Source organism: Vombatus ursinus, unplaced genomic scaffold (genome assembly GCF_900497805.2).
Source record: "Vombatus ursinus unplaced genomic scaffold, bare-nosed wombat genome assembly UNPS02007344.1, whole genome shotgun sequence".
NCBI classification, from domain to species: Eukaryota; Metazoa; Chordata; class Mammalia; order Diprotodontia; family Vombatidae; genus Vombatus; species Vombatus ursinus.
In genome coordinates, this window is record NW_020947122.1 from 1,503,579 (window position 1) to 1,575,667 (window position 72,089).

The following is a 72,089-nucleotide window of genomic DNA, read 5'->3' on the forward strand; positions in this document are numbered from 1 at the left end:
TACATGAATGTGAGTTATGATGATCACACATGGTCATTAGGGAGAATCTGATATTTACTGATCACGTACCCTGGTGAATTACTGAAGTAAGAAGGGCAAAACAACAATAAAAATGTCTGGCTGTGTGGTAAAAAAATAATTTTTACTGTTATTTAGGTAAGTAGCTTCCATTTATACTCAGTTGTCAAACAGTTCAGAAACTGTGAATACCTTTTTAAAAATAATACAACAATTCTTTATAAATCTACAATAATTCATGTTCCTTAACAATTCAAATGGGGCAGCTAGATGGCACAATGGCTAGAACCCCTAGTCTGGGGTCAGGAAGACTCATCTTCCTGAGTTCAAATCTGGCCTCAGATGCTTACTAGCTGTGTGACCTGGGCAAATCATTAAACCCTGTTTTCTCATCTACAAAATGATCTGGAGAAGGAAATGGCAAACCAGTCCAGTATCTTTGCCAAGAAAACCCCAAATGGGGTCAGAAAGAGTTGGATGCAACTGAAACAATTCAACAATAATAATCCAAACTAAACCTTCCCCCAATTTGTCAAAATCATTAAGGTGAGAAGGACATGGATAAGTTGGAGAGCACCCAGAGAGTGTTTACCTGGATGGTGAAGGGCCTCAGATCCATGCCATAAGATGATAGGTTACAAAAAAAAATGGGTATCTTTATCCTGAGGAAGAGTAGGAATCTGGGAGCTGAGTGGTCTATCCATCTTCACAGTTGTCTTGGAGGGAAGTCCAGCCAAAATACACTATATTTGCTTTAAGATATGTCTTAAACCAAGGCAGCTATTAATTGAAAATGCATAAGGACTTTTATATAGTTTCATCCTAAGGCACTCCTGTGGTTCAGATCCAACTGCCAATGCAAAGCCACAGTAAATACTTCTTCACTGACTCCAAGAACGCTGTTACAATATTTTTCATTTTTTTTTTAATAACAGTTCTTTCACTCTAAGTATTGGGAAAAGTCAAAGGAGATGAGCCAAAAGAGGAAATTCTCTGCTTCATGAGCAAGAGATTATGATCCTAGTGCTTCCTGGATATGATGTGCCAAATGAAAAACTTTGTATTATAAAAAATATGAAAATCTATAGTACTTAACATAAATTATTTTCATTAATCCTCATGACAAGCCCATGAGATGAGCAACACAATGTAATTATCCCCATTTGGCAAATGGAAAAACACACAGAGACAGAAAGAGATGACGAGATTTGCCCAAGGTCATACAGCTAGTAAATACAAAAACTGGGATTGGAATACACACTTTTTTCCCCTTCAAACCCAGTGTTCTTTCTACTAGGCCACATATTGTGAAATTAGTACACTAGTATGAACATTAGCCCCAAATTTAGGCAGAAAGCGATATGGCAAAGTTCATATGACCAATATTACTTTCTTTAGAGGCCATAAAATATTAGGACTGGACAGATTCTTAGAGATCATCTGGTCCAATGGTTCTCAAACATTTGCTATTCACTGCACAGGACACTATGTAAGTGTATAGAATTGCAAGCATGTATTATATATAATTTGAGGCACACCTAGCTAAAATTCACAGCACAGTAATATGTCCCAGAAACAACCTGAATATAACCACTAATCTGGTCAAACACCCAGATTTTGTATGAATAAATTGTGACTGAGAGAGTAAGGTACTTGCTGAATGTCACATAGTTAGTTGACACCAGAACCAGAAGTGTAGATCTCTTTGCTCTGGGTTCAGGATTCTTTCTCCAACAAAATACACTGTTCCTCTTAGAAGAATAAAAAGAGTAAGGATTTTCCTATTTGCAAAGAATTTGGATTCTTTTTAACACTCCATATTTTTCGTTTTGGTCTTTCCTCTCTACTCTTAGTGAAACCACGCTAGATTTCATCTCCTCCTGTCTGCACTACTGTAATTCGGCCCCAGTTGGACTTCCTGCCTCCGTGCTCTCCCCTCTCACTGCATCCCCCACACCACTACTCTCCATTGTCTACTGAATAAACTATAAACACCTGTCCCTAATATGCAAGAGCATATGGTTCCAGTTCTGCTTTCTAGCCTTTCCTCACACTGCTCACCTTCACAAACAATGATTTAGCCAAACTGAAATACGTGATCTCTTGTTATTGTCTTGCCCTCATAGATAACCATACTTCTGCTTCAACTTCCCCCAATCTTGCTGAAACTCTTACTTTTCTTCAGAGTCTAACTTAAAGAGCAATTCCTCCATAAAGTTTTCTCTGATTTTCCTCAACTAAAAGTGATTGCTCACAAAATTCACAGCTTATTTGTTTGGATGTCTCCTTCTTAATTAGTTATATCATGTGTGATCCTTATGTATATGTCAAATCTCCATTAGATTATAAGTTTCTAGAAAGAAGTTCATTTATTATTTCATCTTTGAAGCTCCTATACCCATAAAATTGTCATAATTAATACTTAATACATATTTATTCAGTTGAGTTTAACTCAACATATATGTTTTAAACACCTCCAACGTACCAGTTGTCTTGCTTTTTATTTGCATCCCCAGCACTTACCACTGTGCTTTACACAATGTTTTATTCATTCATTCATGGAGTTATTCATTCAGTTGTTAGAAATAAAATAGACAAAATCAAGAGTCCTTGACCTCAAGAAGCTTACATTTTATTAGGGGAATATAATAATATGTACACAGAGAAGTAAATGCAAGATAAACTGAAGTGGGAGAAAATTTAACCTAATTAAACTGAACCAAATTACTTGGATCTAGAAATGAATATAGTAATGAGACAAAATACTTCTATGATGAAGACATGCCAACCATGAAATAAACTTGGATCTACAATGTATTAGACCCATTCATCAGTGTAGATACACTTCACCACAATCTGACCAGAATGGTTCAATAGAAGGAGCGCTGATTTTGAAGTCATTGGATCCAAGTTCAAATCTTGGCTCACCACTTACTACCTGTGTGAGTTTGGATAAATTGCTTCTCTCGGGGCCTCAGTTTCTCAATCTAAGATAATAATAGATAACATTTATATAGCATTTTAAGGTTTGCAAAGTGCTTTACCCACCTTGTCCCTTTTGAGTCTCACAATAACTTTATTAGGTGGATGGTATTATTACCTTCATTTTATAGATGGGAAATGAGGCTAAGATAAGTTAAGTTATGTGCCCTGAATCACATAGCTAAAAAGTGTGTAAGGCAGGATTTGTACTCAGGTCTTCTAGCTCCAAGTTCAGTGCTCTAAGGGGCTGAACTAACAGATCTCTAAGCCCCATTCAAGTTTCAAATCTGTGACCCTATGATCCTGCTAAAAGTGAAAACTATGTGCTTCCTAGACATTTCAATTTAGAATGAATTTCTATGCTGCCATCAAGATTTGACATGCTTGCAAATTTTCATTTAGCAAAGTTATCAGGTTCTTCACATTTGTATTCTGTGTTGGATAAATGCTAACTGCTATTGTGCTAAATTTGGTCTGGTTTGTCACAAGTGCTATTTCAAACTAAATATCCTTTGTTCAAGGAGTTAATTTATGATATCGTGTTCTCAAATCCCTGCCAATGTCTAGAAAAGGGCAGCCCTCATTTTCTGGGAGGAACTGACAGATGCTAGTAAGGCAGCTCAGGCAACTCTTTCCTCAGAGCCAAGTCCAACTGGCCTTGCCATACTTTTTTGAAGGTAAATTTACACTGGAGACAGTCTACTCAATTGTAGAGAAGGGAGGTTTCAATTAATGAACTGTATAATAGTTCTTCTCAATGAAGCAATGAAAACACCCTAAGCAGGATAGGGAAGAGGAAAGAAGGGAGAAGAGGGAGAAGGGGAAGGAGAGAAGGGGAGGGGAAAAAAAGGAAGTTGAGAAGGGGAGGTTGAGAAGGGGAGGAAGAGAAGGAGAGGGAGAGAACGGGAGGGAGAGAAGGGGAGGGGAAGGCAAAGGTGAAGGGCAGAGAGGACAAGAAGGAAGGAAGGAGGGGAAGGATGAAGAAGAGGGAAAGGGAGAAAGGGAAGGACTTACTTTGTGCCAGGCCCTGTGCTAAGCACTTTACAATTACGTTTTCATTTGATCCTCACAACAACCTTGGAAGGTAGGTACTATTATTATCCCATTTTACAGTTGAGGAAACTGACTTTCCCAGAGTCATATAACTAATAAGTGTCTGAGGTCACATTTGAACTCAGGTCTTCTCTATTGTAAGCCCAGGACTCTATATACTGCACCACCAGCTGCTTCATACTGGAATCAGAAGGCATAAATGCTGGTTCCAGACTTAGCTGTGTGACCTTAGATGAGTCATTTGACCTCTGAAACTCAGGTGTCTCACTTGTCAAGCAAAACTATTGATAGTAACTACCTTTCAGGAATGTTGTGTGAAAAGAGCTTCATAACTCTGATACACATGTTGTTGTTGTTGTTGTTCAGCTTTGTCTGACTTGGCAAAGATACTGGAATGGTTTCCATTTCCTTCTCTATCATGTCCCCATTTCACAGATGAGGAACTGAAGCAAATAGGAGCTAAATGACTTGCCTAGGGTCACACATCTAGTAAGTGCTTAAAGCTCGAACTCAGATCTTCCTGCCCAGTGCTCTATCCACTGTACTACCTAGCTGTCACAAAACTCTACATACACATGATTTATTATTGTTGTTGTTAAACACTGTGAGCCTCGTTTTCCTCATTTTTAAATAAAGATAATGATACCTAGATCACACAGTTGTTAAGAGATACAAACTTAATAAAGTGCAAAGTGCTCCATTAATGTGTCGTTTTTCATGGTAGAGTTTGTTACAGGGACAAGAGAGATTGAGGGAGAGAAGAAAACAAGCCAAGCCAAATTTACGTCTTGCTCTTTTCCCAGTTCTCTTCTGAGAGTCTATGTGCTCCTACCTTCTGGTGTCTTCATTATTCCACTTCTGTTTTTGTTTGTTTGTTTTTGGTTAGGCAATGGGGTTAAGTGACTTGCCCAGGGTCACACAGCTAGGAAGTATTATGTATCTGAGGTTGGATTTGAACTCAGGTCCTCCTGAATCCGGGGCCGGTGCTCTATCCTCTGTACCACCTAGCTGCCCCTTATTATTCCACTTCTGATTGGAGATGACTGGACAACTGGAGGATGACGGGAGCCACTGGAGTCAGATGGCTCTGGAGGAGAAAGTGAGGCTGATGACTTTGTACTGCTCTGCCTCACTTAAATCCAATTCACTTACAAGTCAAGACATCACCTTCCTGATGTCATTGATCCCCTTCCAGAACAAGGACAACAACAACAATTCCCCTTTTTATTGCCAAAGGCCTTGTGTCTTGGTGATTGGAAGAGCCAAGATTGGACCCAGACAAAATATGAAGTGGGCAGAGTTTCTTCTGGACCTTTCCCTGGAATCATCCCGAATGTATGGGCAATCTAGAAGAATGATGTCTTGGAACTCTGGATCAGATTCTTGAGAGCAGGGATACATGCTGCTATAGAGAGGCCCACCTGACAGTGGGAATTCCATTTATGATGTGGCTAATAAGCACCAAGTACTGTGCTAATCTCTGGGAATATACAGATGGAAAATGGCATGGTCCTAGCCCTCAATGTGCTTAGAGTCTAACAGGGAATCAATGAATTATATTGTGCAAAGCATGAGAATTAGAGTCAGATAGTCAGACTCCAGCTCTGTTATTTACTATGTCTGTAACATACTGCCTACCACATCTCTCTAGGCTTTGTCTTCTGAAAAATAATAGTATTTGGCTATGTGATTTCTAAATTCCTTTCCCAGATTCCTAAATTCCTTTAATCGGCCTGGATCTACCACTTACCATGCATGTGATCTTGAACGAAGTTTTTAATCTGTCCAAACCTTAGCAACCACATGTGATTTTACTCACACTGCTTATCTCACAGGATTGTTATTAGAAAGTGTTTTGCAAACTTTAAAACATTAAATCAATAAAAAAACATGTAGGGGGTAGCTAGGTGGCACAGTGGATAGAGCACCAGCCCTGGATTCAGGAGGATCTGAGTCCAAATCCGGCCTCAGACACATAACACTTACTAGCTGTGAGACCCTGGGCAAGTCACTTAACCCCATTGCCTAGCCAAAAAAATAAAAATAAAATAAAAAAGCATGTATATATGGCAGGTACTCAGTTATATACAGACTTGAAAAAAGGTAAGTCCAGAAAGAATGGCCCCTGGAACACTAAGAGGAACAGAGAAAAATTTACAGAAGATGGTTTTTGAACTGAGTTTTGAAGGAAACCAGGGATTCTAAGGGCAGGTGGGTGACCACAGTGGATAGAGCCTGGAATCAAGAAGACTTCTCTTCCTGAGGTCAAATCCAGCCTCAGTTACTTGCTAGTTTTGTGACTGTCAGCAAGTCCCTTAACTCTGTTTACCTAGTTTCTTCATCTGTAAAATGAGCTGGAGAAGGAAATGGAAAACTACTCCAGTATCTTTGCAAAAATCAAACAAACAAACCAAACAACAACAAAAACAGGGTCATAAAGAGTCAGACACAACTGAAAAATGACTTAGAAAAAAAAAAGATTCTAAAAGGTAGAAGTGGGGAGGAAAAGCATTAAAGGCAAAAGGGGCTGTCATTGCAAGTCATGGAGTCAAAAGAAGGAAGATCATGCCAAAGAACAAGAAACATGGATGGATTATAGAGCATAGAAGGGAAAATAATATAAGAAAACTGGAAAAGTAGAGAGGGAAAAAGTTATGGAAAGCTTCAAATGTCTAAATAGGATTTTATATTTGATCCTGTAGGTAATAGGGAAGCAATGGAATTAATGAACATGACAGATGCATTGGTAGATGTCTACTTTAGAAAAATCACTTCGATAGCTGTGTGAAGAATGGATTGGAATGGGAGAGAGTTGAGGTAGGGAGATCAATTAGAAGGCTAAAGGTAAAAAATAGTGAGAGTGCTGAACAAGAGTGGTAGCTGTGTGAGTGGAGAGAAGGGCACAAGAAATGAAAGAGGCTGTGAAGGTAGAAACAAGATTTGTTAATAGACTGGATATATGAGATGAGTGAGAATGAGAAGGTGAGGACCACTCAGAACTTAGTGAGTGGAAGGATAGTAGTCATTACTAATGTGGGTAATTAGACAATAATACAAATAAATATGACCCAAGAAATATGGTAAGTATGAGAGAGAGAGACAGAATGCTCTATGAATTTGAAATTTAAAAAAACTGAAGGTAAGGGTTAAGGTAGTAGCAGAGATATTTAAAGGTAAGGATCCTTCCCAGTACTCAAAAAAATTTCTGCTTATGCATAAGATCAATTCAGTTCAATTCAATAAACATGTATTTAAAGTCTATTCTGTGCCAGGACTTGTGCTGGGCACTTATTAAAATACCACATAAAGTAGATATGACTAATACACAGGAGAAGCATAGAGCATGAAGGCAATTTAGAGGAGTAGGTGATCATCACTGGTTGAAAGAATCTGAGAAATCTTCCTGGATGGGGCACCTTAGGTGAGCAAGTCAAAATTACACTAGGATGATGATGATGAAGATGATAATAATGATGATGATGACAAATTTAATAAACCTCATTAAAAAGGTGAGAATTAAACAGTAATAAGAGTAACAACTACAACCCCATAAAAGCTCAGCCCATGTCATGGGAGTTGAAGGAGGTAAGGGTTTGAGAGAGGGGGAGCAAACAAAGTGAAAAAATGCTAGCCAGGGTGATGTACAATGGGAACTTTGTTTTCCCTGGGAACTTGATAGTAGCTGAGAAGGTCTGACAGAGACTCTGTAACCTAATGAATTAGCCATTGGAGACACCACTGGTTGACTTAGCACCCTAGCGCATGTAATGCAATGGCCCCTAAGAATTAAAATAGACAGGGATGTGTAAAGTTGCATGATGGCCCTACTAACAATTGTTGGGATGATAAACTTGACATAGAAAACGGTAGAATGAATGGCACTTCAGTGTTCTGTTACCACAAGAAGGCAGGATAAATTGAAAATAAGCAGAAACACTAACACTCACCTGGTAGAAGTTCTTTGGTAAGGACTGCACTAACTGCTAAAACAAGTAGTCTGTGAGTGTCCATGAAATGGACTGAAGATACAAATGTTTCCATTGTGTGCCTTTATTATACCATAACAAAACTAGAAACATTGCCTCAGCTCTAGGCACAGGGTTTACCCCCTCTTTGTTAACAATGCTTTCAGCTCCAAGATATGTTACATTACAGACCAATGAAGGGCAATTATAAGAAATAACTTCACTTCTAAACCCAGCTTAGATGAAATAAGAGTGGAAATTGAGAAGTTACTTAAATCTGAGCTTACAGATGATACTTTTAACTCCTCAATTATTCACCAGTCAATAAAAATAAAAGAATAATAGGTAGATAGAGACTTGTCCCCAGATTGTTTCTATCTGCACTCCAGTAAACATAGGATCAGAAAGAATGAGAATAATATTGCTTATAATTCACATATATTTTAATACTTTACAATTTGTAAAGAGCTTTTGTTAGAAAAACAATCTGAGATAGATAGTACAAGCATAATTACAGTATACTTACTTGACAGTTGAGGAAACTAAAGCTCAGAAAGTTAAACCAATTGATTTGCCTACTGATCCAACTATTCCTCCCCACTGTTACTAAAATTCATGAGGATTTTTTCATTAAAAAGTGATATGGAAATTCTAATTAGCATCATTTTAATTCAATTCCAATCTTAGTTTTATCAGTGCTTTTCTCATTATTAATCCATTTTAACCCATCTTAATCAATTCCCAGCAGTGAGCTTCTATCCAAAGCCGACGGTCTTACTCAACTTGCAAGTCAGGTCTGCTTATGTTCCTGATAATCAGAGTCTACTGCCAAATAGACAGTTGAGAGAAATTAATACTCTTGAACTGGCATAATTTAAGTACTAGAATAGTACTAGAAAACCTGAGTTCTTTTCCCAATTTTGCTGCTTATTAACTGCGCAAAGTTGAACAAGTAGCTTCTGCTGTGGGTCTCAATTTCCTTATTTGAAAAATGAGGACTTTGGTGGGCGGAGCCAACATGGGGGAGTAAAAGCAGTGACTTGCTTGAGCTCTCCCCCAAACCTCTCCAAATATCTATAAAAAATGGCTCTAAACAAATTCTAAAGCAGCAGAACCCACAAAAAGACAGAGTGAAACAAATTTCCAGCCCAAGATAACCTGGATGGTTGATAAGAAAGGTATATCACGCCGGGCTGGGAGAGGAGCGCAGTTTGGCATGGGTGCGCAGGCTGCAGCAATCCTGGAGCAGGCCTCAGAGGACTGAATCACCCGCAGCTGTGGTGGTTTCCAGACTTCTCAACCCAAGAACACCAAAGACAACTCAGAAGGTCAGTGGGAAAAACCTGTTTCTGCGGTGCTGAAAGAGAAGCACAGTGGGGTTCCAGTCCCATTTCCCAGGGCGGAGGCTGCCTCCTGAGCTTCTGGCCCACAAACTGAGAGGGAATCGAGTGGCTGATCAGAGGGGGATTGAAGGGATTTCTTTGCTGGTGCAGGATTCTCTTGCTTTGCCTGTGCTTGGATCTGGGTCACAGTTCTGGGTGGTAGTCCTGGGGCAAGGAGGAACACTGGCGTGGTGGAGCTTGTAGTGGCTGTGGAGACAAAACCCTCCTCATAGTTCCAAGACAGAAAAGTGCTTGCTATCAGTCATAGACCAGAGCACAGGCCAGGAAAGTAGTAAACACCTTGCCCTTGATCATAGCACCTTGGAAGAACTGAAAATTTACAGGTCCCTAGAAGTATCTCCGAAAACAACTGCACAAAACCCCCAAAGCTTGTAACAGTACATTCTCCACACTGGAAACAGACTCCTACCTTAACAAAGAATTTATAACTCAAGTAATTGGCCGGGATCATGAGCAAGCAGCACAAAAAGAGTCAGACTATATCATCTTACTTTGGCGACAAAGAAGATCAAAACATACAACCAGAAGAAGACAACGAAGACAAAGAAGCCAAAGCTCCTACATCCAAAGCCTCCAAGAAAAATAGGAATTGGTCCCAGGCCATGGAAGAGCTCAAAAAGGATTTTTAGAAGCAAGTAAGAGAAGTAGAGGAAAAACTGAGAGTGATGCTAAAGGAGAGCCAAAAAAATACTGAAGAAAATAACACCTTAAAAAATAGCCTAACCCAAATGGCAAAAGAGGTCCAAAAAGCCAATGAGGAGAAGAATGCCCTAAAATGCAAAATTAGCCAAATGGAAAAGGAAGTCCAAAAGCTTACTGAAGAAAATACTTCCTTGGCTTCCGGCCGCCGCTGTCATTTCTCCTGCGTGACCTTGTTGCTGCTTCTCCACGACCCGTCCCAGCCTCATCCTGGCCCGTGCCCCGACGCCACCATGTCCGCACTGGCCCCAGGCCTGCTGAGCAGCCTGACGCACCCCACCCTCCGTATCCTACGCATGCCCCGCGCGCCCCTGCATGCGCTGCCGGCCCAGGAGGAGCCAAGCCTGGTGGACAAGACCATTGCCATAACGGCCTCCTTCATTTCCCTCCTCCTGCCTGCTGGCTGGATCTTATCCCACCTGGACAGCTACAAGAAGAAGGAGTGAAGGGGCCTCGGGCCCTGCCTGCGCCCCTCTGGACCACAAGATCTTCCCTGCATTCCGAACTCAGTTTTCTGATGAGTTAATTAATCATGACCACTTGATTTTTCCTTTGGAGTTGCCAGGCTTAGTGCTGTATGTTCTGGTCTGGGCAGATGGGACCTCCTCAGCATGTTAAAATAAAGCCAGTTGAAGCCTCTCTTTAAAGTCCAAAAAAAAAAAAAGAAAGAAAATACTTCCTTAAAAATTAGGATGGAGAAATTGGAAGCTAGTGACAATTTGAGAAATCAAGGCACTGTAACACTAATCCAAAGGAATGAAAAAATAGAAGAGAATGTGAAATATCTCATGGGAAAAACACCTGACCTAGAAAATAGATCCAGGAGAGAGAATTTAAAAATTATTGGACTATCTGAAAGCCATGATCAAAAAAAGAGCCTAGACATCATCTTTCAAGAAATGACCAAGGAAAATTGCCCTGATATTTTAGAACCACAGGGCAAAATAGAAATGGAAAGAATTCACCCATCACCACCTGAAAGAGATCCCCAAAGGAAAACTCCTAGGAATGTTGTAGCGAAATTCCAGAATTCCCAGGTCAAGGAGAAAATATTGCAAGCAGCTAGAAAGAAACAATTCAAGTATTGTGGAAACATAATCAAGATAACACAAGACTTAGCAGCTTCTACATTAAGGGTCCAGAGGGTATGGAATATGATATTCCAGAGGGCAAAGGAGATAGGACTACAACCCAGAATCACCTACCCAGCAAAACTGAGTATAATCCTTCAGGGTAAAAAAATGGTCATTCAATGAAATAGGGGACTTTCAAGCATTCCTGAGGAAAAGACCAGAGCTGAATAGAAAATCTGACTTTCAAATACAAGACTCAAGTGAAACATGGAAGAGGTAAACAGGAAAGAGAAATCATAAGGGACTTACTAAGGTTGAACTATTTACATTCCTACAGGGAGAGATGATATTTGTAACTCATGAGTCCTTTGTCAGTGTTACAGTAGTGGGAGGGGAAAATTATATGTATGTATAGATTGATAGATAGAGGGCACAGGGAGAGTTGAAGATGAAGGGGTGATATCTGGAAAATAAAATTAAGGGATGAGAGAGGATTATACTGGGAGAAGGAGAAAGGGAGAAGTAGAATGGGCTAAAATATCTCACATGAAACAGACAAGAAAAGGCTTTTACAGTGGAGGGGAAATGGGGGAAGGTGAGAGGGAATGAGTGAATCCTATTCTCATAGGATTTGTCTTAAGGAGGGAATAACATACACAATGGGGTATGGAAATCTATCTCACCCTACAGGAAAATAAGGAGGGAAGGGGACAGGAGAACAGGGGTTTGATAGAGGGGAGGACAGATTGGGGGAGGGGATAATCAAAAGCAAACACTTCTGAGGAGGGACAAGGTCAAAAGAGAGAATAGAATAAATGGGGGGTAGGATAGGATGAAGGGAAATATACTTAGTTTTTCACAACAGGACTACTATGGAAGTGTTTTGCATGACTGCACATCTATAACCTGTACTGAGATGCTTGCCTTTTCAATGAGGGTGGGTGGGGAGGGAGGAAGGAGAAAATTTGTAACCCGAAGTTTTAAAAACACATGTTAAAAATTAAAAAAATAAAAAAAGAGAATGAAAGACAACTAACCACATATATGTATATGTATATATCTAAACACATATGTGTTTATACATATATATACATGTATCTATCTGTGTACATATGAAACTGATTAAAATACATAAGAACAAAAAAAATGAGGACTTTGGACTCTGTGATCTCTAAGTCCCTTTGCATTTCGTCATTCTCTGTTTCATCTTTTTGGGAGATCTCGCAGAATTTCCTAAAACTGGATCCCAGGATCCAGTTTGCTAGCGTAAGACAACACCAAAGAAGTGGCATTGAATTACTGTTAGCGGAATGATACATAGACAGCTCCAGATATTAGTATTCCCAGCAGTCCGGTGGCCTTTTGGATAGAATGCTGGACTTCCAGTAAGAAGACAGTTCAAATCCTGCCTGGATTGCTTGCCCTGGGCAAGCTTACCTCTCTGAGCCTCGTTAAGATGGAGAAAACTGTGGTAATTAAGCAATGTGGTTGTCTTGATGATCAGGTGAGATTACATGTAAAGTTCTTTGCAACTCTTAAAAATTCACATAAATATTGATAATTACACGTAATACTACCATTAATTAGTGGGCTTTCACCAATATTTCATCCTTTCTAGAATCATCACTCCTAATCACTTCTAAGCACAGATGACTGATCATAGGCACTAGAAAAATGAGAAAGAAAACAACTATAAATTAACAGATCATTTGAGATCCTTATCAACTCTCTTCTACGTGGCTGCAATAGCCCCTAAGCTGATTCTTGTCTCCAACCTGGCCCCTCTCCAGTCCATCCTCTTCATGGGTCTAACCATTTACTCCCCCATTCATATAGTTGCCACGACTTCCTATTAGCTCTAGGGTTAAAAACAAATTCCTCAGCTTGGTCTTAAAAACCTTTCATAATCTTGCTCCAGCTTACTTTTCCACACCAAATATACCTTTCTACCCTTCACAGATGCTACATTCTAGCCAGACTGATCCAATTCACATTCTTTGTGCACAACATCTCTGTCCTGTCTCCAAACCTTTGCAGAGGCTGTTACCGATGCCTCGAATGTCTTGTCTCACCATCTCTGCCCCTTAGAAGCCCTAGCTTCCTCCAAGGTTTAGCTCATGGGCTGTATACTGTAGGAAGAGTCCTGATTCCTTCAATTATTAGGACTCTCTACTTCCTACTCTAATCATCATACTTATACTAATGTGTTTATATATTGTATCCCCCTAAGTAGAATGTAAGCTCTTCCAGGGCAGGGCAAGGATAATTTTTTTTTAATTTTTGTCTTTCTATCCAGCTGGGTGGCACATGAAAACCCCGAGCTCAAATCCAGCCTCAGATGCTTACTGGCTTGTGACCCTAAGCAAGTTATTTAACCCTTTTTGCCTCAGTTTCCTCATCTGTAAAATGGGGAAGCAAGAGCACCTGCTTCCCAAGGTGGTTATGAGAATTAAATGAGTTTGTAATTGTAAAAGTGTTTAGGGCCTGGCACACAGCACTATATAAATGTTAGTTATTATTATTATTATTATCATCATCTCCAATGTCTTGCCTCATAACTTGCACACAGAATGTGTTCAATAAATGCTTGTTGGATAGTACAGCATCAGATCTGAAGATTTCATTTTGCTTTCTTTCCTCTGGGATGAGTCGGGGAGAGGACAGGATTAGAACAATGATTTCCAGAGGAAAATGATTTTGTCGAAAAATTGTCAGGCATTAAAGATAAGACAGGAAGCACCCAAGTTAAGAACCTTGATCATATTAAGCAGCCCGGGTTTTACATACATAATTTTTTTTCAATTACTTGCCATTTTGTTAAAAGCTTTCCTTTCCCTGCAACATGAGTATATTGATGTTGGTGTGAAAAACAATTTAAATCTCCTTGCTGTTGAATTTAAATTTTGCAGCCTAAAGTGCTTTTCCTTATTTTGGTCTCTAACTGAAATGCAGAATTGAACTCAGAAAGCCTAAAGACCTCAGTGGTTCATTGAAAGTGCATTTGCTTCTTAATAGCAATGCTTAGCTTCAAAGTACATGTCTCTGTTTACACACACACACACACACACACACACACACACACACACACTCACACACACACACACACACACACACACACACACGCAAAAACTTTTAGCAAAAACTTTTAGGCAGGCATCGAATTGCTCCATTTTATAGGTTGCTGTGGAAACAGATTATCCCTGTAAAAGTGAAAAACCATGTTTGAGGCTAATGCAAAGAACAATCCATAGCATGAAAGAGAAGAACAGCTGGGAGTTGGAGTAGTGTAAGCTGACATGTCAGACAGTAGCCAGACAAAGTGAGCCAGGCACTGTCTGAAGGAAGAAGGGGAAAAAAAACGAGGTGGGGGTAGGGGGTGGGGGGTGGGGGAGGGAGTGTGGAGGGGGGAAAAAAGTAACAACGGAACACTGTCAACAGAGTCTACAAAATGGACCAGCTGTTCACTCTCATCATAACTAAGAAAATACAGAAAGAATTCCAGGGTTGAGGATTAAATTTACTGAGAGAGGGGGGTTTGGGGGGTGGGGAAGTCCTAAATAGAAAGAATGAATAGGATTTCAGACAAAATAGCCTCTACTCAGAGGCCTTTATTGGAAACTGTTTGCAAAGCATGAGTCTAGGGCTCTGAATACAACACACACTTTGCTGTATTGTTTCAGTTATAAAGGCTGATGTGCAGAAGGCCCTCTCGGGACTTTCCTACGATGCGAACTCTGCTGATCTTCCTGCCTGGAAGAGGATCTGGGTGGATAGACGGAAGGCCAAACTCGCCATTGGCCTTTCCCATCAGAGTGGAGCAATGATGGCTGTCTTTTTTCTTTCAGGTTTTAGTTTATGCTCTCTGGTGATTGCTGAGGCTTAAGTTGAGGAGGGAGAGAATCCTGGGTGCTCAGCTCTGGTAAGAAACTTGATGCAGTGGGAAGAGAATGAAGATCAAGAGTCAGGAAACTCCAGTTTTAATCTCAGGAATGGCGCACCTTGGGAAAGTCACTTAATTTCCCTGGGTCTCAGTTTCTTCATGTGTAAAAGGGGGTTGATTAGGCAGAAAAAATAAAGCTCCAAAATCCTGTTTATATATTTCAATTTGTTATAGAGTCAAATGCTAAGGACACACAAAGGCCATTAGATTTTTGAGCTAGGAAAAAAAAGCATCTAATCTACACTCCTCATTTTACATATGAGAAAATTGGGGATCAAGGGGCAGCTACATGGCGCAGTAGATGGAGCACTGGTCTTGGATTCAGGAGGACCTGAGTTCAAATCCGGTAGCAGACACATAGCACTTACTAGCTGTGTGACCCTGGGCAAGTCACTTAACCCCATTTCCTAACCAAAAAAAAAAAAGAGAGAAAGAGAGAGAGAGAGAAAATTGGGGACCAGAGGGGTGACATGACTTGTTCTAGGTAATACAGAAAGTTGGATGAATGGGGAAAAGGAGATGGGTGAGTCACAGACCAGATCCATGACTCCAGGTGGTCTAATAACCCTTCCCACTAAGACACGACCATCACCACATCAACAAATGTTCACTGTGCTAGATGCTTGGAAATATAAGACAGATTTGGAGTCAAAGGACATGGATTTGAATCCTGCATTTACTCCTCTTATGAACTTGTACTTAAGCAAATCATTTGATCAATAAACATTTCTTAGAGCTTTTCTGCATTTACTCCTTTTATGAACTTGTACTTAAGCAAATCATTCTATCAATAAACATTTCTTAGAGCTAACTTAAAGGCCAATAAATGGCACAGTAGATAGAGCACTGAACTTGGACTCAAGGAGATCTGAGTTCAAGTGTGGTCTCAGACACTTAAAAGTTGTGTGACCCTGGGCAGGTTACTTGACTTCTGCCTACCTCAGTTTCTTAATCTGTAAAAAACAGCTTCTACCTCCCAGGATTTTTGTGAGGACAAAATGAGATAATTAAAGCACTATATAAATGTTAGTTATAACTATTATCATTATTTAAGACCTTACTATGTGCTGGGCATTGTACTAGCTACTGGAGGAAACAGGTACAAAAATTTAAAAAAAATGAAATAACCATGCCTCTCCAGGAACTGGCATTCTATTAGGGAAGTCAACAGAGACATATATAACATCCCCTGAGAGGTCGCTTCCCAACTGGATATTCAAACTTGCAGCTGACAATTACTTTTTCAGGTTTCTAGGGATAATCCTGAGGGGCTACAATTGTAATACTGTTCCTCAGAAGTCCCCACTAGTTTGCTTCCCATTCAAGACCAAAGAGTCAGACTTAATTAGGCTTTGTAAAAGTTATTTACTGAGATGGTATGACTAGAAGAGTTGGCACAAAGTATTTCCCCCAAAATCATTAGGCACAGCATCCTATAAATATACACAGCATCCATGGGAAGAATGAGCCTAAATTTAGAATATTATTGTAATAACTACACTAGAGAACATTTACTAGGGCTTTGGGGATTGCAAGGCCCTTTACATATATTATCTCCTATGATCTTTACCGTAAACCTTGGAGGTATGTGCTGTTATCATTCCCATTTTACATATGAAGAAACTGAGGGTGAAAGAACTTAGGCATAACTCCCAATGCCTGCACTGGAAGATGATTTCTCTGTTCATGGAGTACTTAGGATGTTTTCCTTAGGTATAGTTCTCTGTTGGGTACTGAGGGTCAATACCTTTCTAAAGTAGATAACCAACATTTGGACCATTGGAGTTTCATGAGGGAACCACTTGTACAATTCAATCACAGGGTACTTCTTCACCTAAGGGTAGGAAAGTGCAAACATAAAAGAAACAGAGGTGGCCAGACCATGTACTCACAGAGACAGGAGACGGAGCAACTGTCCTTCCCATACTTAACTGTCCAGACACAACTCAAAGCAGCCTCATACTTCAAAGCCAAAAAAAGACAACACTGAAAAGATAGGATTGGCCCTTTTTGTATGCCCACTGAGTTAAAATCTTGGGGGTGGGGATCAGATGCATAATGAGCTCAGCAACTCTGAAGTCATCAGATGTTCTAACATTAACAGCCAATTAAGGAACCCTTCATTATCACATACTACAAACACCTGAGTCTTCAGGTGTGGAAGTAGGCTCACCCAAACCTTAGGCACCATCATTTGGACCAGAACCATGTAGAGGATAATTGCTCACCCTCCAAGACTGGATTCCACGCTGTAGTCTAATCACATTACATATCTATAAGTACATACACAAGAAATACAAAATAAATGGAAAGTAGTCCCGAGAAGCATAGGATCACTGAAGAGATTAGAAAAGACTTCATGTGGAAGGAAGAGCTTTATTAATAAAATGCAGCTAGGTGGTGCAGTAGACAGAGTGTCTGGCCTGGAGTCAGGAAGATTTGAGTACAAATCCAGCCTCAGATACCTATTAGCTTTGTGACCTTGGGCAAGTCACTTAATCCTATTTGCCTCAATTTCCTCATCTGTAAAATGAGTTGGAGAAAGAAATGGCAAACCACTCCAGTTATCTTTGCCAAGAAAATCCCAAATGGGGTCAAGAAGAATTGGATACAATAGAAATGACCAAACAACAAAAATGAATAAAAATGAAAGTATTGAACAAGATGGCCTCACAAGTCCCTTTTACTTTTAAATCTGTGATACTAGGAACCTCAAGTAACTTATAAGTTACTATAAGAGCTTTCATTCTACTGGATAGATATACAACATGTACACAGATAAATAAATACAAATGATATGTGAAGTAGTCAGTCCCTCAGTCAACAAGTCTTTATCAATTGCTTACTATATTCGAAGCACTGTAGGGATACAAATAATAGCCAGCATTTATAAAAACACCTGAAGGTTTACAAAGCCCTTTGACAAATAATATCTCATTTTATCTTCACAGCAGCTCTGGGAGATAGGTCTTATTATTATCTCCTCTTTTCAGATGAAGAAACTGAGATAATACAGAAATTAAATGATTTTATCAGGGTCACCTAGCTAGTAAGTGTGTGAGGTAGGATTTGAACTCATATGTTCCTAATTCCCAGACCACTTAGCTGCCTGAATGAGCAAAACTAGTCTCTGTTCTCAAGGAGCTAACATTCTAATTAATAAAATAATTTAAAGATGAAGAGAGCAATAACAACTACAAGAATATTAGCCTTGATTAACACAAACCACAATTTTTCTTTTCCATAGATTGATAGTCCAGGAGGCAGAACCTGCATGCCTAAGAGGCAGTCAAGCAGCAGCAATATATTGAGTGGTGGGCCTGAAGTCAAGAAGACTTAAGTTCAAATCCCCACCCCAGACACATACTAGTGGTGTGATTCTGGACAAATCACTTTACCTCTGTATGCCTTAGTTTACTCAACTGTAAAATGAGGATAATAATAGCACCTAACTTGCAGAATTATTTTGAGGATAAAATGAGATAATATCATAGCATACCACCTGGTACATAGTAGGGACTTTATAAATACTCCCCCCCCACCTTCCTCTAAAATGCTTCAAAAAAAGTATGCAATTCTAGAACTCCACCACACAATTGAGGAAAACAGAACAGTTCTTGAGCCTCCCAGTCCAAAGCCCATAGGGAAAAATCAATCATAAAGAAAACTAACTGTGGGTGGAGCTTGGGGAAAAAGTATATAAGGCAGTCTTAAAAATAAACTTTGTGGCCCCTTGTTAAAGTCTGAGATATCATGGTGGATCTTAGGATGGGGAAATGAGATAGCATGTAAGAATGTGTATTTCGTAGGGAAATCAGACAGCAAGTGAGCCTGGAGAAAATTAGGCATTTGAATGAAATAAATTTAAAATATACCACCTTGCCTTTGGATTATGTCTCTTTTCATATTTTCTTTGCAAAAAATTTGTGTGTGAAAGGAAATAATGAAACACCAAAAAAAATCTCACTAAAGCATAAAATATAATTCATGAGTGTGAGCTGCCATGTCATAGGAAAATAACTTGTGTCCCCTTCCTTCCCCACTCCAAGGAAAAAATTCTGGAAAAGATCATCGCTGAGCTAGGACCTGTGGAGGTATGAGGAGGGTTTGTTTCCTGGTTGATGACCTTTCAGAGATCCCTAGGTGGCACAGTGGATAACATGCTGGACCTATAGTCAAGAAGATCTGGGTTCAAATCGTATCTCATATACTTACTAGCTGTGTGACCCTGGACAGATCACTTTGTCTCCATTTTGTCAACTGTAAAATTGGAATAACAGCATCTACCTTGTAGGGTTGTTGTGAAGCATTTAGCACAATGGCTGGCACAGAGTAGGCATTATATAATATTTGTTCTATTTGCTTCCTTTCCCAATTTGAGCAGATGAGTTTCTGTAAAACCACTTCCCTGTCAATTCCTAGGTTTGGAAGGGGTGGTATTAAGAACCTAGTGAAAAATGTCCAGTCCTGAAACAGCAGCTATCCTGTTCTAGACTCCCTTAGGCAGTTATATGATCTTCGTATTTGTTTAGGCTTCCCTGTTCAGCCCAGAAAGATTCTTCTTACAACATTTTCTCTTGGGTATTTTACTTATAATTATAAGAAATTTCCACCAGATAAATGGTAGTGCTTTAATTATGGAAGCTGTGTCCCGTTGCTAATCAAAAAAAGAAACAAAACCAGACTTGCTTCTGATGTAGCATTTAGTTAAGAAAATACAGCACAATGGGCAGATGAGGACAATTTGTTTCAATGACCATGAAGGTGATTGAAGCAGGTGCTGTGGAATACTTAGAGCTTGGACATTGAAGATGCCAAGGTCATCTACTGCATCACAGGCCATCTTCAGTAATCCTGACTTTTGTCACTGACTTTTGTCACTGGACTTCTATGACTCTAGAAGAGAGAGTGGGGCTACTAGAAAAGAGGGTGTGGCTGAGGACTCTGTGCAACTCTGCCTCACTTAAATCTAATTCACTTGCAAGTCAAGATGTCACCACGTGGTGTCATTGGTCCTCTGAAAACAAAGATCAAGAACAAGAACAACATAAAATTTTTGACAGGTAGCTCCATCATAAATACTCAGGTGGCAGGAGAAACAGTTACAGTGTGAATTTCTGATGGATTCCAAATTCTTGGGTAAAAGGTACACTATTATTGGCCTCTAGTCCCAGCTACTGGGATGGGAAGAGATTTCTTAGGAATTCAGAGTAAGGGTGCAGAGAAAGGTATAGTAAAATAAACTTGAGGACTAGATTTAAAATAACTGGGATGTAATTGTGACATTATAGAAAGAGCTCTGTGTTTAGAATTTGAAAACCTGAGTTAGAAAACTGACTCTGTACTTGGTGTGTAACCTTAGGCGAGTTACTTTCCTTCTTTAGGCCATAGTTTTCTTGTTTATAAAATTAGGGAATTGAATTACATGTCCTTTAAGTTAAGTTTAAGTCCTATAAGTTAAGTTATACATGTCCAGCTCTAGAGTTCTGATTCTTTGATCCTACTTTGGAGTCCAGGGCCTTATTCAAATATAGGGCCCCAGAATGCTACCCTAGATTTGAAACATTTTGTGTTAGCAAAATTTTTCACTCAAAAAAATTGTCCCTTGTGGATCCCCCAACAATGTGTTTCCTAAATTAGATCAACCAGAGGGAAACCTAGTTCAAAGCAAAAGACATCTAATTAAATAGCACAGAAAAAATAAATGATAGGAAGATCCTAACCATACATACAAGAGTACATATGTCTACATGTTACCAGCCAGTCAGGAAGACACATGCAAGAAACTCATGTGACAAGGGAATATGCAGAGAGAGACATGTATGGAGTAAACATATGTGGCCAGGGAGCACATGTGGGCTAGGTAACTCACACCTCCAACACTGAAGAATTGTTTTTGTTCTCTGGTGATGTCGTCAGGCTACTTTCTTCCCAACTGACTGCTGAGTGTCTCCTGTCTCTACTGTGTATGTACACTGAATTGTTGCCACTCTGTTGGTCCTTACTGGAACTGTGGCTTCTTTCCCTCAAAGGAAGGGATCTACCAGTTCTTTAGCTCATAACCCCATGACCTATCTTAGTTCCTTTGTGAAACAAATTCTACCCAAAATCACCTTAAGGCCTAAGCAAAAGGCTCAGTAGGGTGGCTATTCCAAGTGTGGCTACTTCCAAGAATACTGCTATAGGATTTGTCCCATATATCCTGATGGGAGAGAACCACATTTTCCTATTAACTTGTACTTCAGCCATCTCAGAAGATAGAGATATGGAATTGAATTCCCCCTCCAAAAATTTAAGAACATTTAAAGAACTTTCAAATTGCAGAGAATAATAAATCTTTAACTACCCACTAACAGAAAAGAATGGAATAAAGATTATCCCTTGATTTTTTTTGTTGTGTATGAATACATTCAAACCAATCTGCTAACATCTTAGCTGAAAGAGATCTACCACCTAGTGATGGTCTCAGCTGAGAAAAATTTCAATAGGAGCAAGTGACATGATGATACCCACACTCGTCTTCCAAATTTCCAGAAAAGTGATAAAGTTCTGTTTTTAAAACATCGTGGTGTACATAGAATGCAAGAAAGTAAACCTTTGGAAAGTCATCCCATACCAACTTATCAAGAAATTAGATAACTTTTCAGTGCAGAAGATTGTCCTCAACAATGGTCATGACTCTGCAAAGACAATACACTACAACCATCTATTGGCTATGTAGAGTTCTTGTTTCCTCATTAGCAGAGGAAAGGCCCAATGGAGACTCACTCAAATAGACTCTGAGAAGAGTGTCCTCAACAAGTCAGGAAGCCTGTCAGAGCTAAATAACAGCTCAAAAGATGAGTGGTGCAGTAGAAAAAATATTTCTGAGTGAAAGGATCTGGTTCAAATCCTGACTCTTCCATTTATGAAGTGACCTTGAACCCTTCCTTCCTTGGAACTCAGTTCTCTTAGTTATAAAATTAAGAAGCTCTAAAAATCTCTAAGTTCCCTTTCAGTTTGAAATCTATGATCCTATGATGCTGATGAGGAAGAAAGTGTATGTTGGTTCCCACTAGAGGACCAAGCAAACCAGTGAGCCATTTCAGTCCCAGAGGTACCTCTGTTCAGATGGTCACAGGTAAATCTGAACCCAGAGGCAGCCCCTTCCTTCTCTAATACACTAGCTATGCAGATATCTTGGAAAGAAAGAACTAAGCAGTATTAAGTTCAACATTTTTGTTTCTGTAATCTACCACTCTGGGAGTTCAAGCCTATCTTTGACTACAGGTGAAAAAAAAATTCTTTTTAATGCTTTTTTCTATTTCTGTGATGCTAGTCATAACCAATGCAAATCAATACTCTTAAAGCTGCAGTTAGGAAGATCAGAGGGACAAGTTGGATCTTGTATCATTTTTTTTCCTATAATCCTGCTGTCAACAAAAGTGTTGTTTGATCTACTCTATGAATCCTAACTCTAACACTTACTAGTTATGTGACAATGGGCAAGTCATTGCATCTCTATGAGCTTTAATTTCCTCATTTGTAAAATGGGGACAATAATTCTTGCAATACCAGCTTCACCTGGGTTGTTGTAAGTAAAGTCTATATAAGCCTTAAAGTGTTATATAAATTAGAATTGTTTTTTATCATTCATCCACCAAGTAATCATCAAATATTAAGTGCCTACTATGTGCCATGTGCTACTCTAGGTTCTAGGAATACAAAGATATTTTTGCTTTTGCTTCATTTTTGAAGCAGGCTTTACCCTCAAAGAGTTTTCATTCTATTGAAGAAGCTTATGGTTCCATCTTGGCACAGTTGTAACAGTTGATACACTTCTGGAAAGCATCACAACTTTGCAAACATCTTGTCCATGCATACCATGTATGTGTGAATGAGATTTTAAGGATTCCCCATCTGCCTTAAAACCAGCCCAAGCATGAGGAAATAAAAGCATCTCTTAGGCAGCACAAGTCCCAGATGGATAGAATTTCAGCTGGCCTAATTATTCCTGAGTGTGATTAACCAACCTGAATGTCAACTTACAAGGTGCCATAACTAAGTGGTGGTGACCTCAAGTGTTGTGAGCATCAGATAACCTGACAGTGTCTCAAAACCTAATCTCACCCCCATCCCCAGGAAGCCTCTATCAGACTCACAGATCTACCAATGGCCCTCTGAACTCCATCTACACCTAGATAATGTATAATCAGGGGAGAAAATGATGCAGCCTACACAGGTCCCTTTATTAACTCAGGGTCTTGTTTACCCACTGTTTGCAAAAGAAGCCATTTAACAGCAAAGAGATCCAGTTCCAAGAAGTCCTGCACCTTCAGTCACCTTGTGAAGACAGTGGGGACTGTGGGAAAACTGCAAGGCAATAAATAGCAAGCATTTTTGGTTGTTTTTATTTTCTTTTTAGGTAATGCCATGGTCTCAATGATTCTGTTAGGGAAGAGTCTGGCTAAATGACTCATGGGAGATGATTGATTGACAAGATGCTTTGTTTACATTGTCTCTGAGATAACTACAACTATTTTGCATCTAATCTGCTAACTCTTGCATCAATACAGTATCTTATAAATCATGAATAAACATAAAATACCCAGAAAGGGAAACTGCAAATTTCTTTAAATGAGCATAATTAAGGAATTGATTTTATTACTTATCATGAAATAGAAGCCAAACAATTCCCTCCCTCTCTGATAGCTGCAGAAAATACTTCAAAACCCAGTGCCAAAATAGCCAAAACCAGTAGGATAGATAAGAACCAAAGGAAGGCCTGTGTTCAGTATTTAGTACTCTGACTTAGCTACAAAAGGCAGGAGAGAGAAGGGGCAAGACTGGTTCATCATGTGTGCTAGAATTCTGAACTTGGAGACAGAAAGACTTGGGTTCAAATCCCATCTCTGACACTAGCTGCGTGTTCATGGGCAAATTGCTTAATATCTCTGCCTCAGTTTCCTCATTTGTAAAATGAGATCATTGTACTTGATGACCTCTAAGGTCCCTCCCATATCTAAATATATGATTTTTGCTGTCTCATTCAAACCTTCATTTGCATCCCTTTCCACTTCCCTCATGTCTTTGCAGTGGAACGAGGTAAGAGAAAAATTGATCAGTATCCCCAGGGTACACCAGAAAGCATAGACACAAAAGCACAAGCTGCACAGATGCAATGCTGGATCCAATCTTCCACAACAGTGCTCCCGTATCTCCTCATGAAGAGATGGGGATTCCAAAAGGAAATCATTTCACTAGCAAAATAAAAAGAGGCTTTTCACACAGTTCCTCTGAGTCTTCCTGTGTGCTTAGTCGTCTACTTTCTAGAAATCTTGCTGTTTTTTTTTTCTTTGACAGTAGTTGTCTTCTATTCAGAGCCAGGATTACAACCTAGGCAAAGTTGTAGAACAGCAATGCCACTACCTTGCCTTTGTATACTCCTTTTCTTTCCTTACTGGCACCTCTTTCTGCCTAACCCTCTGGTGTCCAAGACCCTTGTGCTACTGTCTGGGTACCCATAATTTGCCTCCCATGCCTCAGTTTCCTCAAATGTAAAACAAGAGACATTAGAGATTATCTTGTCCAATTCTATATTTTACTATGAGGAACCTGAGGTCCCTGGAGGTTACCTCGCCCAAACTTAATCAATTCCACAAGGTTTGATTAAGTGCCTAAAACATGTTAGGCAATATGGTAGATACCATGGAGGAGGTGAGGGACAGTCAGTTAATAACATTTATTAAGTGTCTATTATGTGCCAAGTACTGTGCTAAATTGTAAGAATACAAACAAACCAAAAAGGGAAAAGACAGTCTCTACTCTCAAGAAACTCGTAGTTTAATGGGGAAGACAACAAGCAAATATGTAAAAACAAACTATATGATGTACAAATAAGAAATACATATGAGAGAGAAGACACTAAAATTAAGAGGGGTATATAATTATGAAGAGAACATAGGCTATCGTACACCCTAAGCCAGCCCCCAGGTCTTCAGACTCTCAATCCAGTATGCTGTCTACTGCACTACAATGCCTCTCTAGATCAAATCTACAAAGTTACGTCTTACTTTAAATACTTGAGTAAAATACTTCACACTGTACTGTCAATGAGTTATATTATTTCTCCCAGAGGTATTTACGTTTTAACAAATGCAAATACCTTAAGCACAGAACTGATCATGTGATTCTCACATGGTGCGTTCTTACTACAGAGGATAAATCTCTAATGGTACACTTTAGAAATCAATATTAGGCTAGGGTGGTTTGGGAGAGGCAAGGGATATTTTGGGTTAGGAATCCTCATTATTTTCTCTTAAATCACATCACAGAGGTGGCTACCTTCTCTATCTAAATCTAGGACTGGTCTTAAAGAAATTAATATCTCTGGGTTTCCTATCAGACCTACCTTGTAAGTGGTTTCTAAATAATTTTAGGTCTTTCAAGGGAAAATCTTATAGTCATTAAGTGTACATGCTTATAGGCTTTTAAAAATATAGAATCTCAGAGTTGGAAGTGACTTCAGAATCATCTGAAGATGAAAATAAATATTCTATGTATTATCTGCCTAAGAAACCATAGAAACAAACTATAATGTCTCATATTGGATAATATACTTCCATTAATGCATTAACTTTTGGGCTGCCCTGTTACATTCATGACTCATACTGATCTTACATCCCACTAACATTTTCACATATAGGCATGTCTTCCTCTTATTAGGCTTACTAGAAAAGAGAAACTTTAGAAATAATACAACACATGTATTCTACAATTTTTATCTAGCTGCTTACATTCCAGATTTGTTGGAAGCATGCATTATTTGAAGCATTAAACATAGAGCACCTTGAAATCCAAATCTTCACAAAATAAACACTTTTTTTTTACTTGAGAAAGAGAGGGCCAGAGAAAGAGAACAAGAGAGGAGAGGAAAGGAGAAGAGAAAAGAGGAGGAGAGGAAAAGAAGGCAGGAAGGAAGGAGAAAGAGAGAGAGAGAGAGAGAGATAAGAATTGATTCCTGTAAGTAGGACTTCAACTGAGCCTCAGTGTAAACTGAGGGTGCTAAGGGGCTAGATGAGAAGGAATTTTAAGAGAGAATTTGAATCTAGGTCTTCCTGACTCCAGATAGAACACTCATATCCACTATAACATATGACAATTCATATCATGTATACTGATTCCTTTTAAACTAAATAAAAAGAAAATGGTTATTGTATTTTAATTAAGAAATAATTAATGTTTACTCCAAAGCTTACTTTAGAAAGGCAATAGTAACTCTAGGTTCTCAAAGGCCCAGCTAGAGAAGTAATGCATGGAAGGTTCTATCAAGCTGGAAAAAAAAAACTTCAAGAAATCATCTCTGCAGCGGGTTATGTTTAGCCACCGAGGACCAACCATAGGAAGAATCACCAACAGAATGTTGTCCACCAGGAAATGATTTTTTTTTGCTATGACCATGGAAGAAACAGATAATACAAAACCATCCTCAGTTCTATGCAGCTTCATATGTCCACAGTAAGGGCATCAGAATGCCAGAGTCACAAGATGCTAAAAATCACAGAGTTCCTTAACTATCTACTAACAGTAATATTATCATGAAATATTTTTTTCAAAGGCCAATGAGTTAAAACCTTAATATTGGATCTGAACTACACCTATACTAATGTTGGTATAGAGGAAAGAAAACTAAATTTGTAGATGGAGAACCACCCATTCTGTTATATGGATTTTTTCCTTCTTCTATGACTTCAAGCAACACAATTCTGTCTAGGCTTCAGGTTCCTCATCTGCAAAATGAAGGGGCTGGTCTAGATGATATCTATGGTATCAGATTTAAATCCATGATTGCATGATCCCATGACATTTTTGCTATAATTTAAGTCAGAAGACATAGGGAAGTTGCACTTAATACAAGGTCATCTCACAGTGTTTCTTGGCGAAACAAATACAGGAATTGTTGGAGTGCATAGAACCTGGCACAGGCTTAAAAAATCTTTTAAAAAATGCTTGTTAATTTACTGTTTGTTGAGTCAGTTTCATCATTCACCCAAAGACAACATGAAATATTATTTTTTCATAGAATATTTGGTTACCTCACCTCGTAGTGTTCAAAGAGCAAATAGAACACAGCGAAGATCATTAGAGTTTCTGAACCAACATTTATTGCAGAGTTTGAAGAAATCGAGATTCTTTAAAGAATTTGTGTATAGACCTTGAAACTTCATGACCTAAGCCCATTCCTCTTTCAGACTTTCCCATTTTTGTCAAAGGTACCACAGTCTTCTAGTATCTCATGTTCATAATCTCAAAATTATCCTTTATGCTTCACTCTTCCATACTCCACATATATAACCAGTTGCCAAACCTTGCTGCCTCTAACTTCACAGCATGCCTCATTTCTGACCCGTTCTCTTCACTCACACAGCAACCACCTTTATAGTTCAGGTCCTCATCACCTCTCACCTAGATTATTGCAACAACCTCATAATTGGTCTCTTTGTTTCAAATTTTTCACCACTCTAGTCAATTCTACCTACTACTCATACTTCACCAATCCCAGTAACTCCCTATTGGCTCTAGGATATACCATCTGGCCCCAAATTATCTTTCAAGTCTTATTGGAGATCACTCTTCCTCATGAACTTTTCAGTCCAAACAAACTGTACTCTCCATTTCTCACATGACACTCATAGTAAGTATCTGACCTCTCTATTCTACATCTGTCGGTCTGTCTAGTTTCACCTCCAGGGAACAAGTTTCTCTTCCCAGGTTAAGCTCAGCACCTCTGATCTCATCACCATGCTGCCAACTCAAGCCTTGACTGACACCACCTTCCTCAGCCTCCTCTCTTCCTTGATTGGAAGGCTAGAAGGTAGAGTACCAAACTCCTCCCAATGCTTTCCTTCATAGACGGCAGAAACTAGAATTTTTCACTCCTTCCACTCTGAATCTGCTGCTCTGCCTGGTTTCAGCTCCATGGAAAAATAGACCCCTGATCTCCCCCCTTACCACCACCCCACCTCATTTTCCTACTTCCTTTTTTATGTTGTTCCCTCTTGTTAGAGTGTAAGTTTCTTGAGGGCAGGAACTAGCACAGCGCCTGGCATGAAGTAGGTACTTAATAAATGTTTATTGGATTAGATTAGATTGGTCTCTGTGCTTTTTCATTGACCATTCCCCATACCTGAAATGTATTCCTTCCATACCTCTTCCACACTTAATCATCTTCTTTGGATGTGACTAAGACATTTAATTCCTCTGTATAAATTTGTATTTATTCAATAAATGCTATATGTGTATGTGTATTTATTTATATGCAGATATTTCTACCTGAGTATAAATGTGTATACATGTGTGTATGTGTGTGTACAGCTGGTAAGTGTCTGAGGCCAGATTTGAACTCATGAAATGAGTATTCGTGACTCCAGGCCCAGTATTCTAACTCTATCCACTGCACTACCTAGCTACCCCAGTGTATGTATGTGTGTGTGTGTTTACATGCATATATATATACATATATGTATATATGTACTAATTATCTCTCTCATTAGACTATAAGTTCATTGTCAATAGGGATTGTTTTATTCTTTGCATTTGCATCACCAGAGACTAGCACAATACCTAGCCTATAGAAGATAATTAATAAATATACTTGTTAATCTATTGATGGACAGATGGATGGATTGTCTTCAATGTAAAGCAAGGCACAGGAGAAGATAGTGAAAATACATCAGGAAATTCAGTAAGTGGTCAAGAAATGAGAGGTGCCTAAGGCTAATAATACCCAAAAGCCTCATGGTTTTACATTATGAATATTTCCTTCAAGAAGAAAGAGAGAAGGTACTGGCAATGATCAGTATCACACATCACAGAAACTGAAATTGACTATGTTTGACAAGAAGCTAATCATTTCTCCAATGATTTCAGTATCAATTGTACTTGTGCAGTCAGATTATTGAGGGATTAAAGGTAAAGTTTAACACAAAATTAGAAAAAAATTAAAAATGAAATAGTATACATGATTATAGCAGCTCCAAATGGACCTGTTTAAATAAGCTGAGTCCCAAAAAAATGAAAAATGGACAAATGTCAAGTTATTGACCCTTAGTTTTTCTTAGAGAAGTTTAAATAACATGATGAAGTTGCCATAGAAAAAAAGTGAAAAGTTTTCAGAAACCACCTCAGACAGGAAAATTACCAAGTGGAGGTGCAAGATGAAGGTAATGCCAAGTCAGAGTATAAGCTCATTTGCCAAAAAAAAAAAATAGAGTATGCTGAAAGATTGTAAGACATTCCAGCTCACATAATAGTAAAAAGCCAAGGATTGAAAATGAGTCTGTAATGGGCTTTTCATATGAAAATCGGCTAAGCATATATCATCCTAAGAGCATTTATGGATGAAACTAGAAATACAAGATATAAATATGAAATGGAACAGATCTGCTGAATTATTCCAATAGATAATGACAATGGAACCAACACATTTATTCTTGATAAACTATGTAAGGAAGTTGCTACAACCCTTTAGATGAAGTTGCTGGACTAACCAAATATATGCTAAAGTTTTCAAATCCATGCTAGTGGTTCTTTTAAAGGCACTTAGAGATTTATTTTTTAAATTATCTTAAAGAAGAAAAGAGTCTAAATGAATTAAAAAGAATATTAATACTTTTATCAAAGTAAGGAATCAAAGATACCATAAGCAAGTACTGATCCATATGTTGACTTTCTCATCTCAATACAACCTTTAGGAAAATGGTCTAAACATGTGTCAAGGGTACTTTTAATGAAAACATGAGAAGAAAACAAGCTTTTACAGGTGATTTCAGAGCAGAAAATACCTTCACATGTACACTACTGACTCAGTATATGTAAAATATATGATATTCAATTGTGTACATGTGTTGATTTCTTTAAAAAAAAGCATTCAATTTTGTAGAAAAAACACAGACTTAAAACTTCTCTTACAGAAGGTGTCTCCCATATGTGTCCAAATCTTATGGGACTCTGGGACAGATGCAATTTTTTGTTGTTCAGTTGTGTCCAAATCTTTGATAGCTCATTTGGGGTTTTCCTGGCAAAGAGACTGGAGTGGTTCACTATTTCCTTCTCCAGCTCATTTTACAGATGAGGAAACTGAGGCAAACAGGGTTAAGTGACTTACTCATGGTCACACAGCTAGTAAGTGTCTGAGGCCATATTTGAACTCATGAAGATGAGTCTTCCTGACTACATGCCCAATGTTCTATCTACTGTGTCACCTGGCTTCCCCAAGTATCAGCATCAGTGGAGGCATCAAAGTGGGAGACATATTCTCACCTCAGAGATTTGCCAGTGTTAGGGAGGATGTCCTGTGCAGGATTCAACAAGAGGATTCCCTGCCAATTGCAGATTTCTCCAAGTACAGATGCCTTTATGCTAATTACACCCCACCTCAGTGACAAAGCCTCCTCAATAAAACTGATCATCTTCCACAAAACAAAATGCCCACACTGGAAAAAAGAAAATGGATAAAAAGTGCATTTTGCTCTGATTATGACATGCAGTTAAATGGGGTAACCTATTGATTGAGTCCATCAGGATGCATGTCTTAGATCAACATTGCAGAGGGACTACTTGCTGGGCTCAGAATTGACTAGAAGTAGTAGACCAGGCTGCCTAGAATTTGGGAAATTATGCTGTACTTTTAATGATTCCAAGATGCTCAGTGCTTCCAAAAGTGTCCATGTCTTTGATACAAATATGTTTCCAGTGACAAAACATCACCACAACAGACAAATCAAAATTATAGAGTGAATTGCTATGGACAGACATGATATATGTACTAATAACCCACAGAATATTACCAGCCATGATTGACCTACAAGAAGCAATATAAATGATATCAGCAAGGACATGCATGACCAGAAAAAGGAGTGAGGTAGTCATGTAGCCAAAATGAAGGATAACAGACGGATAATGGGAGAACTGCATTGTTTCCCTCTATCTCCCAGTACCAAAATAAAATAGATTAAGGTCTCCAGGACTTTGAATGTATCTTTATGGGGGATTTGTAAGAAGATGTGGACAGGAAAGACACAAGATGAGAAATATTGCAATCTGAGTTGATGGAGAGAGAAAGAGAGAGGGAGGAAAGTGTGAAAGAGCAAGAGAGAGACAGAAAGAGAGAGAGACAGAGACAGAGGCAGAGAGAGACAGAGAGGGATCTACTACTGATAATTGACATTATTATCAATCCATGTATGTTTCTAAATTAACATTTATCTCTACATGTTTTATGTTACGTTAAGGCAATGCAGCTTGATGGCATTGAGATGTGGAATTCATGAATATTCATTAATAATAATGACATCTTGCATTGGTAGAGTGCTTGCTTTCTAATTTACAAAGTGCTTTGGCTGAAGAGGGAAGGGAGACAAAGGAAAACATAATTTACTCCACAACTTTTAATCTTAGTTCAGAGCCAGGTAGTGTAGTGGGAAAAAAAATACTGAATTAGCACTCAGAGAGCCAGAAGTCAAATCCCAGCTATGTCACTTACCACTTGTGTGGCTTTGGATAAATTTCTTCTTTGTGCCTCAGTTTCCTCTTTGTTAAAAGGAGAGGACTGAACTAGTGAAAACTTGCAGATTGAGATCTTTGATCCTATGAAATTTCAGTGTCATGTCCTATGTATAGTTGGTTGGTGAAGTACCCTGGAGATTCCTCCCAATCACTGACCCAACTGAAGCAATGGTTTCTATTATTCTAATCTGGAGAAAAGTGAGATGCATTTATATCCAGTTTGGAATCCATTAGAAAAGGTGTAAGATCTAACACAGACATCAAAGGCACCATCTTGTAATGGAGCAAAGGTGAAACATAAACTGTATTTACACACACAAAGTCAAGACCTAAGCCAATTATCCAGGTCACCTATCCAGGTGAGACTACAAATCATTTCCTTCTGAGTAGAGGAAAAAGTGATTTTTCCCCTCCTTGAATTTCCTTGAGTCAATCAACAAGTTGAATCATCTAAGTAGTTCCTGCAATTTTCTTGCTCCATTTTGTGGATATGGAAATAGCCACAAAGCTTTTTAAATGTTCTTCTTCTTTTCTAAAGGAAAAAAAAATAAAAAGGAATCTCTATCAAGGAGAGAGCGGCGTCATTGCTATTCCCTCTGATCGCCCCTCTGGCACATTCAACATTTACTTCCCCAGCTACCTACATTTTCTGCAACTTCTCCAGCTCAGCAACTTCTACCCTCACTCAGCAGCCCTAGGGCTCCCAGAGGATTCTCCAAAGGTAGCTGCATACCTCCAACAAGTGACCTGCGTTCTTTGTTTCTATGAGAAAAGCTTAACTGGGAGCTGTTCCCGGCTCCTACTCAAGGCATTTGGTAGAGGGGAGCTGGGGGGAAAGGGACGAGATTGTTGAGTGAGGCAGATGAGAGGATGAGAGGTTTGCGGAACAAGAGGTTGGATTTTGGAAGTCTTGTCTTCCTGTAGGTTGCTTTCAGACTAGATTTAATTTTTAAGGGGGGATCTTGGGGCTTGGGATCCACTCTCATTTCAACTCAATTCCCAGAAGAAAGTGAGACCAGAAAACAGCAAAACTCCCCCCAAAGGAATAGTAGCAGCAGAGAAGCAGTCGGACCCGAGGCTGTAGTGGTCAGAACCATAGATCTGCCAATGAAAGATAGTTGTCATTTAACCTTTAAACAGTAGGAAATGATGAAAATCCTCCCTCTACGAGACGATTTGGAAAGGTTGCAGAAAAGCATACAGGGACCCGAGCCTGAGCGAGATTCACAAAACTGTGCTTTGTTCAACATGCAACATGCACGAGGAAGTTGGAAGACCCATTCCACTCAACATGTCAAATACTTACCCGCTTTGCTCACAGAATTGGAGAGGAAAAGGTAGACTTATTCTGAAGGTAGAAACATAGCTCCTTTTTTTTCCATTGGGAGTGGATTGCATAACATACAAGGGAAGTTGTGGATAGTTTCAAAAAAAAAGACTGGTCCAAATGAATGCACTAGGAGGGTATTCTTTCAGTCTGTTGAAGGATTGCCTTGGCCTTGAATTGTAATTCCCCTAATATTTGCTCAATGCAGACATATCGCATATGCTAGAAGGCTCCGAGGGCATATCTTAACACTTCCCCTGTTTCAGGGAGTTTTCTTTTTTCCAGTTTTATGCTGTGATTGTAAAGTGGTGCCAAGAAGTTTTACTTTATTTATTTTTAATTTTTTATTATTTGGGGGGGGGGGCTTTACTTGTCTCAATGATGCATTCACATACAGAATCATCCTGCTGATGTGGCCAAAGAACAGGTTTCAGAACCACCAACACCTGGGATCATGTCCTGTCTCTGTCACATTCTGCCTCTGTGATCTGAAGCAAGACATTTAACCTCAGCCCCCTAGGCAACTCTCTAAGACTGCATGTTTTAAAGAAGATTCTGGCTTTCATTGGTAAAGGAAGTTTCCTTCCCCAAGAGTTCCCTGTACCAATGAACTCAAAGACCCAGTTCTTATTCCAGTGATATAGTGGTGAAGTTATCATGGAATTTACTGACAAGTCCATGAAGAGGCAATGTAACTTAATGGATAGAGAACTAGTCTTAAAGTCAGGGACATCTGTATTCAAGGCCAGGCACTGTGCTATGCTCTGGGGCTACAAAGAAAGGGAAACACAACCCTGATCCTCAAGGGCCTCGCATACTAACACTGACAAAACAAAATGCCACAGGAAACTCTTCTAAGACTTTCAAGGGACAGAAAAGTGGGCAATCTGCATATATATGATGGGAGGTTCCTCAGTGGAAATTCCTTACAATAATGAAATCACATATCTGAACCAAAACAAAAAATATAAAACAATTCCATAGAACTATACATTAAGTGAGAGGGGACATTAGAAGTCATTTGTCTCTGAAAAACATGAAAACAAAGATACACATGTAGCTGGATTCTGAGACATTTTCACTTTGAAATCAAACCAGTCCAATGACAGAAGGATTTACACAGCAATGAAGTTTAGCAGAGTTCTCCTCAACAAATCCCAGGATGGCCAACTGGTCTTGTTGAATATGCCTGGTCCTCCCAAAAATTGACAAGGAGATGAAAACTACATGGAATTCTTAGAAGTTTTGACAGAAGGACTAAACCCAGTACATTTGGTGAGATGTAGAGGCCAGGAGGTGATAACCATCTACTCCTAGTGCTGCTGGTGACCACCCAGAGCTTGTTTAGAACATGGTGGCACTGAATATCTAGGTGGATAGAGAAACTAGACAAGCAGGTGTTAGGTTGCTGGAAGCTGAACAATTGAAACATTCCTATGTACATGAAATGACATGCCATCTTGATCTTCTGATCCATATGTTATGCTTTTTTTACAAATAAAAGTGATCTGATTTTTTTACTTAGAGCAAAATTCTTGCTAATGCTGAAGAAACTTTATATGTCTGCACTGTTAAATAAAAGTCTGGGGTAGGGGGTTGGGGATAGGAAGCTAAAGTATGCATGTGTGTGAGAAAGATTAAAAAGAATTTCAAAAGCCAAAAAAAAAAAACGTCATTTGTCAAAGGAGAAAACTGAGGCCCAGAAAGGTGAAGTAATTTGCCCAAGGTCACACAAGGTGGTACATGGTATGGTCCAGATCCTCTGAGTGTAATGTCAGTGCTCTTTTCATTGGAACACATTGACCTATTCATTAAAAAAAAATTGAAACTGCATGTCCTGACGTAAGTTTTCCCCCTTCTTTTACTTTTCTAAACTTTCTTTTTCATTTTTCCCTTGGCGATGAAGTACTTTCTGTAACTGTCTCAGTAGATAATTAGACCCAGAGTACAATATGCATCTGGAAACTCAATACACTACTGACAAAAGAATATGATGAAGGAAAACCAAACAATTGCTTGGCCAACAGAAGTATGCAGTAAAATTGGGAATGCTAAATGAATAGTCTTCTGCAAGAATAATAATACTCATGCTTTGCATTTCTATAGCACCATTATAATCATTATTATGATTATTATTATTGGACCAGATCCTATGGGGAGCCAGAGAAAATAAACTTCTGTCTGGGAATAATCTGTTTTCCCAATGAGATAAATTAACTCTGCCAGGATAGCAGGGTTCCATTTTGTACCCTGGAAATAGACCACTGCTATAGGCTCAGTCCCAAGAGGAATGCTGCAGAAACTGCCTTGAAGGAAAAAGCCAATATTGGGGAGGAGATTACCAAATGGTGGGCATGGTGTGGCATCCCAACAAACATCAAGGAAGTAGACAAAGTTCCTTTTCCTCTCATTTCACAATGGGACTAGATCAGAGGTGTCAAACGCCTGTCCCATAGCACTCCCCAGTGCAGCCTGAACCAGATTAAAGTGTAATTAGGAAAAATTTAACACAATTTTTTAAAAAACACAATAAAACATAGAAAACATTACATTTTAAAACTAAATTAGCATTCAGCCCACAGGGATCCTTATGTGTGTTTGGTGGCCCCTATTTCTATTTGAGTTTTATACCACTGGACTAGATGACTATAAAATCATAAGTTCAACTGAATATATCTGTCAATAGGATATAAAATCCAGAGTAGAATTTAAGCACCCATGAAGGTAAGAACTCATTTTCTTTGTATGCCTCATGTCTAACACAATGTCTTCTGAGGGTCAACCAATGGACAGCCCGAGTACTCTGTGAATAGCCATGTGATGACAAGACCACACAAGGAAGCCCCCCCACCCCCTGCCCCAGCATGGGTAGGTGGACTTCCTTTGGTAAACTTATAGGAGGGCATAGGAAAGAGTCACCCAAGATAGGTAGATACAGATAGGTTGCTCTCTGCATCACTTATTGGAATGCCCATATCAATTATATTAAGTGAAATTTTAAAATATTTGCTCGGTGCCTTGAATATAGTAGTCATTTAAAAAATACTTATTGAATTAAATGAACTCTAAAGTCCCTTGGAACTCAAAAGTATGATTCTAGGGTAGATATGGCTTATGATAAGTTTCAATATTCTGGAGACCTAGTCTTGCCTCCCTGAAGAGCAGGGTGCCTCTGGGTCACTGTAATGAATGTAGAAGATCCAATTTGGTGCAGAAATTGGCCAGGTTCTGAAAAGGGCAGCCTTTAACTCGCCAGTGACCTCTTTTTTTTTTTTTAATTTTTAGGCAATTGGGGTTAAGTGACTTGCCCAGGGTCACACAGCTAGTAAGTGTCAAGTGCTGGGTCTGAGGCCGGATTTGAACTCAGGACCTCCTGACTTCAGGGCCAGTGCTCTATCCACTGTGCCACATAGCTGCCCCCACCAGTGACCTCCTGAACCTTCTCTATAAATTTCAGTATTTTTAATGTCCATAATTCACTTCTCATAAATTCACAAGTCACTGCCAAAGACCCTCTACACAAGGTATTTTAAAAAGCTTGTGGACTGACTGACTGTTATTACTGTTATAAGGATTAAAAATAAAATCCAAGAAACAAGTCAAAGAAGTAGGAAGGGTTAGCCTAGAGAGAAGACTTAGATAAGACCTAGTAATTGTCTTTGAGCATTTGAGGGACTATTGTGTAAGAGATGTGAATTATTTTGCTTGGCCCAAAGAGCAGAATTATGGAAAATGGGTAGAAGTTACAAAAAGGATTATTCCTATGGCATGTAAAGAGAGAATTCTTAACAAGTGACACAGAGTGGAATGGGAAGCCTCCACAGATAGGGGAGGGCTTCTGCTCACTGGAAGCCTTCATAAGAAAACAAACAAACAAACAAACAAAACAAAACAAAACAAACAAAACAAAACAAAAAAAAAAAACAAACTAGATAGACACCACTTAGAATTGTTGCAGGGAAGTTTCCATTTTGTCCCTTCCAGCTCTGAAATGCTGTCATTCTGTGTCATGGTCTGAGATCATAGAATTTAGGAGCTTAATACTAAGATAAATAAGATAGGCCCAACAAAGGATTTACTAAAATTGCCATATCATCCAAGGAGCAGTTTTAAGCCCTGCCATTAACCCTGCTCTCTCTGGCCTCCTTCACATTGTCTCCAGCAGAATAGTTCCCACTTACCTGCATTGCTCTCCATGGCAATGGTTAACTTTATGGAGGAGTGAAGTGGACAGATAAATACTTTTAATGAAGGTTCCAGGCCTGGTACATTATTGAGCAAATTCCTCCTAGTCTATAGTCTGCTTTTAAGTTGAACACTTTGAGAAGTTTCATAATTTTATTCAGGCTACCACTTTGTGTACCATAGACACAATTTACTAAATGGTTTCATAATAAGCTAAGACAATAATGTACCATCTTAAAGACTCCACTTATTCCCTGAGAGTGTATCTATTTCTTCAGTATTTCAAAGACTCATGATTTCAGCAATGTGGGTACTTTCTCCATTTTCATTTTCATGAGTTAGTTTCATCATTCTCTTTCCCCCTCCCCCCCAAAAAAATCTTCCAATGGCCAAACATCTGGTGATGAGCCTCTCTGACTTTAGTTACAGTAGTCCTTGGATAGAATACACACAATCTGGTAGCAGGTCTAAACATAAAACCTTCCCACCTTGGTACGACCTGCTATAGCTTACAATTCACTTGCATATCATTTGAAAATCGAGGGTCATCTTCACACCCTGATGACTGGTATAGGGAGTTAGAATGCACAAGTCTTGGGAAATATTTGGCTTGTAAATTCCATATTATGCAATGTGGTGGAGGATAGGCCCGAAATCCCTCAAGTTTCAAGTTCTATACCCTGTCTTTCCTAAATTAAATTAATTAATGAAGCTCACTTAGTTTACCATGGAAAAGCTATAACTCAGGTACTATCTTTATCACAGTAAAATTAGTTTCTGTGATCAGATTTCCTAAGCTACAGATTTCCTAAATTCCTTGATAGTTCAAGGAGCTCTAACAATTACCCACAGAACATTCCCATTCTGACAAACTCTCTCCAGCTTTCCAATAGACTCCATATGATGCCCAAGGTCCAAGGATGTGTTCCCAGGCCCTGAGAGGAAACAAAACTTTAAAAGCCCTGAGACCTAGATAATAAGAACTTCCTTAAAGCCAACATTAGTTCCAATAGGTCATATTGGGTGGGAGTGGGACCTGGCAGTTATCCAGAAGGAAAATGCAGCATTGTAGGCAGAATTTATGCTTGAACAGGAAGAGGACCGGATAACCTCCAATGTCCCTTGCAACAAGATAATTCTTTGATTCTTGATTTTATGATGGGACCCCCCCCCCAATTCACTGAATCAGAAAGGGTCCTTTAAGGTTACACCAGGCAGCCTCCCAGTGAGGGAGAGAAAGTGCTAGCAGCTCATCAAGAAGCCACAATTGACAGCAACACATGGGTGATAGCTCCTGTAAATATAAGAAGACAAGAGATGCAATGTCCAATTCAGGGGAGGATGAATAGTCCAATTGGGCTGTAATGTCAATTATGTAAAAGGGAGTAATTTTAACTGAAGCTCGAGAAGCAGACTGGGGACAAACTATGAAAGACCTTTAATGCCACACTGAAATGTTTGTATTCTGTGCTGATGGCAACAAAGAACCACCAAAGGCTTTGGACAGGGAAATGATATGAACTTCTGGTTACTTAGCAGTGCTCACCAAAGCTAACTTTATCCCAATTCCAACCTAGCGGAGGAATCCCAATCTAAAGTTATGCTGTTATATTTAAGAATACTACCTGGATAGTTACTAGAGAAAATATCTATATCCCTTAATAACTTATTCAAATAGAAATGTTAGAATAGATCCTAGAAGATATAAGACAAAGCCAGAATTATGAGAATTCTTTTAATTCTTCCTTACATTTATTAACAGAGAACAGCAGGTATAGAGAGAATATAAATAGTCTAAAAATAAGCTATACCCAATTATCTGGAGCAAGCCTTAAAGTGACCTTAGCTATCCAAAAAGCAGTGGAGAACCATGAACTATTCAAATAAAACCACTGGGTACTGAAATGGCTATCTTAAAGATCTAACTTGAACATAATAAAAAATGTTCTCAAAAAAGTCATCGTCATCATCATCACCGTCATCATCACTAGAATTTCTACAGCACTTCAAGGGTTACAAAAATGCTAAAATGTTATCTGATTTGATTCTCACAACAAACCTGTGAAGTAGGAGTTATTATTATTCCCATTTTACAGGTGAGGAAACTGAGACTGAGCAAGTTTAAGTGACTTACCCAGGGTCACACAACTAGTAAGTATCTGAGGCAGGATTTGAGCTCAGATCTTCTTGTCTCCTGGTCTGTTTTTCTGTCTACCATATCACCTAGCTACCTAACATAGAATATGATGGTAGAAAACTTACATACATACAGATGAGGAAACTGATGCCCCTACACAATTCTCTTTTCTTCATCAAAAAATGTTTCTCTTTGTATTTTTATAATGTCATTCTTGAGAGTTTCCTACACCATTGGTGACAGCTTCCCCTGTGGAACCTTGGGTCATGGCTTCCTATCTATATCCTTTTCCCTGAACCTTTGGAAATCTGAAATATTCCTTTACATGCCAACCTTCTGACACAGGTAAATTCACCTCTTTCTCTTCAAATTTTTTTTTTTTGCCTTTGGCATAAAATTGAAGACCTTCTTCCATTTCATTGGCAAGAGGTGAGGAGGTTGTCTTTTTAATTTAAAGAACACTTTATTCTATACCTCATAACCTGGAAATTGGTGAAACATTTCTTGAGTTTCCTTAACTACTCTTCTACCCTCGAGGCCTACCCTATGAGTATATACAACAATTGCTCGCTCATCACAGAAATATAACCTATATGTAGGTCGCTGCAAAATATTCCCTGAACTCCATACTTGCTGGAAATAAGATTTTCCTTTCCTTTGCCCTTCAGATCGCCAACAGTTTTGACTTCTTGAAAATTACAGTTTCAATGATTCAAAACTACAGAGTAAAGCTGGAAGAATATTTCTGTGGTATTCACAGAGCATCAGGGCATGCATGGAATAGGTTTGGAGGATCTTGTTACGTTCAAATACCTGTTCTTCTCTATCCTCTGCGACAGATTTTGGTGCGTAAGCTGCAATTACCTTTATGGTGATCGTTGTGTTTATTCTCCTTGTGAGAACCACACAGCAAGATGGCCAAGTGTTCCATAAAATGATGTTTCCTTTTGCATCTGGGTACATAATGAAAGCAACTCAAGCAACGCATTTACTTTTCTGGGATAATCTGTGAGGCATCCTTTCTTTGTGATTTTACTTTCTATGTGCCTTCTGGTTTGATTTAAACCTGTTTATTTCTTTTGGATGTATTTCAACTTGATGGTCATGAAAAATCTCACGTTTAGAGTTCCAACAGTATGAATGTTTATGGATAGTCTTAAAAATGTTGAGATTCTTAACAACTTCTGCTTCATTTTCTGACAATCTGCCACATAGAACTAGAAGCCATTTTGTATTTTTCTATATTTTATTGATTTCTATGACCAAAAAATTCACCACTTAGTGGTCAATCTCCTGGAGATGAGGCTTTCCATATTTAACTAGGTTGATTCTCAAACAGTAGTCATTATCTCCAGGAACATACTGAAAGCTGTTCCTGATGATAGAAGCTGGCAGAGCTTGTGTACTTCAAGACTTCAGGGTCCTCTTTGTTTCATGAAGAGGCCTTTTCCAATCTTCCTTGCTGTTAAGTCTGCCTCCTCTAGATACTCTGCATGTATCCTATATATATCTATTTATATACATGCTGTCTTGTCCATTAGAATGTAAGCTCCTTGAGGACAAGGGATTGGTTTTGCTTTTTCTTTGCCTCTCCAGGGATTAACAGAGGGCCTAGAACATAATAGGAATTTAATAAATGCTTACTGTTTATAGCTGAGTCCCAATTAATATAAATAATGAGTCCCCTGAGTGGTCATATTATTTAAATATGTGCCACATATTTCCATTGGGCTGGAACTAATTAGCATATTTTACATAATTATACTTCAAATAATGTAAATTTTAATACCAGTAACCATATCAGGGGGATTCATTATTTGCACTAATCAGGGCCTAGCTATAATTGATTGATAGGAGTAAAAAAAAATGACTATGTTAAACAGTGCTTAGGAACTTAAAATGATGGATTTCAATTAACTGGAAATATACTTGTGGAAAAACCTCATTTCCAAATGATGCCACCTAAATAAGATGTTTTTGTAATTAACTTAAGAGATTCATTTTATAGATGTGGGGCAATAGATTTGTCTTATTAAAGTATGGGTAATTAGTCAATCAACAAACATTCATTGAGTGTAACTATACATAAAAAACTCTTGCTGAGCCTGGTAGTGGAGTTAGCTAAATTTCCCTGAGCACACATAAAATGATCTAAAAGGAAATCAATCCAAAAGTATGAGTAGTAAGGAGAAGTCAGATTTAAGGATTTAAGGATTACTGACAATAATCCACACTATAGAAAAATCTATCCTTGGATAATTGAAAATTAGACCATTCATAGTTATTCCTGATGTTCTTCACCTTTTCAACATTTAGTCAATCACGTTCAGTTGTCACCTGTTCAACAGTCAATAAATCACACCTTTGAAAACTCTTCCCAAGTAATAGCAGCAAACTCCTCCAACACTAATATTGGAATGTTGTATTCCAACCACATACTGAATGGTGCTAAGAACTACTCTGGGTGACCTGGTCAAACTGAGTCCATGGCTCTGTCAGCAAGTAGATCGATGAAAACTGACTTCCAGGCCCATGTCCTAACTAACCACTAGACTACATTTCCTTCTAGGCCTGTCCCACATCATCTTTCATGAGAAAATGGGCCATGCCAAAGTATCATTTACATATGAGTTGGGAGAAGTGGTGTTTATTATTTTTGGGCTGGCTATTCCTGCTACAGGGATGTCAGGGGGGAACTCCACTCTCAAAAAGGAAATTCACAGTATGAGGATTTGGCTCTGAAATGGCAGGGGGGACAGACTAAAAGCAGGATAATAATTCATAATACTTGACTTTTCCCTTTCAGGAAGCCAGATGTCTGCCTCCAGCTCAGCTGGTGGCATTCCCAACTAACCAGGAGTTAAGTGGCTATTGGTGCTTGAGATGATGAACTATCCCTATGGCTTTTTTCCCTCAATTGGCTCATAGTTCATCACCAACCCATAGAAAGGACACAACTAAAACCTGATTCAAAGCTTCAGTGGATCTGGGATCTCATGATATGATCGCTTTCTCTGGTCCAAATGACCACATCCAGGTCTTGTTACCCTATGGTACAACTAAAACCTATGACCCTTTGTTCAATCTCCCAGCCCCTTTCTTCCTCACTTCACCATCCCTTCCCCCACCTACAAAACAGGAAGAAGTCCAGGGACTTTATTTCAATTTTTGGAAGTGATCTTCCAACTCCATAATTAAGACAAAAAGAGAGGTTGTGAGTAGGAAAATCCAATGTGATGTGGCCCAAATATTTAATTACGACATTTATCACACGGCTGTCTGGGACTAAGAGAAGTCGTGCCACTAAGAAATAAATTTGTGAAGGCAACTAAATCCCAAGGTTGTATTAAACAATGCTTCTGGACTTGCTAAGAACAGCGTGGTTTCTGGATATGTCAGGTTCGTTAAAAAGCTCTTCCCACTGCTAAGCAGCAGGAGTGGTGCACTGTGACATTAGCTAGCAACAGTGGTGAGCAATCATCTCCTTTGCACAGCTGTGTGTGTGCATGATTAAGAAATAAAGAGGGGATCCATTTTCAGTTGAAACTAAAGAGGAAATAGAAAAGCCATCTTGTTCAGTTTTCCTGTCTGCCTGTGATCTCTGCCTACAAAGGAGGAGAAGAAATAACAGCAAAAGGTTAAATTTCCAAATGGGAATAGTAGTTCTGAAAACCAGGTATGAATTAAATGAGAAATTCTTGTCTTTTGCAATCCATTTAAAGAACTGCAAAAATAGAAAAACTTACTGCCTTATTATTTATGAATCCAAAATCTTTTTCAATGTTCTATAATACTATACAAGTGCTCATTGACATCTTTCCTTGCATTTATTTTTGTTGTATCACTAGTAGGACTGTTGTTTTTATTTCAAAGGTGAGCTATCCTATCACATGTATAAGGATGGGAATTTCTTCTTTTTACTCAACTAATGTCATCACAGAAGGCTTTGCATTAATCAAAATCATAAATTAAATTAACTCAAAAGAGTCCTTACTCAAATTTATAATAGTGTTTTGGTCATTGGATAAAGACAGATGCTATCACACAGGAAGTACATATGATTGGATGAAAGAATCAGACATACCTCTGGGCTTAGATATAAAACAGGAATCCAATGTAGAATCATAAAATCCAGTGGCAAAACAGTCTACCAGTGGGAGCACTCCAGCCAAGTGCCTAAGAGAGAATCACTTAGAGAGGAGGAGAAATTTTTTTCTTACTTTCTCCTTCTTCCCACCATTAGGCAATTTTGGGAGATCCAAAGGTCTCATTAGAAATCTCTCGTTGCTAGAGTCCAACAGGGTCAGTAGCAGTAGCTACTAGAGTTGTAGTGGCCAGTAAAAAAAGAAAGATCTGCATACTGATGTAGAAATAAAGTCACCTAAGGAAGTGGTGTCAGTGATGGACCCTAAAAAGGCACTGATTTTCAAAGCCAGGCAGACAAGTACACCTAACAGAACATACTGAGGACTCTGCAAAGAGAGAAAAGTACTTTTCTTAACCAGGTGCTGCAAGGTCCTCCTTTACTTCTCTTCTCTATACAGGTGCCTCACTACTATGTCACAATCTTAGGGACCTCGTGTATGTTATATGGATATTTTTTTCAGAAAAGAAGTACATGCCGTTTAAGGGAAGACTATGCCCCTAGTATGGGAAATGTTTTATACTATACTTTTCAAATATATTTGCTTAGTAATAATTCTGGATGATAATCATTGGGAAACACACTGGTGAGGGTTTGTAAGCAAAAGTACAAGAAATCCAGTCCTTGAAGGTTACTGATAGGACAGAGAATTAGTTAACAATACTCTGGGGACCTCAACTTAGGAGTATGAATGCCTATTTTGGGGAGTGGACCCAAAGGGTATGTAGCACATATATAAAGTGGTCCTTGGGGAAAGCACAGTTTTCATTTTTGTTTTAATGGTAAAGCAAAAGATTAGACGTCAAGAGATCTGGGTAGAGGTCCTAGAGCTGATACTAACTCATTGTGCAGCCCTGGGCAAATCATTTCATTTCTCTGGGGCTCAATTTCTTCACCTAGTAAATGATTGGGCTTAATCGGAATACAGGTTGGCAAGCTATGGCCCATGAGCCAAATCCAGCTTGCTACAAATTTTACTTTGGCCTGCAAGCTAAGAATGTTTTACATATATATATATATATGTGTGTGTGTGTGTGTGTGTGTGTGTGTGTGTATACATGTATATGTATATGTACATATACATACATATGTACATATATAAACACATACATGTATGTATGTGTGTATATGTGAGCATATGTGTAGTATATGTATGTGTGTATATGTATGTGTGTATATGTATATATATTGAAATGGTTGGCAAAAGTTTAAAAAAGAAGAATATTCCATGTGAAATTATATGAAATTCAAATTTTAGTGTGCATCGATAAAGTTGTATTGGAAGTCAGCTATGATCATTCATTTACATGTTATCAATAGCTGCTTTCACACTACAACACAGGGGATTATTTTAACTTATAATTTATTTATTTTTAATTATTTTATTTATTTTGTTAAGCATTTTCCAATTACATGTAAAAATTTTTAACAGTCATATTTGAAAATTGTGTCACATTCTTTCCCTCCCATATCTTACCTCATTGAAAAGGCAAGCAATTTTATATTGATTATACACATGATGTCATACAAAATTTATTTTCATATTAGCTATGTTGTAAAAGGAAACACAAACAAATACAACAGTAATTTTTTAAGTAGGTATTCAGAGTTCATCAGTTCTCTCTGAAGGTGGATAGCACTTTTTATGATAGTCCTTTGGAATTGTCTTGGATCGTGAGCCTTAGGGTGTTCCTTGCAGTTGTTTTAATTTTCATTTCTCTAATCAATAGTGATTTAGAGCATTTTTACATAACTATGGATATCTCTGACTTCTTCAAAAACTGCCTATTCATATCCTTTGACTATTTATCAATTGGGAAATAGTTCTTATTTTTATAAATTTGATTCAGTTACCCATATATTTGAGAAGTGAGGCCTTTATCAAAGAAACTTGCTATAAAATTTTTATATTACTTAATTGTCTATGGCACCTTGTAGCAAAATATAGTTTTCCTGATTATCTCTTTTAATTAGATCTATTTTTGCTTTTCCTTTGTCTGAGATCATGATTGCTATCCCTTCTTTCTTCACTTTAGCTGAAGCATAATAGATTCTGTTCCAGTCCTTTATTTTAACTCTGTATGGGTGCTTTTGTTTCAAGTGTGTCTCTTGCACGTGATTGTTGGATTCTGGTTTCTAATCAGTTCTGTTATCTGATTTCGTTTTATGGGTGAGCTCATCCCATTCACATTCACAGTTATGATTGCTAATTATGTATTTTCCTCTATCCCATTTTCTTCTGTTTATCCTTCTCTCTCTCTTTAGCCTGTCCCTCTTCAAAAGTCTGTTTTGCTTTTGGCCACTGCCTCTGTTAATCCATCCTCCCTTTTGTTATCCTCCCTATATTCCTTATCCCCTCCCTTTCTGATTTCCCTATTGCGTAAGATAGATTTTTATACCCAACTGAGCAGGTTATTCTAGGTTATGCCACCTTGGAAGCAACAAAAACTTGAAGATCTTCAGAACTAGTTCTGAAAACAGCTGCAGAAAAAAGCCTGAAGCTTGAGACAGTTACTCCCAACCCCCTCTTTGAACTTACTCTGATGAGAGTGAAGTTCAAATATTGCCTGCCACTCCCCCATTATTTTCTTCATTATAAAAGCTCTTCCTTTCTTTGATCATGGCTTTCAGGTAGTCCAAATACTCTTAAATTTCCTTGATCTGTTTTCTAAGTCTATTGTTTTTCCAAAGAGATATTTCAAATTTTCTTCTATTTTGCAATTCTTTTGACTTTGTTTTATTATTTCTTGATGTCACATGGATTGTCCAATTCTAATTTTTAAGGAATTCTTCTTTTCTATGAATTTTAAACTCCTTTTCTATTCATCCTATTCTGTTGTGTAAGAACTTCTTTTCTTCAGTTAATTTTTGTTCCTCTTTTACCATTAGGCCAATTCTGTTTTTTAAGATGTTATTCTGTTCAGTATTTTTGTGCCTCTTTTACCAAGTTGTTAATTCTCTTTTCATAATTTTCTTGCATCACTTTCATTTCTTTTCCCAGTTTTTTCCTCTACCATTCTTATCTCTTTCTTTAATTCTTTTGAGAATTCTTATTGGGCTTAGGTATCATTATTACCTAATAATTACTACCATTCTTTGAAGCTTTAGGTTGTAGCTTTTCCCCCACATTGTTGTATTCTGAGTTTATGTCTTGGTTTTCCCTGCCACTATAACTTTTTATGGTTAAGTTCTTTTCTATCTATTTTTTTAAATTATTTTCTCAATGTATTTCTGGACTTTGAACTTTATGTTAAAGTTGGGCCCTGCTCACTTGGAGATAGGGAGACACTGTCCCAAGCTTCAGGTTTTCTTTTGCGCAGCTGTTTTCAGAATTAGTTCTAAGGATTTTCAAGTTTTTGGTGCTTCCAAGGTGGAATGACCCAGAAAGAGGTGTGGTCACTGCTCCCTTTATCTGTGCTCTGGTTCTTATCCAGGAAACATGCCTGTTCTGCAGCCACAAATTATAGTGCTGCTCTTCTTGTCCTTGGAACTGTGACCAGGTTCCCTCTTTTCCGGCATCTACAAACACTAGTGCTCCTCTCTGACTTGGAACTGTGATGAGGGCTTCTGCTCCCTTGTGACCAATTAGAAGTGCTCCTCTCCACCTGAGAACTGTGACTCAGAACTATGTAGAGGCAATAGAGTTGGCAGTCAGCACCAGCTGCACCCATTGCCAGCAAAGAGTACACAGCAATCTCTTTATGAACAGTCGTCCAGCCCCTTACTATTTTGGGGCTGAGAGTTCTTGAAAGTTACTGCTGCCACCACTGTTGCAGCCACTTCTAAGGCCTGCCACTGTTGCTGCTATGCTCTGGACTTGGGTGCCTGTGTCTGGTGATCCCAATGTCTCAGATCTTTCCTATTGACCTCCTGAATTGTCTTAGGCTGGAAAATTGTCCCACCCTGACATTTTCTTGGCTCTGGCACTTTAAAATTTGACTTGAGGAGTTATTTTAAAGTTGTTTGGAGGGGAATGTTCAGAGAGTTCAGCTAGGTGGCTGCCCCTTATCCACCAGCTTGGTTCTGCCCCAAAACTGAGTTTATTAGTTGTGACAGAGACCATATGTGCGACTCTCATGGTTTTACACTCTCTTCAATGCACTATAAATTGTAGTAGCACATTTATAACAACACTATTTCAAGAAACATACAAATTACCATAGATACCATAACATTTTATTTTTAATAAAATGTGTATATCCATCATGTCAAAACAAAAAAAGAAGACAGAAGTGTTATTACACATATAAAAAGTGTTATTACAATTTTTTGTACTTAGAGCCAAGACTGATTTTTTTTCTGAATAAGAAAAATCTCCTTCATCTGCTATTATTGAACATCGAAAAGTTTTGAAAATTAGATTTTACTGCAGATAATGTTTATTAATTAAACCTACATTTATAAGGCAAGACAATGCTAATATGTGAAATATATGACCATAAAATAAATCTGACAGCTAACATTGGAATTATAAATAACATCAAGCTACTTTTTATACTTACCCTGCTGTCAAAAGTTAAAATGAATGCAAGCTCTCCATTCCCACACAAATTTTCAGCAGATTCTGAGCTCAAACTACAGTTGTGTTAGCATTTTTCAGAGCTTGATGCAAGTGTAAAAGAAATTTCCAGGCCTCAAAATCCATTTAACCATGCGATTGAGGAATGTCCACCTAACCTTCCATTGAAAGCAATTAATATGCAATGTAAGGACATGCTAAAAATATCAAGAGAAGTATCTAATAGAATTCTATAAATGTCTTCAAAGTGAGGAATATGCTGAATTATAATCATATGCTTATGGCTTGATAATATTTTTTTCAGAGATGAAATACATAAAATCTCTTTATAGATCAACATTAACAAGTGAACATTTGCAATTGAGTTTGATGAAAAAGAATACTAAATTGACCCCCATCTAAGTGAAATGTTACTCCTCCAAAAAGGAATTCCATTATTCTCATTAGTAAACCTATATTATAAAAAAAACAATTCTCAACTACGATTATATTTTGAATTTTGTCAATAAAAAATTTCATGGAAAGTCATTTTCTCTCTTGATATATAAATACCTACATAATGTCCTGAATTCTGCCTCTTGGCCAGCAAAGCCCAAAATGTTTACTATTTGCCCCTACACAAAAAAAAAAAAAAACATGGAAATCACTGGATTAGATCATCTTCCTTCCAGTTCTGAGATTCTAAGTCTTTCTTAGAAGTTTTTAAACTGGTGATCATTTTCTTCAGGGCTCCTACAACCATTTTAGAAGTCACAGCAGGGTATCCAGGCAACTTGAAGAGTGATTCTCAAACCTTTTCAATCCAAGTTGCTCTTTGGAAAGGAAATAAATTTTCATGAAAATTTACTGTGACTCACTCTAACTTACCTCCATGCTAAACCACAATAAGACAAAAAGAGTATTTTTTAATGAAATATACAAAGTATGTTTGTTAAATCATTCATAGACAATAATGAGGAATTAAAAGGATGGTCAACTGGTTCATAGATCACCCTAGAGACTCTGTAAAACAACATTTTGAGAACATTCACTATTTACTCATTAGCTCAATGAAATAAGTGTTCTCATGAACTGAATTAAAACTGCTAATCTCCAAATTGGAGTTGAAGTCCCAGGAAAATAGCATTCATTATGCATTTTGGAAAGCTAATAACATTTATAAGGATGAGTTTGTTAGTTCCTTGGGGGTAAGCTCTAAATCTACCCAGCTCTATATGCAAAGCACCTAACAATTATACATATACAGTTAAGTACCTAATAAATACTTCTTCATAATGTTGATAGCCTAGATGCTGGGTATGTTAGGAGCCTGCATCATTATCCACTAACTTATCATTGCAAGGGGGCAGAGAGGTAGATAGCATAATAACTCATCAAATCCCTCTTCAACTCCACTCAGAGCAATTGCTCTTAGAAAGCTGGAAAACAATGTGTCATTAGACTACATCAAAGTGGCATCTTTCCATTGTTGGCAGAGCAAGATGTTTTTTGATTCAGAACTGACTTTTGCCTTGAAAAAGTGAGAAGAACTTATACCATTTCTCAGAAGTGACATGGCATTTGGAATATATGTTTGATATTGCCTTGAATACTCAGGGGAGTCAATTTGTATCTTGCTAGAATTTTCCCCCAAAGTCTATATACTTGCAATCTGCATTAAATATCTTTCTCCCTTGCTTTCTTTTTCTCTTTAACAAAGTTGTCTTTTTATTCAACCTGGTTCAGTCAAGCAAGGGTACTATTTTCCATAATAGTAAAGAGTCTGAATTTTCATCTGAGGATAGGGGTCAATAATATACCCCACATCCCTTTGTGATGAAATTGAAAAAAAAAGAATGCCTGTAACAAGCTCTTTAACTCTTTGAAGTGAAAAATGATCATTGTAGATCCATATCTAGCATTAATTCACAAAAGAAGAAACATGAATTTAAAACAAATTCTACATATGTATACACATACATTACCACTACCACCACCTAATTGCAAAATTAATTATATATACACTGTTTTTATTATTTAACTTATATACTATAAAATACATAATAAAGATAGTACCTTTTTACTAATTATTTGCCTGAAGTTAGTCCATTTTATTCCCCTATATGCCCTTTCCATTGATCATGCTTTTATTTATATCAATTTACTTATCTGCAGTATAAGGTATGATCAGGGAAAACTAGTACCTCTGGTATGAGAGCTGCTGAGCCCTTTTCAGGTCTGCTTTCTACCTTTGGTGCCTATGGTCCAATTAAATCTCACCTGTGGTTCCAGGAAGTTGTAACATATGCAGCTGCCATACCCCAGTAAACTGTTTCAGCAGACAGATTAAACCAGGTTGAGGGTAACCGAGGGGTATCAAATCCATCAGTGAGTTAGGGGGTTTCTACCCCAAGCATGTTAAGACCTCTCCCAATGGAATGGGTAGATGAGAACAATTTCTTCCAATGGAAATGAAGGCAGCTAAAGCAGGCACTGTGGAGGGCTTAGATCTTGGTTAGACATCAAAGATGCCAAGATCATCCATTGCCTCTCGAGCCATGACCAGTTGTCTTGACTCTGTCTTGCCACTGGACTATGACGACTCTGGAAGAGAGAGTAAGGCCAATGACTTCATGCAATTCTGCCTCAAAAATCCAATTCATGCACAAATCAAAAGACATTATCCATACCATTTTACCATTTTTACCTATCTCAAAGTCCGGTGGTGACAGGCAAGTGACAAAGCAGCAGGTGCAGATACACGGGGAGCTGTAGTCAACCTTGCTCATAGGTGGCCCAGGCCATAGGGTTGTCTTCTCACTGAAGCAGCAGTGAGATTTGGCAGCCCCTCAGATGTCTGAACAGCCTTTTAAGGACTGCACTGCTCACCTCCTGGCATGAGGAAGAGGATAGAAAAAGTACCTTAAAAATTATCTGCTTACCCAACCCTGGCCCGATTACTGTGGCAGGTGGAGATACCATCCTCTTGTCAAAATACAAAAAAAAAATGTACAAAAGGTTCTGCAAAGATGATTCCACTTACCATCAATACATGGAATGTGTGCATACTTGTAGACAACACAAAGTCCAGACCTGAAAGAGAAAAGGTTCTTGTTGCAGAGAACTCAGAACTCACATCCAAATAACAGCCCTGAGTGAAACAAGGTTGGCAAATAAAGACCAGCTTACTGAAGTTGGAGCTGGATACACATATTTCTGGAGTGGCCACAGTGAAAGGTAGTGCTATGAAGCTAGTGTAGATTTTGCAATCAAAAGTAATCTAGTCAACAAGCTTGTGTGGCTACCAAAAGAAGTGAATGGCAGGCTCATGACAATGTGATTGCCACTAGCAGGAAAATGACATGCCACCAAAATCAGTGCCAATGCTCCCATTATGATGAGCCCTGATGATGTCAAAGAAAAATGTTATGAAGATCTGGAGACCCTTATCACCAATGTGCCAAAAGAGGACAAATTTATAAGTCTGGGTGATTTTAATGCTAGAATAGGTTCAGACTGCCAGATATGGTAAGGAGTTGTTTGGAGGAATGGAGTTGGAAACAGCAACACAAATGGTCCCTTACTACTGAAGACTTGTGCATCCCATGACCTTTTCATCACCAACACTGTCTTCCATTTACCTAAAAATAGTAAAACTTCAGGAATCACCCTCAAAGCAAACACTGGCATTTAATAGACTGTGTGATTGCAAGGAGAAGAGGTAGACAGGATGTGATGGTGAGGAAGGCAATGTGTGGTGGTACAGAGTGCTGGGCTGATCATAGACTTATCCCCTCCAAGTTAAATGTTCACATTCAACAAAAGTGGTGGCCCCAAGACAAAATGACTACTAGAAGAATTAATGTCAACAGATTAGAGTGCTTTTCTGAGCAGAACAGTTTCCCTTGGAGGGAAAGTTGAGTTAACACACAGTCGGCAACAGTGGAATAGAAAAGGCATGGGCAAATTTTAGAGACCTGGTGTACAACACTGCATTTGCTTGTCTGGGTCAGGACATTCGCAAACATCAAGACTGGTTTGACAAAAAAATGATGCAGTTAAATGAAAAAAACGAGAACTCCACAGGGTTTACCAGCAGGATAGTTCATCCATCTCTAAGAAAGCAGCATTTAACTCCATCAGAAGTAAAGTACAAGCCAAGGTTAGAGAGATGCAGGAGTCTTGACTGGTAAGAAGGCAGATTAAATTCACTTTTATGCAAATAGTAATAATCCAAAGTGCTTTTATGATGCCCTGAAGGCTATTTATGGGCCAAAGTCCTATGGTGCATCTCAACTACTCAGTGCTGATGGAGCCACATTGATTAGTTATAAGGACATGATCCTGGAGAGATGGGGTGAACACTTCCATAGGGCTCTCAGCAGACCTTCATTAATCAATGCTGAAGCCACCGACTGTTTACCTCAGGTTGAACTCAGTCCCTCTCTAGACAAATTTCCAACTGAAGAAGAGGTTTTGAACATTGTTAGTTTCTTTCATGTAGCAAAACACCTGGTGCTGATTCTATTCCAGCTGAAATTTACAAGGTGGGAGGTCCATTGCTCATGCTGACTGAAATTCTCCAGGCAAGAAGAGATTATCCACCAGGATGATCAAGGATGCTTTCATTGTCCATCTCTGTAAAGGTAAAGGAAATAGATTGTCCTGTAGCAATCACAGGGGGTCTCTCTCAGTCATTGCTCGCAAGATTCTTGCCAGAGTCCTCCTTAATAGACTGGTCCTTCACTTGGAAGATGGTCATCTACCTGAGAGTCTGTGTGGCTTCAGAAAGGGGCAAGGAATGCTCAGTATGGTGTTTACTATCCCACAACTCCAGAAGAAATGTCAGGAGTAGAACAGAGGTCTGTACACAACATTTGCAGATCTGACCAAGGCCTTTGATACTATTAGTGGTGACAGCTTACCGAAAATTATATTAAAATTTGATTGTCCAAAGAAGTTCATCAGAATTGTATGTTAATTTCATGATGGCATACTTGCCAGTTTCTAGATAATGGACGATGTTCTCACACTTTCCCAATCGCCAATGTAATGAAACAAGGCTGTGTGCTTACTCCCATTCTTTTTAGCATGATGTTTTCACTATGTTGTCAAATGCCCTCAATGAGGACAATCACAGCATCAAGATCAGTTACTGTACTGATTATAAATTACTCAACTTGAAAAGGCTACAAGCCAAGACTAAAGTTGAGGGAGTGTTGGTGCATGATATTTTGTTTGCAGATGATTTTTGCACTCAATGCATCCTTTGGAGCTGAGATGCAACAAAGTATGGATCAGCTCCCTGGTGCTTGTGATAATTTTGACCTAACAATGAACACCAAGAAAACACAGACACTCCATTAGGCAGCACCATACCATCCATACATGGAACCATCGGTTATAGCAAATGGAGAAGTCTTGAATACTGTGGATAAGTTCACTTACATTGACAATAGGCTTTCCAGAGATGTACACATTGATAATACGGTTGATATATGCATATCCAGAATTAGCTCAGTGTTTGGGAAGCTCTGAAGGAAAGTGTGGGAAAGAAGAGGTATTAGACTGACTACCAAACTGAAAGTATACAGAGCCATTGTGCTGACCTCATTGTTGTATGCCTGCGAAACCTGGACAGTATACCAGCACCACACTCCAGGAAGCTGAATTACTTCCATTTGAATTGTCTTAGTAATATTCTGAAGTTCACCTGGCAGGATAAGATACCAGAAACTGAGGCTCTTTCTTGAACTAAACTGACAAGCATTCAGACTCTACTGGAGAGAGTACAACTCCAATGGACTGGCCATGTTGTTTGAATACCAAACGTATGCTTGCTTGCTTAAAAGACTATTTTATGAAGAACTCACACATGGCAAGCATTCACATGTGGTCAGAAAAAGCAGTACAAGGACACTCTCAAGATCTCTCTTAAGAACTTTGGAACTGATTGTGTGACATGGAAGACACTGGTACAGGGACACCCAGCATGGCATGCCTTCATCAGAGAAGGTGCTGTGCTCTATGAGCAAAGCAGAATTGAAGTAGCTCAAAAGAAACACAGGATGTGCAAATTTAGAGAATCTGCCCCAAATGTTCACATGGACTATTTATGCCTGATCTGTGGTAGCGCATTCTAACCTCATATTGGTTTGATCAGCCATAGTCAGACACACTGTAACTTGACTCTAACACAGTAATGTCATTTTGGTCCTCTTTGAGAACAAAGGACAACAACCTACTTACTTATCTGCTAATTATTTCCATCACTGTCATTAAATTTATCATCTTTAGTTTTAGACACATTCTTCTCTCTTTCCTAGGCTCATTTTTTTCCCTTTAGTGAAAGAAGTCATATAAGCTCAGACCTGGTAGAAACTTCAACCCCAACCTAGTCAACAAGCCCCTCTACAGTTTTCTGACAAGTAATCATCCAAGGTCTACTCAAATACTTGCATTATAGGAGAGTTCACCACTTCCTGAAATTGTCCATTTGACTTTTTGAATGCTCTAATTTTTAGTTCCATCTATTGAAGTTTCTGCAAACCTTAGACTGCTAGATGGTGCAGTAGACTGGTGATCCTGGAATCAGGAACACTTATCTTTGTGAGTTCAAATCTGGCCTCAGACATTTATTAGCTGTGTGACCCTGGGCAAGTCACTTAACCCTGTTTGCCTCAGTTCTTCATCTATAAAATGAGCTGGAGAAGGAAATGGTAAATAACTCTGGTACCTTTGCCAAGAAAACCCCAAATGGGGTCATGAAGAGTCAGACATGACTGGAACAACAGACCTTAGACACCTTAACTACATCTTCTGCTTACATCTGATTCTGTGCAATTTTGATCCAATGACAAAGCAGGCTTGCACTAGGCAACTATAGACTTCCAGGAAAGGTTACACAGCCTGAGACATTGCATATAGTACTACTATATGGGTTAACTTTTACAATAATGTATTCTTATTCCTTTTGATATATGTCATTTTGCATTAGGTCTCATCTCCACATCATCTGTCATACTACAAATTTGGGAAGTCTTATGAAATAGTTAAGTCATAAAAAAGAATGAAATTCCCAGTTCTGTTATGCAAACAATAATAATAACAACTCAATCATATGATGTTGGTAGCATATTATTCAATAAACATATATTGCATGACTTAGGAAGTCAATAAAGAAAAACTATGATTATTACAGATTACTCATCCCTCCAAAAGCAATATAATATAATGGTTAACCTAGGAGACTTGGAGTTAGGAAGACTTAGATTCAAATCCCACCTAGCTCTAATATTTTCTATGTCTGTGAGTTTGGTCAAATCACTTAGCCTCTTTGTATTTCAATCAATTCTCTAAGACAGGGGCTATTGACTTTTTTGTGTTATAGACCCCTTTGGCAGTCTAGTAAAAGCTATGGACCCCTTTTCAGCATACTGTGTTTTAAATACACAAAGTAAAACAGAGATTACAAAAAATTGCATTGAAGTAGAGGAGGAACAAGAAGAAGAAGAAGGAGGAGGAGGAGGAGGAGAAAGAGAAGGAGAAGGAGAAGGAGAAGGAGAAGGAGAAGGAGAAGGAGAAGGAGAAGGAGAAGGAGGAGGAGGAGGAGGAGGAGGAGGAGGAGGAGGAAAGGTTCATGGGCCCCAAGTTTAGAACCCTTGCTCTAAGAATGTCCTAAACAGATTGCACTCTGCTCAGTGATGGGAGTTCTGACACATATAAAATCAAATTCATGGACTCTTGACATATTGATTCTCCTTCCAACTACTTCCGTTGACTGGATTAGATAGGTTTATTGCCCTGAAAATACTCTGTAACAATCTAAATCTTGGTTTTTAAGTTAAACTACTTTTGTATAGGGAGGGAGACTCATCTGTGTTTGAGGTAAACATAGTATGTAACTTATTTTTAAATAAATCTCTGCAAGCACTAAGTGTATAGAAGCATTTAATAAAAAGACTTTGGTGTTTGTGAAAGAGATTCTTCAATTAAGTTTAATTCCTGTTATTGTTTTGTTGAATGGGGACAAAATGTTCAGAAAGAATAAAGGTGCTGCCCTATTGAGAAGCCCAGTTATACTATACACCCAGAAGGAATAGCTCTATGTCAATGAATCTGGAATACTAGAGTCACACACAGTGACATTGTATCCAGTCCCCTTTAAAAGGAATTTGAAAGTTCCACTTTGTCTAAAGGAGAAGAGAGAAAACTGAGGCTTACACCTCCTAATGCCTGGAGAGATGGCCTGAACCAAGAGGGCAAAGAACATACCAGTTGTCTTTTAGTGTCCCAGTGTTTTTAAAATGAGTTCTCCAGAATTGGGCACTCTGTTCCCGCTATGTTCTGATCAAGGCCAAGTGTAGCAGGACTATGGTTTCCCTTGTCCTAGGTACCAGGCTTCTATTATTGTACTTTAAGATCACATTGACTTTTTTTTTGCTGCCACATCATACATACCAGTTTCTATCATTAGAAAATTTCAGAGATAGCATGGCAGAATCAGCACGGAACTCAGTCAGAAAACCTGGGCTTAAGTCTTGTCTCTGAATTTAGTAGCTATGTGAACCAAGCAAGTAATTTAGCCGTTGTTCATTCAGAAAATAAGGATATTTGCCATCAATCAACAAGTATTTATTAAGTAATTAGTACATATCAGTCCCTGTGCTAAAGAATAAAGACAGAAAGAAAGGAAAAACAAGGTCCCTATCCTCAAATTGAGGGAATGGCATGCAAAAAAAAAAAATGCATTTTCAAGATATATACAGTTGTAAATGGAAGGTAATATGAGAGGGAAGGGATTAAGGAATAGGCATGAGAAAAGCTTCCTGAAGAAGGTGAGAGTGGAGCTGAGTCCTGAAGGAAGACAGGGAATCTAGAAATCAGGGCTGAGGAGGGAGAGCATTCCAGGCAAAGGGGACAGTCAGCACAAATTAATGGAGATGAAAAGGCACAGAACTTGGTGGTAGAGTATAATGTATGAGGAGCAGCAAACAGGTCAGTGTAGCTGGATCCTAAAGCTGTTGCTCCATTATTTTTCAGTTATATCTGACTTTCCATGATCCCATTTGGGGTTTTCTTGGCCAAGATACTGGAATAGTTTGTTATTTCCTTCTCCAGATCATTTTACAGATAAGGAAACTGGTCACACAGCTAGTAAGTGTCTGAGGCCAGATTTGAATTTAGGAAGATGAGTCTTCCTGATTTCAGGCCTGGTACTCTATTCATTGCATCAGCTAACTGCCTAAAGCTCCAGAGGAGAGTAAAATATAAGAACACTCAAAAAGTAGGAAGACAGGTTATAAAGGGTTTTAAATGCCAAACAGAAGGTTTTATATTTTATTCTGGAGTAATGGGGAGTTACTGGAGTTTACTGAGTGAGGGAGTGACATATTTATACCTGAACTTTATGAAAATCACTTTGGCAGCTAAATGAAGGATGTATTAGAATAGGGAGAGACTTAAGGCAGACAGCCTAGCTAGAAGGCTATAGAAATAGTTGAAGTGAGAAGTCATGAAGACCTGTACCAATATGGTGGCTATGTAAGTGGAGAGAAGAGAATATATAAAGGAGTGTTGTAAAAGTAGAAACAAAGAGATTTGACAATAGATTGGATATGTGGAATGTGAAGAGCTGAAAGTGACAAGATTACAAGCATGGGTAACTGGGGAGATGGTGATACCCTTCACAGTAATAAGAGAGTTGGGAAGAGGAAAAGGTTTAGGGATAAAAATAATGAATTTTGTTTTGGACATGTTGAGTTCAAGATGACTATGAAACATATATAAGAAATAGTTGAGGATGTGTGTATGAAGCTCAGGAGAGAGATTAGGATTGGATACATAGATATGGTCTGGCCTTACTAGTTGTGTGACCGTGGGCAAGTCATTTAACTTCTGTTTGCCTTAATCCACTGGAGAAGAAAATGATAAACCATTCTGGTATCCTTGCCAAGAAAACTCCAAAAGTGATCACAAAGAGTCAGACACAACTGAAACAACTGAACAAAAACAGCATATAGATCTGGTTATCATCTGCATAGAGATGATAATTGACTCCATGCGAACACAGATGGTGTAGAGAATGAGAAGAATAAAGCCTAGGGCAGAGCCTTGGGGAGCACTCATAGTTAGTGGACATAACCTGGAGGAGGAATCAGTAAAGGAGGCTAAACAGAAGTGGTCAGGTAGAAGGAGAGCCTATAAAAGCTATAGTGGAGAGGCTATAATGATACCAATAATAGCTAATATTTACATCATCCTTACTATGTATCAGGTACTGTGCTAAGCACTTATTATCTCATTATTATTATCTCATTTATTATTATCTCATTTAATCCTTATAACAACTCTGGGAGGTAGATGCTAGTATCATCCCCAGTTTTCAGATAAGGAAACTAAGGTTAAGTGACTTGTCCAGGGTCACACAGCTAGTGTCTGGGGCCGCATCTGAACTTGGGGTTTTCCTGACCTTAGGCCAGGCACTCTGCCCAATGTACCACCTATCTGCGTATCCAGAAGAGGGGAACAATTGTTTTAAAGGCTGCAGGCAGGTAATGAAGGATAAGGATCAAGAAAAGGCTATTAATTTGGGGAATTAAAAGATTTTTTCCTAACATTGGAAAGAATAGTTTCTGTTGGAGGATTAGTTTAGAAGTCAGACTACAAAAGATTTAGAAGAGAATGTGAGAAAATAAGTGAAGACACCTAGGATAGATAGCTCTCTTAAGGAGGTTAGTCAGGAAAAGTGGGGAGAGATGTAGAACTGTACCTAGAGAGGATGGTAAAATAGGGTGATGGGAGGGACACAGGCACATATTTAGGCAACAGAAAGGAAGTCAATAGACAGGGAGATAGGGAGAGATTGAAGATTAGAGAGAGAATGGGATAATTGTGGGGGCAATATGTAGAGGAAGATTGGAAAGGGTGGGATCAAGGATGCACGTAGGGGGTTTGTATTAGCAAGAAAAGCTACTTCTTCAGGCAGGACAGAGATAAGGGAAGAGACAGTGGGGGAAGATGCCTGAGTGATATGAGAAGAGAAGAAAGGGACCAGAGGCAGCTCTTAGTAAATGGCCTCATTTTTTTTTTTTATGAAGTATGAAGTCAGGTCCTCAGATGAGAGAGTCAGGGGAGGGAGTACCTTGGATGAAAAGGTTTGATATAGCCATTGATTGTGTAACAAAAGGATTGCTTTGCTTCAATGAGGTCTCAGTTGAGTTTATATAGCACAAATTTATAGTATAACCAATTAGAATATTTCTTGATTTTCTCCATCTCGATTCCACTACACCTGAATAGGAATGAAGGAAGTATAATAATTGAAGATTGGGGGCAAAGCATGACTGGTGATAAAGGGATCTTATGTGAGGATAGTGCAGTGTAAACTTCAAAATGCTATGTAAATCATTATTATTTTCATTATTCATCTCATTCTTCTCATCTTATTTGATGAGTTTCAAATCAAAGTTGTGCTGGGATGTCACTTTATTCTTTGATATTAATCATGTGTATCAATATTAATATGTATTAATTATATATTAATATTAGTAATTAATTTTCAGTGGACACAGATAAAATAAATGCCTTTTTTTTTTGTAATTGAATTAAAAGTATTGGAATTTAAGCCCAACTTCTGAAGGCTCATCGAAAGCATCTTTAGAATAACTTCAGTAGCAAACAGGATAAAGGGGATGATATGTACTCCATCTTACTCTCACATAATTTGGATATCTTCTCCTAGGTTTCTATACTGTGAAAGCCTGTTGTATCATGTGGTATCGAGATCATGAATATTTGGTATGACTAAATGTATTAAAAAAAATTTTAAGATTTTTAATGGATCCATGTTATATTCATGCACATGTGGGCAACCATTCTGTCTCTGATAATGCCCTAGTACCAGTAAAATTTATTTATTGGATTTTCAAAGAATTTTTCAAGTCTGTATTTAAGTAAGATTTTGTCATCTGTTAGTTTATAAAAGATAGCTAGCTAATGATGTGTAATCTTACCCACCAGGCCATGCCCAGCATTCAGTCAATTCTAAATTTTTGCCTCATGCAGCTTTGTGTTGTAGTTTCTTCCTTGCAAAATCCCAATTAATCAGTAAGTTCAGGCTCCTTAAGGACAAACTGTAATTTCTGATGGTATTTCAGGAAATGCCATCACAGACACCCCCCCCAGCCATTTTTCTAAACAAATTGACATGGTAGCTATCTTTATTTTGCTTCTTTGCCAACATATTGTTGATTGAGTCCATGTGGATATCACCCATGGAAGTCTTTCTTATTTCACTCTTTGGTTTTCACTGTTTGATAGGCTCCATCTGGAGGTAAACCACTGGTGTATACCTATTGTCATCCTTTGCCATTGCTTGGTAGAGAGATGTTGCTTATTCCAAAAGTATTTCTGTAAGTTTTTACCAGTATATTATGGACTCTCAGAACATTTATCAATCCTCTACCTCCTTTTTGAAGAGGTAGTGTTACTCTTTCTAGAATTTCCTTAGGGTAATGGGCCTCATGTATATGTGTGTATGTGTATTGACATGATATGATACAATATGATATGACAATATATTAGTACACTTTCCAAATTCTTACTAGCCCTAGCCTTTGTATGGCTAAGACTAAATCACTTCCCCTCCTACAGCTGCAGTAAAGTTCAGTAGGACTGTGACATATTCTTATTCTTATTGGACAAATTCTACTTCTCCTTACTTTTACCTATTAGTCAAAGTTCTTGTCTTGCAAGTTGTACAGAAAAGGTCAAACCTTCTTTCACATGATGGCTGTTGAAATATTTTAAAATAGCCCCCTTGTCTTTCCTGGTTTTGTGTCCCCTTATCATTTGGGTTGTCTTCTTTAAGGCATGCTATATTTTGTTAATGTCCTTAAAATTGGGCCCTGGAGCTAGTCACAATGCCTCAGATGTGGACAGCACAGAGTAGAATCAAAATTAAACATTAGCTTTTTTATATTAAGTTAGGAATCAATTAACCTGCCTAATTTTTTCACCTGAACTACAATTATAGAATCATAAAATATCCATGATTTCAGTGTTGAAAAGGACGTCACTGGCCATCTATTAAGATACAATAAATATGAAAAATTCATGACTACTTAGATACAGGGTAAAAAGAGAAGAAACACAAGAACTCCATGTACAACTACTACAACAATATAAAAATGAAAAGATCCTTAAAAATGAGCTAAACTCTAAGCAACTAAAAAAACAGTAACAGACAATAAAACATAGTCCCCTCTTCAAGGTGGAGAGTCAGGGAATTACTATGGCAAGATGGTATATACATTGTCAGATATCAGGTGTTTTTGCCTAATTGTTTTTCTTTGTTATAATTAAAGGTTCAAATTTCAGGAAGAGTGAGAGGTATATCCAAAAATGACTGTAGTGTTCCAACAAAATGTATAAACAAAAACTCATTTTGAATAATAATAAGTTAGCATTTAGATAGCATTTTAAGGTTTGCAAAGCATTTTACAAATATTGCTCATTTTATCCTCACAACAAACCTGGGAGGTAAATAGCATTATTATCCGCATTTTACTGATAAAGAAACTGAGACAAGTAGAGATTAAGTGGCTTGCCCAGGGTCACACACCTAGTCAAGATCTGAGACTGGATTTGAAGTTGGGTCTTCCTGACTCCAGTTCCAGAATTCTCTCTAGTATGCCACCTTGCTGCCTCATAAAAGAATGTTATTTAGAAGTAAAAATGTTCAACCAAACAGGTGTGATGACAGAGTCCAGGGATTATTAGAGATCTCCATCCGGGTTCACATTGATCCTTTAAATAACATTCTTTGGAAATGGACATTCTATCAATTAGGAACATATGCAACTGTACTACAGTCCAGCCCCGTTTTCCATTTTTGTCCTCAGAGATGGCACAAATAACTATATCCAGTGCCTTGCTGAAATTTAAATTTGCTATTTCCATAGAATTTCTGTGATATGGTAGTTTAGAAAACTATCCAAACACAATAAAATAAGACAGGAAACTGATGAAGGGTGAGTTGTCAGTTTATTTGGGGGGTTTTTTTGTATTTTTTTGGTGAGGGGGGTGTTTTTTCCAACCTCTATATAATAGGAAACAGTGATTATATGATAAGTTTTAAGATCATTTAAAATCATTACAATAATAGTGGAATGGTATGGATAGAAGGTCTGCCTTGGAGCCAGAAAGACCTCTGACACACATAGACTTTGTTACTCTATACAAGTTACTTCATCTCTCACTGCCCTCAAGTAGCTTTTTCCTTAGACTAAAAATTACAGAAAACTTGTTGATCTCCATTGGTAGAGGAAGTTTTTTTTTTGCAGTAGGGAATTCACAGGTCTTTGTATAATGATACAAGGTAGACCCTGTCCATATTATTTATCTTCAATTTACAGATAGGAAACTGGGGCCCACAGAATTGGTGGCCAAGGTCAAAAAGAAAGTCAATGGCAGAGCAGAGACTCAAACCAATCATCTTATTCCAAGTCTAATTGCAACCATGCTGTATGTGCTTCTGTTATTTAATTATAGCAATGGCTCTGAGTACAAACGACGAACATGTGAGGACCTTTGTGCCCTCACAAATCACACTAACCCATTATTCCTTGAAAGAGAGAAAAACAAAAGAAGAAACAGCCAGAAATACTGGAACTTTTCCCTCATCTGAAAGACACCTATAAGTCTGTGTTCTTGTTTCATTCTCCCAAGCTTTTAGTCGTCTCTGAGAACTTGCTCCCAGAGGAAAGCATAAATTTGACCTTCATGCTCTCCTCTGAGGGTGAATTCTCACAGATGACCAGGAAACATGTTTATAGAAGACCCACAGACTCATTATCCTAAAGCTTTTGGAATTTGATGCTGTTCTAGGAATGAAAGCAGATCTTTAGTGTTTGTTTGGTTTGGTTTGTTATAGCCAGCTGATTATACAAAATGCCAAAGGTACTGATGTCCTTCTCACCTTTTATTTTTCAGTAAATGGTTACAATTATCAGCACTAGCTCTTTCATCTATCATGCTAGCTTCCTTTGGCAAAGTCACTGGTTCTCACTGAGCCTGTGACTCTTCTCAAGAGCCAAGGTGTGTCAAGAAATGTGAACTTTCAGCATCCCTTTTCATAGAAGTTGTTCTTCTGGAGCTGCCTTTGTAACTTCTGCAGAAAGAATGGCCTTGGATGAGACGTCCAACTTCTGATTTAAGAGTTTTATTGAGATGTTATCACTTTTGTTTCTGCCTCACTGCAAGTCATCATGGGTTCAAGCAATATTTTATTTACTCAATGTCTTCTATATTTGATCTCCTCTATCCAATATAAATTCACTTCTACTTTTAGTTGTATTGTTTCCACATATTAAATCTTCTATTTTTAATTTGCCTACTGAAAGCATTTGTCTATTACAGCTTAAAAAACTGTGACTCAACAACACCTAATAGACCAAGAAAAAAATTAAATCTCAAATACTGAAGAAAGCAGCTTTTTAAAAAAAAAAAATCATGGAATCATTCTCCAAGAATGCCCTGGAGAGAGAATTAGATAGATGGCCAGAGTTCAATAAAAACAAGTCTGAAATGTATTGGGATTGGATTATTCTGCAGCTTCCCTGCTTACTGCCAGCATATTTTCTCTTTATTGTGAATCATAGTTCAGACTACAAATACTTCTTATTGACCTCAATTTAGTCTTGACCTTTGTTATGATTTCTATTGCTTCCACACTTAATCCGCTGCAAAGGTTGGGGGAAGAGAGTTGAGGATGCGGAACATGACTGTTAATAGAGATATATGTCTTCTGCTGGGTCTTGGAAATTGGTGGTGCTGGTGGTGCTGGTGGTGCTGGTTGTAAGTTTCTCACATAAACTTCAGGTTCGTTGTCAGGGTCTCTCCAGCCCAAGCAAATGTAATCCAGGCTTTGGGGAAATGGGCATAATTGTCTCCACAGCCAGACTGGGTTATTCAAGACCATTAGCCTGAATGCCCTTTTAGGTCAGTGTTACTAAAATCCTGGAGCAGCAAGGACAGGAAAGATGGGAGAGGATGGAAGGTAAGTAGTGCATCTGAGTCAGTACGATGATTGAACTTGACAGGAGTCAGGAATGCAGGGAGAGTCTGATTAAAACTGTTTCTGTCTCCAATGCCCCCGACCTCTTACTATTCTCTGCTTTCTCACAATTCTCCAGCTGCTGTGCTCAAAAACTTTGCTATTTTGCCCTCTCCACATCATCTTCCCCGCCTCCATCCCACCCCACCCCCTATTATCTTTCTATTCATTCCCTTTCTTTCCTCTCTTAGTTCCTGCTGAGAGTTGAAAGTGACAGTCAGAGCCTGTACGTCCAATAGGTTATAGGCATGAAATTGAGGCAGTTAACAGCTCAGGGGAGACCCCATTACAAGGTAAACATTCATTTTCCTTTCAGACTTCCTCAGCTGTGGCTGAACAGATTATCACCCATACTGTGATTATGACTCAAAATTCGGGGCCATGAAGCAAAATTTCTAGAAAGCTCCCCCAGGTTCACTGGAGCAGATTGACTCTTGTACTTAGAGGGAGGGCAAAGTGTTGCACCTGCCTTATGTATTAGGCATAAGACAGAGACAGCCAGTCAGGAAGGAAGAGAAAGAAAGAACTCAAGGAAATAATTGAATATGATTAGGACAAAAAATGCATCTGTTCAGATGTTATGGAGGGAGAGGATTGAGAGTTATGGGATCATAGACAAAGTAGTTGGAAGGGGACTTAAAAATCATCTCCTCGCCCCACACACCTATCCCAGAAAGTAAGATTCTTGAGGGCAGACACCATATTGCCTCTGTCTTTGTATTCCTGGTGCTTAGCACAATGCATGGACTCATCGCAGGTACTTAATAAATTTCTATTGAATTAAAATGTTACTATTTAACCTGGATTATTTTGTAGGTAGGGAAACTGGAACACAGAGAAATGAACAAATCCAAGGTCACAACAGTAGCAGAATTAGGACTCAAGTCCAGGTTTTCTTACTGTACACCCAACATTTTCCACTACAACATTCTGTCAGTGGTATTGTCCACATTTGAGACATCACCTTTGTTTCTCTCCTTTGCCTTGTTCCAGACATGCAGTCAATTGTCAGGTTCTATCAAATTTTTCTCGAATCCACCCCTTTCCTTTTCATTTTTGCTGCTCACACTTACTTCAGGTCCTCATTCCCTCTTTCTCAAATTACCTTTTTTTTAAAATTACCTTAAATTGCCTTTTTATACCATCATGGAGTCAAAGGCCACATAGGGGAAGGAGGCCTGGACCTAGAGCTGGATTCTACTTCCAACTCCACTCCCAGAATGGCCTTGAGCAAATCACTCCCATGTCTCTGAGTCTCCCGTTCCTCCTTTATGCCAGGAAGCGCCAAAAAACTCTTCAGCTACAAAGTTCTCCAGCTTGTCTGATTTCACACCTGAAAGAAATACACAGTTGGGAAGGAGGGTCTGAGATGCCATCAAAGCAGAAGAAAAAGGACTTGTAAGCAAGCCAGTAAAAAGAATGAACATAGAGACAGAGCAAGAGATGGCGTGGAAGAGAGACCAAGCAGAGATGGGAAATAAGAGAGACAATTGGGAGGAAGAAACAAGATGGGAGAGAAAAAGAGGATAGTGAAAGAGTGAAGCCCTGATTGATTGCAAAGAGCTGGCATGCAGCTCAGTGAATATACCCACAGCAACCTCTTCTTAGCCCTGAATTTAGTTAATGACATGGAGGAAGACAGAGAGGATACCAAGTATGAAATATTGGTCTGGGCGCTGGGCCAAGGCCGGCGGAAGCTCCTGCTTAGCTTCCTGTACCAGAGGGACCAGATGTGGGCATGAATGGGCTACCAGGCAGCTGTGAGCCAGCACTGTTGTGAAGAGGTCATGACAAAGAATCTTTCCATTTGGGCTTGGACCAGGGAACAGCCCATCCACTGTGGAGTGGCTTATTAAGGTTCCCCCCAGGGGGACCAGAACTGCCTTGCTATGGTGTCTCAAACCTGCTACATTTGTGACTCCTACGTCCAGTGGGCCATTCCCCAATTCCTCCCAAACAGCCTTCCCCCAAGAAGAACTCCCTTAAACAGCACCCCTTCCCCAACCCCAGCAGCAGTCTCCCAAGCCTCCCCAAACTCAATCCCTTCCCATTCTTTCTTTGGCCCTTTGGTGCTGGAACCTTTTCCTTATCCTCTCTCCCATGCTACAGCTAGAACCTGGTACCTACACTTTGCAGATTATGCCAAAGCTGGCGGCTGCTGCCTTCCCTAGTTCCTGGAAGTCCTCAGTATAAAGAGCAATCAGGATCAGCCTGCTGGCCCCTCTCAAGTTATCCCTATATGGGGTGACTGCCCTCCCTGGCTTCAGGTTGGCATCTTGCCTTCCTCCTCCTTCCTGTTCTTCTTCAACTTCCTGGTTATTAAGCATCAGCCCTCCTTGCTGAATAAATTCTATACTTCTTGACATCACAATGGTGTTGGTTCCTTCTTTTATAAATTGGAGAAGAAAGGGGAAAAAGTCTTGCTGGGCTCCAGACTTGAATAGGAAAAAGTAAAAACCAATGAAATGAGCTATCAGAAAGTTAGAGATATCCTGACTGGGCCAGCTCTCCCTCCTGGTTCCCCTCACTCAGATACATACTGGAGCTAGCTCTTACCAGCTCACAAGAACAAATTGTTAAATTTTCAGTGTCAGCTTTTACAAGTAAGAAAGGGCAAATGCTGCAAAGCAAGGCTTGATTTATTGTTTTGTTTAATTTTTAGACTTAAGAAAGTGGTGGAGAAAAATGTTAATGATGCAAATTCAACTTGAAAGTGCATCCTAGCAACATCCCCCCCACCCCCCCAGAGTGCTGGTTGTTATACATTTACAAGCACACCACTTTCTTCCCTTCATAATGCTTGGCCAGCTGAGAGCTGCTACAATTCCTACACCTCCCTAACAAGTGTTACAGAAATGCCTTGCTAGGCCAGTCAGGTTTCCCTATTGAAAACCCACCACCCGAAGCTGTTTCTCTCACATCTCCCACACATTTTTATCTCTTTTTTTCAGGAAAAAAAAAATCTTATTGGTGTCATGCAGATACTCTCAATTTTACTTTTCTAACTTGCAACCATGAGAGTGTTGGAGCTCTAAAGTGATTAATACTCATTTCTATGTATGGTACCAGCCCAAATGAGAAGCAGTGAAAGCCATATTAACTATCCTCTCCTCATCAAACAGAAGCTTCTCATAAGAGAGCTAAATCTTTTTACAAAGAAACAGATGCTATGGGCAGGCTTTGAAACATCTGAAACTTAAAAAGCCAGCATGATATTTTTTATACTTTCTGCTGTAAGTGGCATTTTGTTATCTCATTCTTACCAAAGCATTGATGTTCTCTGCTTTTTCAAGCTAGCTTTTTTTATATATTGTTCTATTCCTTAGCTTGCAGAGCAAAATTATGGCAGTATCAGAAGCTTAAAGAGGCATTTCCAAAACTGAGTGACCTCAGGTTTAACCTAGTCTCAATTTTCAGTTTTCCTTTGTGTTTGAGGAGTGATTCATTTTTCACCAGCTAGATTTCCTTTAAAAGAATTGGCCCAAACTTTTTTTTATGTCCAACTTTTCAACTCACAGGTGGGAAGTGAACCATGGGGCTGGACAGTCTCAGAGGGAATATAATTCATGTTGCGAATTGTTGGAAAATTCTCAATTCTGGACCAACTTCTCCCTAGAATAAAACCTTCTCCTAGCTACCTTACCCTGCCATTAGCCGATAGGCCCCCATCCACCCAATGCCTAAACCCTCCTAGGCTATCTCTCCCAAGGAGTATAAGTTCCTTGGGTTCAGAAATGGTCACTTTTCTGTTTGTATCCCCAGCACTAGCACACAGTATTACAACACTTAATAAATGTTCTTTCATTCATTCATTTCAATACTTATCTCTAACCACTATGCCCCTGCCAACTTAGACAGTCAGAATGGTGTAATGGAAAGAAAATGTAACTAGTTATCAGGAGACTTGGCTTTGCCACAAACTACCTGGGTGGTCTTGGACAAGTCACAATTTCCTCACCTGTAAGAGCAGAGGATCCCAATGGTCCTAAGAAGCTTAGAATAACCTCATTCTACTCACTGTTCTCTAAACATGCCCAATGAGAGACGAGGCTCGACATAATCAAAAGAACACTGGAGTCAAGGTCGGAAAACTTGGTCTTGAATCCCTTCACTACTAGGTGGCCAAGGACAAATCATTTACCTCTTTTGGCCTTAGTTTCCTCATCTGCAAAATGAGGGGGTTGAAGTATATTATCTCTAAGGTCTGTTCAAGCTTTATGATCCTGTAACCTCCCCATTATTTCTCACACCATTCCCTATGGCAACAATACCCGGGCCAGATCTATCTGTTCTCTTCTTAGAGAGCCCTCCCATTGTCTCCATTCTGGGAAAGTGCCAAGGCCAACCAAACTACATTCTCTCAGCCATGTTTCTGACTTTCTGGACTTCACACTATGCCACACCATCTTACCCTCTTTTCAGCTCTCTTTTGTGTGTCGTCTTCCTCCATTAACAACAACGACAACAGCTAGCAATTATACATCACTTTAAAGTTTGGTTTGTGAAGCATTTTACAAATACGATCTCATTTTATTCTCACAACAACCCTGAGAGGTAGGAGCTATTACTATCCCCATATAGAAACGGAGGGAGGCAGAAGTCAATTGACTTGCCCAGGATCACACAGCTAGTATCTAAGCCCAAATTTAAACTCAGGACTTCCTGGATCCAAGTCTAGCAAGCTACCAATGGGGAACAGTCCATTAGGATATTAAGCTCCTTAAGGGCAGGGATTGTCTTTCTTTTTGTCTCTATTTTTATCAGTGCCAGACACATAACATATGCTTAATAAATACTGTGGCTTGCCTACCTTGAAATCCCACCCACCCTTCAAAATCCCTTTCAAATGTCATTCTTCATGATTCCCCACCCCCCATCTTGAAGTGAATTTCCTTCCTCTGAACATTCATAGTACTTGGCTTCTTACTTGTCTTACAGATTCTTCATGCTTTTTTGCACTTTCGTAATGTGTCTACATTTTCTATCTCTTCCTCCTCAATTAATGCTCCATAAGGAACAGGATCTTGCCTTCTTATATATCTTTATATTCCCTGGTGCATAGTCTTACACATCTTGTTGTGACTGACGCTGGGATTTCATCAGGGTTGGAAACACCCTCTACAAATTGTGGCTGGCACCTTCTCTGCAACCTCAAAGTCTGAGGGAGTTGCCAGTTCTTCCTGGCTGTGATGCCAGCTCAGCGTCCACTGCACCAGGTGGTCTTGCACATAATACACATTTAATAAATGCTTACTAAAGGAATACATCTTAATGATGACTTACATAAAATATTAAATATAGATATCTATTTCTCTCTACAGAGAGAAACAGGGGGTCAAGAGAAAGGGGAAGCAAGAGAAAGGAGGTGCAAAGAGAAAGATAAAAGGATGAAGGGAAGGATAGTGATAGGGAGGGAGAGAAAGAAGAGAAAGGGGGAGAGAGGGGGGGAAGAAAGGAAGGAAGGAAGGAAGGAAGGAAGGAAGGAAGGAAGAAGGAAAGAAATAAAAAAGAAAGAAAGAAAGAAAAACGAAAAAGAAAGAAAGAAAAAAGAAGGAAGGAATGAAGGAAGGAAAGAAGGAAGGAAGAAGGAAGAAAGGAAGGAAGGGAGGGAGGGAGGAGAAAAAAAGAAAGAGAAAAAGAGAAAGACAGAGAAAGTCAGCATAGTGGAGGGGATAAAGAGCTAGTCTGAGAGTCAGAATCACTTGTCTCATGTTTTCAGACATCCCAGCAGTGTAACCCTAGGCAACTAACTTAGCTTCTATGTGCCCAGATAATGACGAAACAATGGGTTTTTGAGCAATTGCTTATTTATATTGCTAAGGGAAATCTCTTCACTGGAAGTGCCTTACACAATAAAATCATGTCTGAAAAAAATAGGCAAAATATACAATCATATATAGAGGATTATAAGGAATTCTTAAAAATTATTTAGTCCATCCCCTCATTTTCCATTTTTGTTCAGTACAAGGTACTCTTCTGAGTTCTCTCCTCACCCCCACTCTCCATCTATAGAAACACACAAGTCATACTTCCGTTGAAGTCCAGGCAGTTTAGAGCATATGAGAGAGAATATCTTGTTCATTCCAGTACTCTGCTTTTATCTCAGGTAACTGCCACTAGTTGTTTAGGGTCATTTGGGTATTTCCTAAAAGCTGGTTTCAACTTTTTTCAGATATGAGAATATCCAAAATAGGATATACACATATGTGTTTTTCACTCAAAATATAATCATTTATTTAAAGCAGTTAAATTGAAATTATTTAAATTTACTTTTAAATTTTAGTCATGAAATATTATTTATAGTATTTTTATATAATTTTGGTTGGATTTTCATAATTGTAGCAATCTATGTAATCTTCAAATCATCATTCAATATGATTTTTTTAGTCCCATGATTTAATAAATGTCTCCTTGTATGTTCTCTCTATATGTGTTTCATAGTAATTCAGCTCTCTCTCTCTCTCTCTCTTTCTCTTTCCTTTTCTCATTCTTTTTTTAATATGTTGAGGGAACTAATCTAGGGCACTTTTGATCAATTATTTTCCACCATCACCACCTAAACCACCCCTAGTTGATAAATTTTTAGAATGTAAGGTATAAGTATCAGAAAAAGGGAGGGATTAAGGTCTTAAAGAAAACCCCCAAAAGTATTATACTTTGTTACCTCTTTATGAAGTGTGTCAATCTTCAATCAAGATTAATCAAATCACTATAAAGATTGGTTAGCCACCAGCTGGACAAAGGATGAGTCACATCCCTATAGTCCCTTAAAAAGCAAGACACAAAGCAGTTGAGGGAGGCTCTGAAGAATGTAAGCTCTGTGATTCCAGAAAAGAGCCAACTATGGAAGAAGAATCCAGCCCTTGAGAAGGAACCATTCTTCAAATCTGTGAGGTATGAGAGTGGAAAGGAACAAAGGATCATAACGATTTTTCAGTCTATGTCCTCTCTATAATCATCTGGATCTTTTGTCATCATTCTTTCTTCCTCTTGGACATTCAGTTAGTGTGTTACCCTATTCTTGAGGTCATTTTGTTTTAATTTATTTAATAATTAAATCATTTCATTTTGCTTTATTTCCTAAAGGTCTTCCCAGATTTCTTATAGATGCCAGTCTTTACTTGAGTATGGTATTCCAGTATATTAATGTACCACAATTTTTAAACCACTTCTCCATGGTTGGGTGCCAGCCTATGTTCCTTGTTCTTTAGAATATCATATTCCAAGTTTTCCTTTTACTTCATGTAACCAAGGAGTAATCGTGTGTTGTTGTAATTAGTTTTTTCTTCTTCTTGCAAATAGAAGAGTTCTTTTATAATGGCCCATAAGATTAATTCTTTGATGTTATCGTTGTGAAATTTGGCCCAATGTTTCTTGTTGAATTAAACTTAGAGTTTCTTTCTGTTGGTGTTTTGTGAAATTTTACAACCTGAAATTTGTGTTCTGCTCCCAGTATTTTTTCAAAAATTGTTTTGTGTGATCTCTTGGAAAATGATGTACAGTGTTTCTCTGGAAGATACCTGAGATTATCTCTCATCTTATCTTAAAGTTCAGTATTCTTGGGTTTTGGTGGGGGCTCATTCATGTCTAAGCAATTAAAAAGTGTTTATAAAGAAATTATTATGTCCTGAGTATTATATTAAGACCTAGGAATACAATGATAAAAGTGAAACAGTCCCTGACTTCAAGAAGCTTACATTTTAATGAGGCAGATAACAAATATGCATATATAAAAGATATATACAACACAGAAACAAGGTAACCTTAAATAGAAGGGCAGTGTTCTTTCAATCTTCTTGAAACATTTTAGTTTGCTCTGTTACTTTTCCTTCTATCTTTGCTTAATTGCATTAAATTTCTTTGCTTTTTTCAGAGACCTTACTAATATGAAACATATTTCCTTTTTTGTTATTGTTCTAATTCCAGTGGTCTCTTTTTAGACTTGGTGATTTCTTCCTGAAGAGATCTAATTTCTGTTCTTATTTCTTTGATATTTTTCTCTT

General features: G+C 38.6%; 2 pseudogenes; both read left to right on the forward strand.

Annotated features, from left to right (window-relative positions):
• The first annotated feature begins 5,111 nt into the window (after positions 1-5,111).
• Positions 5,112-10,612, forward strand: LOC114033727 (annotated as a pseudogene).
• A 54,917-nt stretch (positions 10,613-65,529) lies between these two features.
• On the forward strand, positions 65,530-66,279 carry LOC114033728 (annotated as a pseudogene).
• Positions 66,280-72,089: the final 5,810 nt, after the last annotated feature.